This window comes from Anastrepha ludens, chromosome 2 (assembly GCF_028408465.1).
Source record: "Anastrepha ludens isolate Willacy chromosome 2, idAnaLude1.1, whole genome shotgun sequence".
Lineage (NCBI taxonomy): Eukaryota > Metazoa > Arthropoda > Insecta > Diptera > Tephritidae > Anastrepha > Anastrepha ludens.
In genome coordinates this window covers 178,184,819-178,256,907 of record NC_071498.1, presented here as the reverse complement: position 1 = coordinate 178,256,907, position 72,089 = coordinate 178,184,819, and the positions used below count along the sequence as shown (strand labels likewise).

At 39.9% G+C, this 72,089-nt stretch overlaps 2 protein-coding genes across 2 annotated transcripts; both read left to right on the top strand.

Moving 5' to 3' along the window:
• The first annotated feature begins 32,266 nt into the window (after positions 1-32,266).
• Positions 32,267-33,655, top strand: LOC128860642 (V-type proton ATPase subunit D 2-like). Its single transcript, XM_054098284.1, has one exon. The coding sequence runs from the start codon at positions 32,387-32,389 to the stop codon at positions 33,284-33,286; it is 900 nt and encodes a 299-aa protein (XP_053954259.1). The 5' UTR covers positions 32,267-32,386; the 3' UTR covers positions 33,287-33,655.
• Positions 33,656-52,752: 19,097 nt separating this feature from the next.
• On the top strand, positions 52,753-62,377 carry LOC128855940 (carbonic anhydrase 2-like). The gene is made up of 4 exons (XM_054091198.1): positions 52,753-52,949; positions 56,018-56,115; positions 61,297-61,653; positions 61,723-62,377. The coding sequence occupies exons 1-4, from the start codon at positions 52,883-52,885 to the stop codon at positions 62,155-62,157; spliced, it is 957 nt and encodes a 318-aa protein (XP_053947173.1). The 5' UTR covers positions 52,753-52,882; the 3' UTR covers positions 62,158-62,377.
• The last annotated feature ends 9,712 nt before the right edge of the window (positions 62,378-72,089 follow it).

Sequence of the window (72,089 nt, the reverse complement as noted above, 5' to 3'; positions counted from 1 at the left end):
GGCCATCTGCAGGTCGATTCGAGTGCTGTGTGTTGCATTTTTTGGGCATTCCTTGCAACAACTTTATAGCGAAACTTTATCCGCTCAAAAAGTGTTTTAGTTGACTCCAATGAAATTTGCTGCATGGTATATTGATGTTCATTGATGTCTTAGGATGAATAAGGTTCATAGATGGTATAGTTTGTGCCCAGAGAATCAATACTTTCGCACTAGTGAATTTATAGCCAATTTGTATTGAATTTACGAGTAATTAAGGGACACTAAGGTCGCTTTTTACCCATTCCTCTTGAGTGCTTTTTTAAGTTGCAATAGACTATTAAACCGCCTTTATAAACTTGCTTGCTAAGAATGCTCCAGAGGTTCTCCATTTCATTAAGGTCTGGGCTAAGTTCAGTTAGGTATATTTGGCTGATCTGAGTAGATTTCACATAGACCACAAGGGTCCGTCGTGTTACCAGTGTTGTTGGAGTCGTGTTAAACATAGTTCGTGATACATGTCTTGGCGAGTTCTAAAAACAGTTTAAACTTTTGTCAGTAATATCCTTCAGAGATGAAAGGTATGCCGATCCCAGGCAATTGTTACGATTTCTGCTTAGAGCAGGACAGTGGCAAAGGAGATGTTCTAACGTAACCCTTTAATCTTTGCATGAGTTACACTCCTCGTTCTCGTTCTAGACCAATCCCATTTTAGCTGCGTGATATGGAGGGAAACAATGTCCCGTCAGTAGGTGAAATGGTTGAAGTGCCAGTCTGGCACTCCTCAAATAGCACTGACACGCCGTTTTGATACCATTATGAGACTTCCAACTGGCAGATATCTACAGCCATCTACAACTGTTGATGTAATGTGAAAGATTGATGGGACTTAGGTAGGGGCACTGCCCCAGGCTGTCGAAGAGCGCCCAGAGATCTTAGTCATCTGGCTGACAACCCGAGCATTTACAGAGAAAGTGCTCAACAGCCTCCTTTCTTGAAAGTTCTCCACCGCCTCTGCAAGGGGGGTTAAATGGTAAACCTAACTCTTCCGCGTGTGTGCCAACCGTCCAGTGACCGGTAAACACAGCTACGAGCTTGAAAATTGAGAAACGAGGTATCCAAAGGACTTTCTGAATCCTTCGTACATAATACTTAGGCCAAAGGAGCTCCATCTTTTCTGCAGTTTCCCTTTAACAACTGTCACGGGGATGTGGGTCACAGGGTAGGAGGTCTCTGAGGACAATTCAGTCCCCTTCCTGGCAAGCTCATTAGCAATTTCATTTCCCTCTATGTTCCTATATCAGAGAAATGTTACTGCAAGTCCAAGAGATATGATTTCCTCCTTACAGGAGTTTACTAATTTCGTTCTGCTCCATGGCGTCGTGAGAGCCTTGATCGCGACTTGACTATCAAAGAAAATGTTAATATCTCTCTCGCTCCCACGTTCGACAGTTTAAAGGAGATAGATAAATTGGCTGATTTAGAGAAAACCCCTGCTCCTACTCCCAATTCCATCTTGGAACCGTCAGTGGAGACAGAGGTGCAAGCTTCGGTACACATTTTCCCCTCGATCCAATCCTGTTCCGTCAGTACTCCAGCCAATATTTTGCATTCCTTCCTTAGGAGTAATAGAATAAAGTTGATTGTTTTCATGTTGCAAGTTCGTAGCATTGTTTCGGCAATCCTGTGGGGATTCGAGGATTGTCATATAGACTGTGCTTCCAGAGAAAAGTTACTCGTCTAATTCCGCCTTCAGAAGTGCGAATGAGGGATATATCTTCGACTCATCCTAGATAACGTGTATCTACCTAAACAAGCTCATTCCCCTCTATTAACTCATGCCCTGGTACGCAGTAAATTGTGGCCCGTATAATCTCGCAGAGCTTGTCCATTTTGGATCCACAGACTTGCACGCCTTTCGTGCTATTCATTACAGCCACTATTGCTTTAATAGTAGCTTGGCTATCGTTGAAGATGTTTGTGCGAGTATCGAGGTGATTGAATTCCTGCGATAATTGAGATGCTTTCGTTACTGCATCGATCTGAGATTGAAATAAGTTACAGGGATTAGAAAGCCTAACTTTGAAAATCACAAAAACTGCGGGCAGAAGACAGCCGTTCCTACACCTTCCATCACTTTGAATCCATCTCTAAAGAAATTGTATGCGTGGTAATCGTATTCTAAATCCTTTTGCCAACAATTTGGTTCTATTACAAAACCGGGCCAGTTGCTAAAATTTCCTTGTGGAATAATGTAGTCTGACCTTCCATTTATGTTCTGCAGGTTACTGTGACCAAAAAGCCTTCATGAGAATTGTCGATTCATATTCAGTCTTAGTGCTGATCTTTGTCTGAGTTTCTTTATACTGATTTGATTGGATGCGAGTCGAAAAGCTTTCCTTTTGCCGCTGTTGGAGCTCTTTTCATAGCGCCGGTTACACATATTCCTGCATTCCTTTGCACGCTTTCTAATCTTTTGACGTAAGTCACTTTACCGCACGACGTCCAGCGAACTAGCGAGCCGTAGAGTATTATTGGTATAATGACCGCTATGCATATCCAATTTGTGAGTCCAGGAGATAAGTCCCAAGCCGTACAGAGCATTCTTCTGCATGCGTATAAAGCATTAGAATCCTTCCTTGCTCTTTCTTCCACATTTAATCTCCCTGACACTTTACTATCTACAATAACCCTTAGTCGACATTTTCAGTGTTCATTCAACTCCTCCAAGTATCGGTGGTGACCAGTTGGGAATCTTGTCCTTTTTTGTGTGTAGTACAAAGTCCGCCTTCACTGACGGTTCCATGCTGGAATTGGGAGTCGGAGCAGGGGTTTTCTCTAAATCAGCCAATTTATCTATCTCCTTTAAACTGCCGAACACTGCTAGTGTTTTTCAAGTAGAAGTCTTTGCGATCTTGCAGGCATGCAAAATGCTTAAGAAACGCGGGAGCGAGAGAGATATTAACTTTTTCTCCGATAGTCAAGCCACGATTAAGGCCCTGACGACGCCATGGGGCAGAACGAAATTAGTAAACTCCTGTAAAGGGGAGATCAAATCACTTGGGTGTGCAGGTAACATTTCTCTGATCTGGGTTCCAGGACATAGGAACATAGAAGGAAATGAAGTTGCTGATGAGCTTGCCAGGAAGGGGACTGGACTGGCCTCAGAGATCTCCTACCCGGTCATCGGCATCCCCTTGACAGTTGTTAAAGGGGAACTGCACAAATTATTTCTCAGGAAAGCGCAGAAAAGATGGAGCTCCATTTTTTAATGTGCTATTTCGAAAACCCTTTGGCCCCAATACGATATACGAAGGACTCAGAAAGTTCAATTTCCAAACTCGTAGCTGTGTTTACCGGTCACTGGACAATCGGCACACACGTGGAAAAGCTAGGATTACCATTTAACTCCCATTCCAAAAGCTGTGGGGACCTTTCAGAGAACGAGACCGTTGAGCATTTTCTCTGTCAATGTCCGGGCTTGGCAGCTAGAAGACTAAGGTCACTGGGATCTCCTTTCTTCGACAGCCTGGGGCAGTGCGCCAACCTAAATCCAATCAATCTTCTCTATTATATCAACAGCTCTGGTTGGCTGTAGATATCTGCCGGCGCTTTAGTGCTACTTGAGGAGTGCCAGGTGCACTTCAACCATTTCACTTACCCTACAAAGTCCGTCTTATCTGGATTTACTTCTCATCCAAAGTGTTCCGTCCACTTGTAGATCTCTCTAAGCGTCCTTCTGAGTATTTCACTCTTCGTTTGAGGACACCTACCTGAGATTATAACTGCCTAGTTGTCAGCATATGCCGCAATTTTTGGTCAGCTCTCCCCAAGTTTTATGAGAATCTGATTAATCACTTGATTCTCTAGAAGAGAGAAGAACACGCCTCCCTGTGGAGTCCCTCTGTTTGCCGTTTTTAAAATTGTAATAGACACCTATTCGGCTATCACTGTCACATCACAGTTTAATAGGCTGCCAGTCCAATGCGAACAACAGATTTGGACTAACTACGTGTAGACTAACCGTGGGCCACTACAGCACAGGAATATTTTTGGGCGCAAAAAACTTCTTTGTACACTTTGCGCTGTGGATTGGAACATTGTTCTGTTGATATGTCAATGACTCACCGTGAAATTCTTCGACAAAGTTGAATAAAACATTATCCAAGACCTCGATGTAGTTTTCTACGTTAATCTTATGCGAAATAAAACGAATTGGGATGTCGCCACGGTAGATAAAAGGATGCCAGATCATAAGAGAGCCATCCTGGACGTTTCGGGAGTGACATGCTTTTTGAATCCGATACTTTTGAACCCAATCAGGCCCATCGAGTTCCTTTTTATTTTTCATCGCTAAAAATATGGATTGCCATTCATCATCTCAGAACTTATTATTATTGACAAATTAGAGTGTGGATGCTTTGTTGCATGGTGTAAGCTTCGGTTCAGCCAGTATATTTTGATATTTTGAATTCAAATCTGCACTCAAAATTTGCTGTATTAGAGAAAGTTCACATCAAATTTGGTTAGGGCTGATTATTTTATTTTTATTGACAGTCAACACTCTTGCCGCTGTCGTCGCTCTTAGGCTTTGGCCCAGATATTTAAGTTTTCCTTATCAATCAGAATTTTTCAAAAAGTTGAGGATGTTCATTTTGTTTCCCATTTAATTTTAGCTCTGTCCTAACTCATATAAGCACTTTTACTTGGTATTGTAAAAATGTCTCCGCTTTCCATCTCAATAACTAGAATTGCCTTTATTATTTGAAGTAACTGAGGCAAATACTATTAGAATTGAGTAAATTTAAAACTCCATGCAACAAAACCACTGATTTACCACTGTTTTAAACGTAAAATACATATACATACTCATATACATATACATACACTCATACGTAGTATATCATACACAGATTTATAAATGCACACAATAGCAATCAGTCAATTCACACACACTGAAACACAACAATGAGAACAGCAATAAAGTTTCGCAACAACAATGGCAGCTCGAATATCCGAAGTGGTATCAAAAACAACTTAGCGAGTAACCAAAACCTTGACTGCAGAAATAATGCAATAAAAACAATAACAGCCTCAAACCACACATATATCAGCAGTAACAACAACATTGATTTATGTGCTCAACAATGAGGTAGCAAAATCATTTGACCTCCTCACGGCGCTCTGCTGGCACTTTGCCCTACTCTTTCTCTCTCGTGCTCACTCGTTCGCTCGCTTCCTTTTCCATATCACGTTTCGCGTTTCTGGCGATTTGCGGAACTTTTTCTCCTCAGGTATTTTGCAGAGCATTCACTCAATGCATCATCACTTTCCACTTTTACCGATTGTTTGCTGCTTTCAACATGCACTCACTCACACTACTACACACAGATGAATATTTTTTCATTGTGTATGCAGAAAACTAATTAAAAATTTGCAGTGTGAAAGTACACCAATAACACTTAAGCCCAAAATGGCACGCAAAGTGAATACTTAGTCCACAAATCTCACTTCAGACAGCAGTGTGTTGCTTTTTTGTTGCTCTAATTTAAATTTACCGAATAAAAAGCAATAATTTTCCGAAAGCGTTGAATGCTGCTGCAGAGTTTAACTTTATGGTGTTTATGCAGGATATAAATATTCATATTATCATAGATTGCCTTACCCAAACAAATTACGGGTTTTCCACCGGAGTTATTGAAATTATTATATTTTGGGAAAATATTAATATTTATTTGAGCTGAGCCTATTTCAAAATACCTCAAAAAATCGAGCTTTTTATAAATAAAAATATTTTTTCCAAAAATCTTCTAAAATAATGAAAGAGTTCAAGCTTACTATTTAATGCATAAAAATGTTTAAAGATTTTATTATTTAATGAAATCAAAACAGTGATAACTCTAAAAAGTAAATACAGGGTTTGATTGAAAAGTAATGAGCCTTATTTTTTTTAAGCAGTTTTATTAAACCTTTTGGCTTATACAACTAATATTCTTCAAAATAGGACCCATGAGCGTCAATACACCGCTGGTAGCGGTACTTCCACTGCAGGAAACCTTTTTTAAACTCATCCGCCGGAATCGCGTTCAATTCCACTGTCACAGTTTTTTGGATTGCCTCGATGGAGTCGAAACGCCTCGCCTCAGCTTTCTTTTAAGGCGCGGGAACAAGAAGCAGTCCGGGGGGACAGGTTCGGGCTGTAGGGAGGGTGGGGAAGCACCTGAACCCCCATCTTGGCCAATGCAGAGGTGCAGAGGAAGGCGGTGTGCGCCGGCACATTCTCGTGATGAAGGGTCTAATTGTTGACGAGGTCGGGCCGAAGCCACCGTTTTACCTGGGCACTGGACAGAGATTGGTCCCCGCAAGCCTCCTTGATTAGCCCAATGGTTTTGGTACTCGTTTTGTTTAGCTTTACGCAAAATTTGATCGAGTAACGTTGCTCCAACGATCGCTGCATTTTCCCCACTGCAAAATCCTAACACACTTTCAAAACAGCTTTCACGCGCGGAGCGATGTTGACTGCACCGCTGTTGCTAGCGAGCTGGGACCAGTTTCTAGTGGAAGGGGAAGGTCCAACGATCATTTTCCCCCACCAGCCGATTCGGTTGATCGCTTGGCAGACGCTCCGCGCGGGAAGGCTCATTACTTTTCAATCAAACCCTGTAAAGTCATTCTCGCACTAATCCATATCAGAACGTCTAAAATTAGATTGTTTTTGAATTGTAATGAACTTCTCAAACTAAAGAAAAAAATATATTCATCTCATCCACTTCGGATGCTTCCATCTTCTTCAAGGGACGGCATTTATCACTGGTCTCTACCTAATAAAAACGCATGACAACAGAGTGGATCCACTGGCAAATGGCTTTCGCCGCAACTGCTGTGACAACGATGGAGTCACTGCCGTATATCATTACCTCTGCCACTACCCTGTGCTGGCGACCGAAAGAAGACTTTCTTTACGTTACAACTTCTTTGGCTGTCTAAAGAGCCTTAGTTCAGCGAATATTTTCTTGGATTTGAAATCAGGGCTCGATCTTCTTAGTACTCAAAACCTCAAAAACCCAAGAAGCCTCTATCTTCAGATATATCACATGACGATCTTGCATTATCGGTTGACACACAGCATTGACTGTTTCTAGCACAACAATCGTTTTTGACCGGCCTTCACGAAATTCATCCCACAAGGATCGACGGCCCCGTTGGCACTCGCTGTACCGGCGCTTCACAGTGGCTAAGTGTAGTGCCTAAACGCCAAAAGTCGAAGTAAGTAGATCAGTGCACTCCTGTGTCGATAATATTTTTTCTCACAAACATAAAGTATCTTTCAAAAGACGCTTCTGGATGTTGTTGGAAAATCACATCATCTATATGCTCACTATGAGCACACCCACAGGTGAAATCCGCCAAAGAGTCCATTAATGAAGGCCTATTTGTTCGGAACGTCGAAATATCAATGGATGATCAGCAACTCTTTTTGCTACCAAATATTCTCTACGGAACCTCCAGTTTTAGGTCTGCCAGTCCTTTTTCTGTCCTCGACAGAAGCAGTTTGTTAAAACTCACCTTTCACCAGCCTTTGAATTGTCGACTCAACCGGACGATTATCTCCACCAAACAAATCACGAATCGTGCGATATGTTGTTCTTAAAGATCGACCATCTCGTAATAAGTTTCAATAATTTCAACGCTTTGTTCTATTGTTTAAAATTCTACATCCGCCTTACGATGACATAAAAAAGGTACCGTCTAGAAATTATGCACTACTGGCATCTGGACGTCACTTTTGAATAACCCATTACTTTGGCTTGTACGCACCTGAAATGTACTCTGGTCCAGTCAGTGTAGAATCCATAATATCACCACAATACCCTCAAGTGGTTTCTGAGAGAATTAGTGAACGAGAACACAGCAAGGAGATAAAGACTGGTGAGATGTTTTAAGCAAATACCTGAAGCACCGACTGGCTACAATCCATTTACCCATTTGCCCATGCACTCAATCTAGTGCACACAAAGTCGTGCATGCTTCGATAGTAGCAACAGAACTTAGCAGAACTGTTGTGTGTACATATAAACAAGTGTGTATGTGTGTGTGCGCATGTTTATACAAATCAGGCAACTAACTAATGTGTGTCAAAAGCTAAGAGGAGGCGAGCCAGAGACACGAAACGCAAATATTGCATTCCCAACGAACGCAATTCGCATTTAGAAACGAGCTGAGGAAAACAATGCAAACAAACAAAAAAAAATAGATTTTCAGCTACAAGCAACAATGCCCGAGTTGACATTTAGTACAGTTCCAGGGGCACGGCGGCATGAACCACTGAGGTGAGCAGTAGCCAAAGCAACTGGTGAATTCGTTGCTAGCAAGAACAAATTGTCTCGAGCACGAAATAGCGGTGCAGTGTAGCGAATGTGTGTTTAAGCTTGCTTGGTAGGGGTAATAGTAAGAGCTGCGCTGGATACCTGTCGTCGTCATAAGTCAGCTGCGTTGTAAGCGAAACGTATTCGGTCCAAATGTCATGTTAACTGTCTCTACTATGCATCGCAGTGAGTTGTGATTGCACTCAAATACAGACTACTTGATATCCTAGCGTAAGATGGACTATTTTCAAATTAACGTCAATCCAGCCCATTTCTGAAGAGTGCCAGACCATGCTGAGCAGGCAAAAAATGCCTACCAAAGTACAGATGCCATTTGTTGTGGAAATTTTCACTTGCTTTCGAGTGATGTAGAGTTTAGAGGCCTCGGTAGTCTAGCGTAAGTGCACTAGCCTGCCATCCCAGAGGTTGCGAGTTCAAATTCAACGTAAAGCACGGTTCTCGCACTTTTCCAAATTTACCTGGTTTCCCTGTTTCAAAAACAGAAGAAAATATCTCATTCCTCAACCCCAAAACCTTATCCTTTTCAACCTTACTCCCGCACAATAAAAATAAAAAAATAAATAATTGGCGCGTACACTTCTGTTAGGTGTTTGGCCAAGCTCCTCCTCCTATTTGTGGTGTGCGTCTTGATGTTGTTCCACAAATGGAGGGACCTACAGTTTCAAGCTGACTCCGAACGGCAGATATTTTTATGAGGAGCTTTTTCATGGCAGAAATATACTCGCAGTTTGAAGTCGTTGTTCCTAAGCACAGGTGGGCATTCCTTCTACTTAGGACTGGTACCGGCAGGCTAATCACCTACCCTGCCAGAAATCAAAATAGGTTAACGAAATCAACGGAAGACTGAGCCTTGTCGAGGCTCTATGATCCCGAGTGGAGTTAACAAGGAGAAAAAAAGAGTTTCGGGGCACCCACGGATATACTGAAAAGTACACAAATATTAGGTGCAGAAGTAAGTTCCCGCTGTTTGTCAATAGATGCCGCCAGCAGTGTATGCTAGTCGATTCTCACATAACCTAAACGTCATAAACCAAGCTTAGTCATATGGTAAACAAACTGCTTCATATACTTTTGGTTTTGTGAAAATGTCTGATTTTGTGCCGAATAATCGTCATTTACGGGAAGTGTTGATTTTCCTCTTTTATTCGAAAAAAACGGCAGCTGAAGCGCATTGAGAGCTACAAAAATTTTATGGAGATGTTGCTTTCAGTGAAACAACGTCCCGAGATTGGTTCCGTCGCTTCAAAGACGGCGATTTTAATGTTGACGACCGTCCGCGTGAAGGAAGGTCAAACACCTTCAAGACGCTGAATTGAAGGCATTTCTCAATGAGGATCCGTGTCAAACGCAAGAAGAGCTTGCTTCAGTATTAGGAGTTACCCGCCAGTCCATTTCCAAGCGATTGCATGTTTGGGAATGATTCAGAAACAGGGGACTTGGGCTCCTTATGAGCTGAAACCAAGGGATGTTGAGCGTCGTTTTTTCGCATGGAAACAACTGCTCCAGCAGCAAAAGAGGAAGGAGTTTTTCCATCGCATCGTAACGGGTAATGAAAAATTGATTCATTACAGCAATTCAAAGAAAAGAAAGTTTTGGAGACTGCCAGGTCATGTTTCTACGTCATCGCCTCGGCCGAATATTCACGCTGCGAAGGTTATGCTATGTATTTGTGCATACAAGTTTGTGCTATTTATTATGAACAGTTAAAACCAAGCAAAACCATCGCTGGGAATCGGTATCGACTTCGATTGGTGCAATTGAGTCGAGCACTGCGCGAGAAGCGGCCGCAACACGCGGAGACGCAAAAAGTGATTCTACAGCATGACAACGCTCGGCCTCACGTTGCCAAACCTGTTAAAACCTACCTGGAAACATCTGGGAAACCTTACCCCACCCGCCGTATTTCCAGATAATGCGCCGTCCAATTATCACCTGTTCCGATCGATGGCACATGGTCCATCTGACCAGCAGTTCCATACATATGAAGACATCAAAAATGGCTTGATCCGTGGATAGTCTCAAAAGATGAACAGTTTTACCGCGACGGTATACGATATCTACCAGAAATATAGGAGAAAGTAATAGCCAGCGATGGGCAATACCTTCAATGATTCATTTGTAACCATTTTTTCAGAATAAAGTTGTATTTCATTTATTTGATGTTCATGCATGAATTTGCTGAATATATTCCCCAAATGATTTTACCAAGGTGGTATTTACACTATATTCTACAGGTATCCAGACTAATTTAGGTGTTAGTGACTACTCTAGTCTTTGATCCAGCTCTCGAAATAATTCTGGAACTCTATTTTCGGTATATCCATCAAAGCCGTATCCGATTTTTCCTGGTGTTACAGCGTGCCCCCCTTGATCAAACAGAAAAAAATCGTTGGGAGCCATCTAAGAAGAATTCAGTGGCTGTTGGATGGTATTCGGTTTTTTTTTCCTGGCCGAAAATTCACTGATAATGATGGCACTGTGCGATGGTGTGTTATCATGGTCCACACGCATGGTCCTTCCTTTATGGTGAATTGCTTCACATAAACGTCTCATAACGCCCTAATAATAGCCCATATTATTTCTGACCTTCTAGCAAAAATTCCGTTTTGTATTTGTTTTTTTTTTACTGTAAGCGACGTGTTTTTGTTTATGGCCTTGATGCATTCGAAGCTTTCCACTCACTCGCCAGATGTGTGGTATGCGAGTCGTACTCATAAACCACGTCTCGTCTCCAGTAATGAAGCGTTTGATGAATGTTTGGTCGGACTAAGTCTTGGAATTCATGTCGTTGGCGATAACAACGCAGCCACTTTTTGTCATCAAATTAGTAAATTAAATTAATAAAAATTAATTAAATTCTTTGGAATTACCTTTGCAGTAACACGACGCAAGTCCAAATCATTAACTACAATGTCCTGAAGGGATCCAGAAGCTATGTTCAAATCCTTTTCCAGCTCTCCGAAATTTAATTTGCTGTTACAGATCAACCTTTCTGTTACTTTGTAGATATTTTCATCAGTTCTCGATGACAACGCCCTGCCACTACGTTCGTTATCTTCGGTGGACTCCCGATCTCTTCTGAAACGTTCATGCCCCTCGTTTACGAATTATGTCGCCTGGCGGCGTAACTTTTACAAATGTCAAGCAATGGAGATAAAGTTTTAGATAGAATGTTAATCTCAGATGTTGCAATAAAATAAGAAACAAAAGAAAAGAAGAAAAGAAAAAAAACAGGACTCAAATCAGTTGACTTAGAGCGTCAGCTAACGGTTGTTCCGGCAACTTTTTGATCAAGATGGTACCAACGATCATCTTGACTATTCACCATGTGACAGCCAGTTTTGAAACCTCTTTTGAAGCAGTAGAGTCAAAAACCAATTAACACTTCCTGCACATATGCTCCGTATTTTAAGGAACCTTCAGACTTCTAGAGTAGCCATTCTATGACCTGCCCATTTAGCCATGATTAAGTTGGAAGAGCAAAGAAAAACACACAGTCATACATTGCATCAGTGGCGCCAGCAAGAGGAAGCGGGCAACCGCGGCAATAGCGCAGACACACCAAATTTAGCGAAGTCCTCAACCATTTGTGCCATCCTTCTGCCAGAAAAATTTTTAACATAGATTGCGCTCAAAGCAGTAAGAAGGCGTTGTTCCTAAACAACGACAGGTGGGCATTCCCACTAATTAGGACTGGTAGCGGTAGACTAATCACCTACCCTGTCAGAAATCAAAATAGGTTAACGAAACCAACGGAAGACTAAGTCTTGTCGAGTCCCTATGCTCCCGAGAGGAGTGAACAAAAAAAAACAAAAAGTTGGAGAAGCCAAAGGCTTAAAGATGGCTTTGATACCTCCAACCTGTAGAGATAAGTTTAAGAAAATTTTATCCTGGTCATCACAAGAGGCCATTTTAACCACTGGGTGGATTTCTGATGATCTAGCCTAACCTAAAGACCAAATATATAGAAAATCATAAATTTTTTTTTAATTCTATTAAAAAAAGAGGCTCTGTCACACCTTACAACAACTCTCATATGTTCTTGTATTGACATTTGAATGCTCATATATGCAACGTGTCATAAAATTTAGGATAAAACTTCCTTTTACTACGTGGATACTTTCAACATGACATTTATGTGCGTGTAAAACTTACATCCGTACATATCAGCGAGCGCCTTTTCGCCAATTGATAATAAAAAGGAAGCCAATGTGTGGCAAGGAAACGCTGCTGATACGAAGTGGCAGTGTGTGCCGTCTGTATCTTTTCTCTTTGGTTGGCTGCAAGACAGCCACTCGGATGCCAAAATGGCAGGAAATGAGTAAAGGAAAGAAATGTTGATGGATATATGGAGGCGTAGATGAGATGTGGTGCTTGCAAGAAATTGGTTGGCAGCTGTGGGAAATGACAAGAATGTGCCGGATTGCATTTCATTTTCATGAAGACTTTTTAGCGGAATTTTCTACTATTATATTTTTTCATAACAAAATGTTACGGCAATGAAAATTATGACTTTGCTGCTACTACATACGTATGTGCCACAATAAGTGTGTATGTGTTTAGGTGCAGCGATTATACTAAATTGTATTACTAGAATGACTTATTTTCAGACATGCGTTACATGGACTCAATTGTATATATACATACTTAGGTTTGTATGTACTTATGTTTGAACAAGTGCAAGCACATAAGTATAGAAGTCATCAGCGGCTCTTCAAGTTGCATTGCTGCCGATGTCAAGGACAACAAACTACTTTCATCATTTCGCAATACATAACAGCGCACGTAGGTATGTATTTGTAGGCACATCTATGTGCATAACTACGTGTGTATGTATGACCTCAATCTGCAGTCGAAATTCAAAAATTTCCACTCAACCTTCCGACTCTTTCTACCGATTGTTTGCATGCGAGTGCAAATATTTTCTTTTTGGCAGACAGCGGTTAGCGGGTGACGTAGAGCGCGAATAGCAGAAATTGTCAGTTGTCGCGTATGTTAAGGTCAAAGATGAAATGTGCACATACACGCATACCCACAAATGCCAAATGTGCAGAAATGAATACCCATATGGATGGCAAAGGTCATGAACGTCAGGCTATAGTGGGTTGTAAAGGAAAATAAGAATAACGCAAAAAATGAATGAATGAAAATGGAAAGCAATGATAGGTGGAAGAAAGTAGAACTGAAATTAAATGCATACAGATGCAGATGCATTCCCATCATTTGGAGGTCTTATATTGAAGAGCACGCCTTCAAAACCTATCAGCAATTTTATATGAAGACGAATATTTATTTATTTTTTTTAATGAAAAATAAATACAAATTATTTTATTACTCAATTAAAACAATCAGCAGAAGAGGCTATCAGTCTGTAAAGCAGATTTAAAGGTAGGTTCCATCTTACTTGTAGCCCACTCAATCAAAAACTGCATGGTTGTGTTACCAGCTGCGCGGCGATGCGACAATCCATTGTCCTGTGGCAACAATTTGCACTCGTGCACTCCTTTGTACTGACATATGTCTGCATGTATGTATGTATGCACGTATGTATGTATGTAAGAGCCAATGTATATGTGTATGGATGATTGAACGCTATTTACGATAGTTGTTGTTTTAGCGACTCATACCCATACGAATGCATTAGGTAACATAGCAGCCGCAGATTGTCAATAAAACAAGCGTACAAAACAAAACAGAATAAGAAGAAATGTTTTACCTTTTGTCTGTTTTATATCTTTTATTCTGTAACCGCTTTAATTTTTGCCATTCATTTTTTCAAAGCGCGTATGTAAATCGGGGTGACAATGAAATATACCACTATCACTACTCCTTCACAATCGCCTCGTTACAGTGTTCAAAACGAATGAACTAAACTGCATAATAAATTTATTGAAAAGTAAAGAACCTTAATAAATTTAAAATGCGTTTCTCTTCTTGACGCGCTTCTAGACTATAATTATATTCTTGCTGGCTATGCACTTATAAATACAAAATAGAGGACGCATCAAAACCATAACCCTAAGACTAAGTCTTCTATCAGCTTTTGCACAATGCCTGACGGCTTCAGAGCTTCAACGGACTCAAATCTTTTTTTCGTATGAAGATTTCTACGAAGGAAACAGATAAAAGTCTCCCTTTGCAAGATTCAGTAAATATTCGAAGAATTCAGCGCATGACTCAACAATGGAATGCTTTACTTCACCACTAGAAATCTCTTGACGGACATTGTCGAATGACCCACCTCCATATTACTATTCCATACTCCTTTAGGAGCTTAAGGATTCAACAAAAGGATTCCAAACATTTCTATTTCTCAGTTCATTAAACGATTTTCCAGTTTCATTGCCGATAGTCCTTTGCCACGTCATCAATGGTCTGCCTCATCTTCTCCTTCCTTACAAGTTCCAAGTCAAAGCGTCATGCGGTATTTCCTCATAAGGTTTTCGCAGTATGCCCTATCCATTCATATTTTCTTTTATTTATTTCACTGTTGATGCTATTTTGGTGCGTACTTCTCCAGAGCTCCTCGTTTGTTATAACTCTTGGCCACCATATCTTAAGTATATTACACAGACACCTGTTCATAAAGGCTTGCAGCTTTGCGTTCGTTGCCGATGCCACAAGCCAAGTTTCCGATCCATACAACAGTACAGACTTAACGCACGCGTTAAAAATTTTAACCTTTGTGCAAGTTTTTATGTTGTTGGAGCGCCATATATTTCGAGGCCTAGCGAATGCGTTACGTGCCTTATTTATTCGGTTGTAAATGTCACTTTTCGCACCACCGTTTATGAAGACGATACTTCCCAAGTAACAAAAACTGTTAACGTCTGCAATGGTTTCATCACCAATTGTAAACAGCGCAGCATTGTTAGCTTTAATAGATTCCGTCTTTTTAATACTAATTTTGAGTTCTGCTTTCGCGGACTCCTGCTGAAGCAAATTTAATTTCATCTGCATGAGTTGATGCGAATGCGATAGTAAAACAGCGTCATCTGCATATTCCAGATCTTCGAGACTGGTGTTCATTCTCCAGGTAATTCCACGGTTTACAGAGTCAAATATTTGAAAAATCCAGTCCACTACAACGATAAATAACAAAGGGGGCAATACACACCCTTGTTGCACTCCAGTAGTGACACTGAAAGCTTCACTGAGCTTTCCATTGTGAATAACTCTACAATTCGCACCATTGTAGCTATTTCTAATTAGATTTGTGATTTGCACTCTCTTTTCACAGAGTCAAATGCCTTTTCATAATCCACGAATGTCATATATAGGGTGATATTATATTCAATACATTGCTCAATTATCACTCGCATAGTGTTGATGTTATCAATGCAGGAACAGTTTTGCCGGAATCCGGCTTGTTGCTTACGCAGCTTATTATTTATTGGCTCAACAATGCGGTCTAAAATGATTTTATTAAATATTTTGCCAACTGCCGGCAACAGTGATAAACCGTCCAGTTGTTACAATCCGACAAGTTCCCCTTTTGGGCAATTTTACCACTATCGCTTCCTTCCAATCGGATGGTATTATCTCCGAGTTCCAGATATCTCGAAAGAGAGGGTACAATATTTCAGCTATGACATTTGCGTCAGCTTTTAAGCACTCAGCTGGAATATTGTCAATACCGGTAGATTTTCCATTTTTTTGTGATCGTACAGCTTCAAAAATCTCTTCTTTACTAGGATGGTCTGTGCATATACTACTGTGGGCAAAAAGTAAGGGGAATTTCGTTGTAAAATGAAAAAACTTTATTTATTCTTGTAAATCAATTTCATCCCCTTCAAAATAATCCCCTCTCGATGAAATACAACACTTATGCCAACGATTTTTCCAATCCCCGAAACATGCCAAATAGTCCATTTCCGGTATAGCCATCAGCACCTTCTTCGATTCACCTTTTATCTCCTCAGTCGTCTCGAAACGCGTTCCCCGGAGTGATCTCTTGAGTTTTGGGAATAGCCAGAAGTCACACGGAGCCAAATCAGGCGAATACGGTGGTTGCGGAACAATATGCGTGGAATTTTTGGCGAAATGGTCATGAAGAACGATTGCAGTGTGAGACGGTGCATTATCGTGTGCAAAAACCAAGAGTTCTTGGCCCATAATTCTGGTCTTTTTAGACGAATTGCTTCACGTAAACGACGCACACATCAACGCGACGACTTTTTTTCAAGAAATTGAGAGTTTTCGGTACCAAACGAGATTTGACTTTTCGCAGGCCCAAATGGTCTTTCAAAATGGTTTTCACAGATCCTTCTGATATTCCGATCATATCAGTGAGGTCTTTAACAGTTAACCGACGATTTTTGAGCACTAACTCCTTCACTTTATTGACGTGTTGGTCATCTGTTGACGTCGATGGTCGTCCGGAGCACTCCAAGTCATCAACACGTTCTCGATCCTCTTTGAAGTCTTTGTACCACTTATAAACATTTTTCTGCGACATGGTCGAATCACCAAATGCCTTCTGGAACATGCTAAACGTTTCCGCAGCCGAAATTTCATTCCGCAAACAAAATTTGATGGCACTTCTCTGCTCAATCAAATCAGACATTGTAAAAATCGAAATATGCACTCCAAATTCACCTTACTTTTTGCCCACAGTAGTACTACGTAAGGCTCGCCTATGCTGCAACCTACTTGGTGAGATAAGGCTATTAATATCTATTTGAGCGTTGACATTGAATGCCCTTTCAAAGTGGTCGCGCCACACTTTCAGATGTTCTGCTTACATGGTGATGACTCGACCGTTGCGGTCTTTTATAGGAACGTTTTGTTGACAGTTGTTCTTTGTCAATTTCCTCGTAATCGTGTACACCTCTTTTAGGTCACGCTTTGATGCAGCAATTTCAGCTTCTGCCGCTAACTTCTCGTAGTAAGCTCTTTTATCAGTTCTAGCTTGATTTTTAATTTTCTTCGTTGGTACCGAAATTTCTCTGTGTAGCTCCGAAGCGCTTCTAGTGCTTTGTATTCCGAGCAGTTTTCCCTTCTTTTGTAATCTCTGCTCCACTAGCTGCCAAAAAGATTCAGTTAGCCATTCTGTGTTTGACTTCGTTGTGCTGCCTAGAACTTCATTTGCAGCATCCACTGCTGATGCTTTGACGCTTTCCCATTGTACTTCGACGTTTGTTTCGCTAATTCTGGCACCCACCTCCATAACCAACCAAAGAATATCGAAAAAACTAATCATATTCTTAGCAACACAGCCCTTGGTGAACCGTTGCTTCATTGAAAACCTTTCGCCAATCGTCCCTATCTAAGGCTACTTCCTTCCACGGCCGTCTTTGAGCCATTTCTTTCTGGGGCGTCCTTTTCTTCGGCCTCCAGCAGGGCGTAAAGCAACTGCCTTTCGAGTTGTTCTCCCCTGGGCATTCTCTACACGTGTCGTGTTTTGCTAAAAATTCTAGCTCATGATTATATCTTATTCGATAAGTACCGACCTGCAGTCTTATTGGTCTATAAATTTTTCGGTAAATTTTTGTTTCGAAGACCATTAGCTGATTAATGGCAGTGGTTTTTAGCGTCCATAGTTCGCAACCGTAGGTAAGCACAGGGCAGATCAAGGTTTTGTGTATCCTTAACTTTTGGTCGCGAGATAATAATTTTGACTTAAGGAGTTTCAAATTAGAGAAATAAGATTTATTTGCTGCTAAAACTCTGCATTTATTGTCAATGGCAAATCCTTATTAGCGTTTATTTTGATACCCAAATAGGTTAATTCTTGCACATTCTCGAATACATAGTCTCCGATCAGCAAAAAAGAAAAATAATCAACATTACATAAAATTTTGTTTCGCTCATTCGCACTTTTTCGGGTATCGATGAAGCTGGGCTCTTCCAATGCAGAAATTAGCGCTTGACTTTATGTTTCTGTCTGCTGTTCGCATGTCATAATAATTCCCAATAAGCTTAGGCTATTTTAGCCATTTAAGACATTGGAATAGCTATGGCCACGAGCAACAGCTACGAGCGGCCAATAGGGCATGAAGAGATGGATACGCAGCTATGTTACTGTGGTGGTAAATTAACAGGAAAAGGACAAAGGAATTGCTTAGCGTTTCAAGAGAGGATATCTCGAAAGTCGTGGCTTGTATAACCGGTCATTTGTCAGGCAGTTCTAGAGATTCGGAGTTTCCTCCCAGTAGAAGTTGTAGAGATGACGAAGGTTTACCTCTTTTGGGTTACCTCAGTTGAGCACTTCTTTGCAATTGCCCTGTCTTAGTTAAAATCAGAGGAGGTTTTCAAGGTAAATATTTTTGAATTCTCTTACGAAATTGTCTGGCGTGGGGATGAAATTAATCATAAGAGCCACAAAGTGGTTCAACAAAGAAAAATAAATGAGGTTTCTGTGTCCCACAGTCGTATTACAACGGACCTATAAGGTCGAAGTGGGTTCCTTGTACTGGCCGACAACTACCATAACCTAACCTAACTTGGGTAATTTTCAATGGCATCCAAGATGTCAGTACAAATGCTTTTACGAGGTCTTTATTCTTCAAATCTGAAGGCAACATTTTGGCATACGAGTTCACTAACATTAGCCCAACGAAACAGAAATCCTACTCTAATGCACACGAAGACAACGGCTGCAGAATTTTTTTTTATATAAGAGAAAATTATTACAAAGGAACGAGAAGTTCTACGCTAAGTAGCTGGCACGCGCTGACATTTGACGCTTTCCCACTTCTTCTGTTGCAGAGGCCAACTTCTTTGGCCCGGAGCCCGTTCTACCACTCCTTTCTGTAGTCATCAAAGCCACGGTTAGCAAACGGATTACTTCAACCAACAAGCGAGCTTGTCAGGCAGAGAGAGGCTGCAGATGGACTAAACTGATGTTACCTATCTTGTCCAACCGTCTGTCGCAGAACCTCCTGTCATTAAGCAGAAGTGCAGACAGCTGGTTGGACTCATGACGGGCCACTCTCTATGGGCGAATCACATTGAAAAGGTGGGCATCTCAGACAGTGCACTCAGCTCAGCATATGGATAGGAGGACGAGATGGCGGACCACTTTCTGTGCGTCTGCCCCGCCTTCGCTCGAATCAGGCTTGAGGTCTTTGGCACTGATGTGTTAAGAAGCGACCACCTTGGCTCCTTGGTTCCACAAGATCTACTAAGATTTCTTCGGAGGTTGAGAAGGTTTAAAGAAAATTAAAAAGGGCACCCGAGTGTAGTGCAACGGACTTAGTGTTGTCTGAGTGACTATACTTGCTAGTCTGTACCGATAAAAAAAAAATAAAAATGTCGTTATTTAATAGCAACACATCGCGTGTATACCGCCTGTGGTTTTTCGAGACTAAAAAAACTCCCCTTGAGTGATGATTCAGAACTAAAGGGTGGTTAAATTTCAAGGGCCGATGTTGAATGTGAACCACACCTAAACGCCAACGACACCGTTGGACTTCTTTCTTTGGGGTTAATTTAAAGAAAAGGTGTACGTCGATAAGCCAGCAACAATTCAAGAGCTAAAGGATGAGATAATTCGGCACATTAACGGCATAGAACCTCATTTATGCCTCAGCGTCATCGAAAATTTGGACCATCGGATGGAGGTGTGCAGCCGAAGCCTCGACGGCCATTTGGCCAATATTTTGTTTCACACGTAATTGAGCCGTACCAATATTATCATAATAAAGAGAAATGACAATAATTTCTTAAAAAAATTGTATTTTATGTGAAATCAACACCGGCTCTTGGAACTTAACCACCCATTATATTTCCACTGAAAAAACTATGCCAGTACATTTCATTGAAGAAATAATAATCAAATACTGTCGCAAAGGTTATGAAAAAAAAATTATTTAAACGTCTAAATAAATTCATAAATAAATAACAACTAAAAAGCACCTAATCATACCAAACTTTACGACTGCAGCACTCCCTTATCGTTGGTAGTTCGTTGAACAGATACTTTAATTATCAAAAAAATAAAATGAGTAAATAAAACAAATCAAACAAGGAATGTTGTGTATATGCAATCATATTTCTACTCATATACTTATAACACCTACATACATACTATACACACAAGCACATTTGGTCTTACTTTTTTATATGCGAGAGTCTTTCTTTCACTACCAGACACGCGGTAAATAAATTAAAAGTTGGCACTCCGGTGAATATAAAAGTCAAAAGTGAGACATATGGACGTACAAACATTTATCTATATTTTTAATTATTATTACATACTTCATTTTGCACACAAATTTTTGCCCGCTGGTAGTTTTAGGTACACAAGTATTGAAAATAAACGAACCTGTAGGAAATTCAACTCACTTTAAAGGCGCTTTAAATGTGCCGTACTCGTCTAACAACTATGATACTTGCAAGTGATAGTTCGTTTGAGATTCTACTTGCTTTAATTGACTTTTTTGTGAGTCCACTTTTTTCAGTTTCAGCCTGCTATTTCTTTCAAAAGACACGCCGAGGAATGGTTTAAAAAAAAGCATGTACAAATTTAGTTTATCTCACTACTCGTATTCAAAATACAGCTCCTAAGGGATTCTCACTAAACAACTTCGATACTACAATCTATGCAGATGGCAGTAAAATGGATTGTGGTGTTGGAGCTGGCATATATTCTCATAGACGTCTCACTAGTATCATACCAGCAGTGTCTTCCAGGCGGAAGTACTGGCAATTGGGGAAGCTTATAGGCTACTAATCACGCATTTCTCTTTTAAAGGTAATATCGCTATTCTTTCGTATAGCCAAGCTGCATTCCAGGCGCTGGATTCGGCTACAACAACCTCTAAAGTGGTGGACCATAGTAGGAATAGCATCACCATCTTGAGTGAAAACCAAGAAGTTACTTTAAACCGGGTCCCGGGACATCCGAACATTGAAGGTAATGAAAAAGCAGATGAACTGGCAATAGGGGGATCTGCCATGAATTACGCTATTGCAGAATCGGTATTCACACCATTGGGTGCAGTCAAGAGTACAATTTGCCAAAAATACCTCCGAGTCGCGGATTATAGATGGGAAGATCAGACGAAATGTTAAATTAGCAGAACGTTATGGCCTACCTACAACCTCAAGCAATCATCGACATTAACAAGCACGAAACGACGGGACGCCTGGAGACGAACGGCAGACATAACTGGCTTTTGATCTATCGGAGAACAAGCCGCCAAAATGGGTATCCCTCACAACACATAGGTATTGTCACAGTTGTAAGCAACCGAAGATGAAGGAAACAATCTTCCATTTCCTCTGTGAAAACCCCGCCCTATGACAGAATGTTAACCCTGGGCAAGCTGCTGTTCGAGAGTCTCGAGCAACTGTCTGGCTTAGACGTCAACAGTCGAATAAGGTTCCTAAACTGCACAGACTGGAAATAGTATTGCTCTAAATAACTGTTAAACAAGTTGGTAACGAGGACGGGGCAACTAAATCGTACGCTAGTTGGATTCTGGATGAATCTTCACTCTACCAACCAACGGCCCCTAACAATTATATGCGAAAAAGACATCATATAAATGTCCACCATGAGTACTTCTGCCTATAGACAAAATGCGCCAAACAGTCCATTCACGAGTGCCTAATTGTTGAGAAGGTCGATGTTCAAGGTTGTTCAACAACGCTTGGCGCTAGAGCAGCAACATTCTCAGCAGAATCTCCAATTTTTGGTTTACCAGTCCTTTTGACGTGATCACGTCTTATAATTCGATTTAGCCGGCTGCACGCACGAAAATATGTGTCGTTACCTTGCTCATTTGTCGTTACCTTGCTCATTTGTCGTTACCTTACTCATTTGTCGTTACCTTGCTCATTGTCGTTACCTTGAATGAACTGCAAGCGAAAGCGCGGAACGAACGACAAAGCAAACAAAGCAAACGAACGGCAATGTTCGACATCTTGCTCTCTCCTACTTAAGTGAGCGTATATATGTATGTATATGCGCATATGTACATATATAAATTCACGTATTTGTATTTGCATATGCCTTCTTATTGATTATTATTAAATTGATTTACTTGAAGAATTTCAAATAAAACCCAGTTTGTTAATAATACCTGTTGTTTTAATGTTATTATTATTAATTTTTTTATTATATATGAAGGAAAAAATGTATGGTAATATTTACCACATACCTTATAAGATATGTTGTATACTAATATATGTATCTATATAAACATGCATATACATATACAATTTCGCGCAATTTTCAAAAAGAACAAATCTATATGTAAAGATGCATACAAATCATATGGACATATCAAATATACGAATCTATTCCGGATGCAAGCAAATGTAAGCTAATGTGCTTGAACTGCAAGCGAGAGCGCGGAACGAACGACAAAGAGCACAATCGGCCCCCGCGTTCGGCAACGTTCGACATCTGGCTCTGTCCTACTTCAGTGAGCATATATATGTATGTATATGCGCATTTGTATTGTATTTAAATTCACATATTTGTATTTGCATATGCCTTCTTCCTGTGTGCATGGTAATGAACCATTTCTCTGTTGAGAATAGGACGATGATAGAAAAAGTAGGAAATGAAAGAGAGTGTTTCGAGCGTAAAATGTCTTGAAAAAGGCAAATCGATGATGGTGCCTCTTAGTGTTGTTGACTTATTAACGTCTGATGCACAATCGAGATTGAACATATCTTTCATGAATTTGATAATTCGTCATTTTTCACGTTTGTGTAAATGTAACTTGACCTATTCCATTGCAATTCCATTTACCTCTTCCTCTATATCCATACAAAATATCTATCAAACAAATAAAATTAAAATTTTGTTTTGAAAAATGCAACCAATTCATCAGTATTTCCTTATGACGTTGTCACGTTAAACTATCGTCAGTAAACCGACTTTACAGACAACCTCTTTTTTTCACCAACCTTTGAATTATCAATATATTTGAACTATTATATTATAATTTACCCAAAAAAATCACGAATTTTGCGATATTTTGTTCTAAAAGATCGACGATTTTCATAATAAGTTGCATTAACTTCAACGCGTTGTTATATCGTATAAAAATATACATCTGCCCTCTTGACAAATGTCAAAGATGACATAAAAAAGGTACCGTTTAGGAATTATTCTCAACTGACATCTAAGCGCCACTTTTGAAACCCTCTTTACAATTTGGTTATTACTTTAGTGTGAGCTTGCCGTGTGCTGATAATTATAATATTTAAATATCTCTCAAACTAACTTTTATCTCAGTAGTTTTTATTTATGTATTATATTTTGAAGTTAGTAGGTAAGTAGTCGGTTCGTAGTGGCAGTCGTTCTTTAAACCATTTCACATTGACCATTGCCGATCCATTGTGATACCACAAAAGAAGTAAGAATACTAGAATTTTTACTTTTACTTTTTTTATATTTACTCATCATCACCATCATTCATAGCACTACAGCTCATTGTGAGCTTTGGTTTCCTCCACAATTATTCTCCATGCATCTCGGTCTATAGCCAGACTACGATAGTTGGTCACTCCTACGCTTCTTAGATCGTCCTCAACCATCGCTTCCGCTTAAACTGTGTTAGATAACTTAATGAGGGACTTATTGACAAATTTGGAGAATACATTTTTTGCTCATTTAATTCTAATAACTTTTTTAAGAAAATATATTTCATTTTCCTACAAAAACCATATACTTATAAATCCCAATCGCAAAACTTTCTGCAGATTAATAAAATATTCAACAAATTCTCATCAAAGTTTCATACTATTTAGTAAAATTTTTTAAAAAATTTAGGGTATATAGTTTTATAGCCCATTCAGTTTTTTTGCAATAAAGTTTAAGTTTTAAGTGGCTTTAAAATCACATTGAGTTTTGAGAATTTTTTTTTTTTTTTTTTGGTTTCCTGATGGTGTTAGTGTTTTATTCTAAATATAATATAATATATGAAAAAAAATTAGCAAATATAGAGCAAATACCCAAGACGGCCGGCAAAAACTAAACAAAATATAGTGGAAATCCAACCCAACCCAACCAACTTTTCTATTCTCTAAGGAAAGCGCGATATGTTACCTAACTAACTAACTCAAATATTCACTCTTTATTCCAAAAATCAATCGAACTTTTAATAAATAAAAATAAACTAAAGTTGAGTTGAGAAGGTTTCATTTTCAATAAGTACGTTCAACTACAACTTATCATTTTTTAACAACAAAAACAACTCCATCACAGGATTATTTTTCAACGCGAAAAACTCCTTTGTATACTTAACGCTGTGGATTGGAGCATTGCCCTGTTGATACGTCAAAGAGTCAGCATGAAATTATTCCATAAAATTTCATAAAACGCTAGCCAAGACCTCTACGTAATTTTCTGCGTTCATCTTAAGCAAAATAAAACAAATTGGGGTATTGCCACGGTAGCTTAAAGCCCCCCAGGTAATAAGGGAAACCCTGAAAGTTTCGGGTATGACGCGGATATCTCACCAATATTTTTGTACCCAAACAGACCCATCGAGATACATTTTTTTTTTCATCTTTAAAAATAATGGATTGGCAATTCATAATCCCAGAACTTATGTTTATCGGCGATTTCGAGTCTAGCTGCTTCTCGCCGTGGTGTAAGCTTCGGTTTATATAATACGATACAGATTACTATATTAGGATAATTTTCTTGCTGCCTCGCTAAAATTGCACTTAAAGTTAACCATCAAGTAGCTTGAAATTATCCTTTTGTATTCAACAATATCTAATTAGTTAACGTGCACTATTTTCATCCGAGTGAATATTTTAGAGGAGAAACAAAAACAGACATATATATTTTTACAGGATATGTTCTCAAGCCTCTGACTACATCGAAGTACAAGACAAATTGATCATAAATTTTCCATTTTCTAAATGAAAAAGGAGTGACTAAGGCTTGCGGCGAATCGGCAAATTCATTCACCACTTCGGATTTTCAAATTCGAGTTAACTCTTTTTCGAGTGAAAGTCTTGGTTTAGTAATTTGATACAACTTACAGAACGAAATTGCCAAAAACGTATCGACTAGGGCAGTTAGTTTGCCAGGTATCTCTTTCAAACTTTCTAAACATCTTAAATTCACACCCTTTACTATGTTATATGCGTCACGGGAGCCGAGTGGATTTCCAAAATGTTAGGTTAGGTTAGATATATCTAGCAGATCTGAATGGATCTCACATAGACCACAAAGGTCCGTAGTGTTACCAGTGTTGTTGGAGTCGTGTTAAACCTAGTTCGTGAAACATTTCTTGGCGAGTTTCAATAAACAGTTCAAACTTTTGTCAGCAATATCCTTCATATATGAAAAGTATACCGATCCCAGGCAGTTGTAACGAGTTCTGCTTAGAGCAGGGCAGTGGCAAAGGAGATGATCGAACGTACGCCTTTTTTCTTCACATAAAGTTAAACGTTCCAAAATAAATTTTTATTTTTTATTTTTATTGTCATCAACTTTAGCAGTCAACTTTGATTTTGATCAGCAATTAACCGACACTTCATCATTCCCTCTCCTTTTGTAGAAGTGAAGCGGAGAAAACGAGTTTTTAGCCATTAAGTCCTGATTAAGCATTTAATCGGATATTAAGAACAGAACTCCTACTCTATTCGATTATAGCCTTCGTGACCTTGAAACCAATTAAAAATTAACCCAAATGAATGAGCTTTAAATTAACTATTTTCATAGTTGGCTATGAAAATTCTGTCAGGGATGGAGGTACGAATATCTACGAATGGGTGTGTGTTTTTCGTGGCTCGTTGCCATATTTCATTAAATTGCCCACAATCTGTTCTACTCGCTTTCGTTGCTTCTTCTGTGCCTAAGAATAATTGCTTTGTTGTCTGCGCTGTCTGTCTTGGCTATTTGTTTCACCCGACCTGCTTTGCCTTGTCAAGCGTCCTTTTCAACTCATATATTTTATGATATTATATTTTCTAAACATTTTTCTCCATTAAAATGTCGTAAATAATAGAGGGCGCGGGCGGTAGACAACAGTGGCAGCGACGACAATGCCAGCGACGGAAGAGTATTGAGGGTGTCTCTCAGTTTGTTGGCAGGAAATGTGATAGTGATGTGTGGTTGCAGGCGCATATAAGCCGGTTTGCACCCTGCAATCAACTTTGTGCCGGTGAACAGAAACAAACATTCTGAAATTAGAGGTGAAATTAAATTTAAAGTCCAACAATTGTTTTGGAAAAGTTAAGAATATTTCATATATTAAAAGAGATAAGAATATTTCATATATTATTGTATATAAAAAAAATTGCAACAGCTGGTCTTTCAGTCTTTGTGTGATCGCTGGTTTAATTTTTTAGAAGTTCCTTGTTTTTTTTAATTTATAAATGTCATTATGCAGGGGAAACCTAAACTAGTGATACAAATTTGTTCTTCACTTCGAATAGTTTGTACCACTAAGCCACAAAACAGCTTAAAATATGCCGAAAAGACTTAAATAACCTAATGTGGAATATTTAAGGGGAAACGCCACTGTGGGGGGATACAAACATAGTCGATTTTTGGGTTTTTTTTTTGTAAGTAGGGAGGATGGTTCCATGTGTAGAAGTCCACGTTTAAAAAAGCCTCGGATGAGACCTCCCTATACTGACGACGACTCCTGCAAACGAACTAAGGACTATGATTTGAGGGCATGCACCTGGAATGTCCGGTCCCTTAATGAGGAAGGCTGGTTGATGTCCTCGTGAGAGTAAAGGCTGACATCACTGCCAACCAAGAGATGCGATGGACGGGGCAAGGTAAGAAAACCATAGTACCTTGCGACGTCTACTACAGCTGCCATGTAAAGGAGCGCAAATTCGGTGTCGGATTTGTTGTGGGAGAGAGACTTCGTCGCCAAGTACTGTCGTTCACTACGGTGGACGAGCGTCTCGCAACAATCCGCATCAAAGCCCGTTTTTTTAACATATCGCTAATTTGCGTCCACGCCCCGATGGAAGAGAAGGACGATGCGACCAAAGAATCTTTCTATGAGCGCCTGGAACGTTCCTATGAGCGCTGCCCCCGCCACGACATAAAAATCGTGCTTGGCGACTTCAACGCCAGGGTGGGCAAGGAGGGAATTTTTGGTCCCACAGTTGGAAAACTCAGCCTGCACAACGAAACATCCGGTAACGGACAGAGGCTGATCGACTTCGCCGGGGCCCGAAAAATGGTAGTATGCAGCACCAGATTCCAGCATAAGAAGATTCACCAAGCCACCTGGCTGTCTCCTGATCGAAAAACACAAAACTAGATCGATCATGTTGTGATCGATGGAAGACACGCTTCTAGTGTATTAGATGGTACGATCCGGGGACCCAACATCGACTCGGATCACTACCTTGTTGCAGCCAAACTGCACACACGCCTCTGTGCAGCAAAAAGCGTACATCTACCTACGCAAAGAATGTTCGACATCGAAAAGCTGCAATCACAACAGACAGCCAGAAGATTCGCCACTCGACTCTCACTTCTGCTCTCAGAGAGTACTGCCCAATAAACCGGCATCCACGAGCAATGGAGCAACATTTCTCGTTCTCTACGTACCGCCGCCGAAGAAGAAATCGGATTCCGGCGAGCCCGAAAAAGAGTTGGTACGACGAGGAATGTCATGCTGCCGCAGAAAGAAAAGATGCTGCCTATAGAGCCACGCTGCGATCGGGCGCAATGCGAGCCATGTGGGATCGCTACAGAGAGCTGAAAAACGAAGAGAGACGTATTATCCGAAAGAAGAAACGAGAGGCCGAAATACGTGAGTGCGAAGAGCTTGAGATGCTGGCCAACACGAACAATGCCCGAAAATTCTACCAGAAAGTTCGGCGGCTTACAGAAGGTTTTAAGACCGGGGCGTTTTCCTGTAAGAACAAAGACGGCGAACTGGTGACTGACACTCAGAGCAATCTTAAATTATGGAGGGAACACTTCTCGAACCTGTTAAACAGTGATAGCCGCGCATGTCACAAAGAATGTGAAAATCCCGATACCCCAATCGTTGAACACGGAACTATCACTCCCCTACCCGACCATGACGAGGTGAGAATAGCGATAACGCGGCTAAAGAACAACAAAGCCGCGGGCGCCGACGGACTTCCGGGTGAGCTATTCAAACATGACGGCGAGGAGCTGGTAAGGTGCATGCATCAGCTTCTATGCAAAATATATTCTGATGAAAGCATGCCTGCCGATTGGAATTTAAGTGTGCTCTGCCCAATCCATAAGAAGGACGATCCTGCAATTTGTGCCAATTACCGCGGGATTAGTCTTCTAAATATCGCCTATAAGGTTCTAGCGAGCGTATTGTGTGAAAGGCTGAAGCCCACCGTCAACCAACTGATTGGACCTTATCAGTGTGGCTTCAGACCTGGAAAGTCTACCATCGACCAAATATTCTCAATACGCCAAATCTTGGAAAAGACCCATGAAAGGAGAATCGACACACACCATCTTTTCGTCGACTTCAAAGCTGCATTCGACAGTACGGAAAGGAGTTACCTGTATGCCGCGATGTCTGAATTTGGTACCCCCGCAAAACTAATACGGCTATGTAAGATGACGTTGCTCAACACCAGCATCGCCGTCAGAATTGGGAAGGACCTCTCCGAGCCGTTTGATACCAAACGAGGTTTCAGACAGGGTGACTCCCTGTCGTGTGACTTCTTTAACCTGATGCTGGAGAGCATCGTACGAGCCGCAGAACTTAATTGCTCCGGCACAATATTTTATAAGAGCGTAAGATTGTTGGCGTATGCCGATGATATTGATATTATTGGCCTTAACACCCGCGCTGTTAGTTCTTGCCACCAAGTGCTACTTTGGGCTAAGTAGGCAACTGAGCAGTAAAGTCCTCTCTCGCAGAACAAAACTAACACTCTACATGATGAGAGTATGCCCGTCCCAACGAATGGCGCAGAAGCTTGGATGATGACAACATCCGATGAAGCGACGCTTGGAGTGTTTGAGAGAAAGATTCTTCGTAGGATTTTTGGACCTTTGCACGTTGGCAACGGCAAATATCGCACGCGATGGAACGATGAGCTGTATGAGCTTTACGACGACATAGACATAGCGCAGCGAATAAAGATCCAGCGGCATCGTTGGCTGGGTCACGTCATCCGAATGAATACAAACGTTCCGGCTTTGAAAGTATTCTATGCGATACCAGCTGGTGGTAGCAGAGGAAGAGGAAGGCCTCCTCTGCGTTGGAAAGATCAGGTGGAGAAGGACTTGGTTTCACTTGGTGTGTCCAACTGGCGCCAGTTAGCACGAGAAAGAAACGACTGGCGCGCTTTGTTAAACTCGGCCAAAATCGCGTAACCGGTTATCGCGCCAATTAAGAAGAAGAAGAAACATGGTCTCCTGAGAGGTAGATCAACTGTTACGAATCTTGCAGTTTTTTCTGAATATTGTGCATCTGCTTTTCAAAATAAAGTCACGCGCTTACAGAGGCCCACGCCATTACCTGTGGCGGGTACTGCCTTCTGGTAGCCAATCGATGACTCAAATTCTCTTATGAATGGTCGGTCAAATAAACTATATCGTTTTGGGAGTTAACGATTTGCTCAAATTGCATTTCAAAAATTTTCTCGTTAGAATACACCATATTCGGAAATTGACCGCTTTCGATCAAGCGAAGCAACTTCTTCGCTCTCTCAATTCTGACTTGTTGCTGCTTTGGTGTGAGATCAGGCGCCTTTTGGATCTTGTAAGGTTTGACTTTGAGATCATTTTTCAGTTAGCGGCGGATGCTACGGTCAGATATCAGATATTTTCAGTTCTTTCGCCATTTGATTGGCACTTCTTCCGGAATTTCGCTCAAGTCCCTTCTTCATTTTGTGAACCATTTCACTTAAAGTTACAGTCTGTTGATGACCACCTCCATGGCGTTTCGCGATGCTACCAGAATCATTGTAACGAGTAATGGGGCCGATAAACAAAAACTTTATTTACTTTAAGATGCTCGAGCTCACAAACAATCGCTTACAATTTGCTTCCAGTTGCTTTAATAACGCAAATTTTCCTTTGCATGCTAATGATATAAAAATATACTCGGTGATTGCAAGTACAGCAGATTCAAACTATGCAATTCAAAAGAAATTATCGACTTTGCTGTAGTATTTGACTCCAGATTATCTTCTCAAATATATTTAAATTACACCATTGTGAAGTCATATACTGTGACTTTATGACCCAGGCAACGAAGTCACTGGATCTTTATTCGTTGTACTATGTCTGTGTCCTCGTAATAAAGTTCGTACAGCTCACTGTACTGGCTATACTCCCCGCTGCCAACGTGCAAAGGTCCAAAAATCTTACGCAGAATCTTTCTCTCGAACACTCCAAGCGTCGCTTCATCGGATGTTGTCATCGTCCACACTTCTGCGCCATACGTTAGGACGGGCATAATGGGAGCCTTGTAGAGCGGTAATTTTGCCTACTCATTTGCCTAATTAGTCCAAAGTAACACCTGTTGGCAAGAGATACTCTACGTTGGATTTTAAGGCTGACTTTGTTATCGGTGTTAATGCTGGTTCCTACACAAACGAAGTCTCTTACAACCTCGAGGTCATAACTGTGAAAAAATTATGCCTGAGCGATTAAGTTCTGCGGCTCGCAGGATCCGCTCCAACATCAAATTAAAGAAGTCACACGAAAGCGAGTCACCGCTGAAGTGGCTAAATTCCTACTTAAATATTAGGAGCTGTGTGGATTCAATTGAGGGGGTTTCATCTATTCCCTTTATTGCATCCTCTGGCGTGTCCCAGGGAGTTGGCTGAGGACATCTACTTTTTGTTCTTTTTACTTTTCGCGGACGGCCCAAAAGTTTGCTCTTCGCATAGTAGTCATGAAGACTATTCTAGGGTGCAATTAGATATCAATAGATTGTACTTACGGTATTGTCGATCTCACCTACATCTCTATATCGTAAGTGCTATCGTGCTACGTTCTTCAAACTACGAAACGTAGTATGAACGTAGTACAGTATCTCTGTTACTTCCCTTCAGTCAAATTCTTTGATACCTTTTTTTATTCAGCAACCACTTCAGTTTAATCACATCTAAATCATATTCTGCGTTGGGCTTTGTTCGTCGAAATAGTTCGAACTCACAGATCCCTATACTCCGAAGTGACTCTATTCAACTTTCGTTCGTCCAAAGCTCTCTCCAGGGGCCTCTGTTCCGCGCGCGCCTTCTCCAATTCTGTACACCAAGCGAGCATAGGGTTTCCTCTACCTGGTCTTTCCACCGGAGCAATGGTCTTCCTCTGCGTCGGCTCCCTTGGACTTCGCCCTCGAACACCTTCTTTGCTGGAGCTTCTTCATCCATACGCACGACATGCCGCAGCCAACGCAGGCGTTGAATGGCGATGCGTTGAACCACGTCAATGTCGGCGTAGAGCTCATACAGCTGATGGTTCATTCTTGAACGGTAGTATTCGCCAACGCGCACAGGACCGAAGATCTTACGAAGAACTTTTCTCCCGAACACCCCAAGAGCGGCTGCTTCGCTTTGTGACACTACCCATGCCTCTGCACCATAAAGCATTGATAGAATTGTGGGTAATCAAAATGTTTTCATTTCTTCCCTAAATTTCTCCACTCAAAGGGATACTCCGTACAACTCCAACCTCCTTTTGGTTAATTGTAAGTCCCTCGAAAGCAGAAGGACTATTCTTCCCTTGTCTTATGTGCATGGCTTGGTAAGAGTGCAATCAAAGGTTGAAGGAGCCACTCCTTAATATCTTCGACAAGTTTTATTAAATAAATCACTCTTTTATACTATGCCTAAAATTAATAAAAATAAGTTCTCATATAAACTAGACGTAGGTACCTTTAAAAGATCACATGTACGACCATTCTATTCCATTCTTTAAATAAGTAAATAAATAAATGAGTGAACAAATTTTCAAAAACCCTGCGGCATATTGTGAATTTATTCGTATGGAGGAACCAGAAAAAAATTGATTGTCAATTGAAGTCTCTCAAATATTTAAACATTTTACTTGTGAATAAATTTTTTTACGGCGATTATATTTAGTAAGCTCTTAGGAAACATTTCTGAAGACATAATCAAAAATGGCACAGGATCGCATCCATATTTTTCCTTCGGGTGCCAATCTTGTGCTCATGAGACAGCGCATTTTGTCCGCCTCACGTGGCCTTAATCTGCTCAAACGCAAACGCGATGCCCTCGAACTCAAATTGCGTGATCTAGTTGCCGAACTCGATGCAGCAAAGGCAGTGGTGGATAAAGTAATGTCCGATGCAATCTTCTCCATGGCAAAAGTGAATTTTCTCGACGTAGATTTGCGTCCACTCGAGCTATTGCCGCCACGCAAGGCAGATATTTATATGCGCATAAAAAATATTAAAGTTGCTGGTTTGATGCTACCCCAATTTCAGCTTTATGTGGAAAGACCAGAAAGTTTCCCGCTCACTGGCTTGGCTCGTGGTGGCGAACAGATCAAAATGGTACGTGCACGTTTCCAATCCGCCGTACGTGTACTCATTGCGATAGCATCGCTGGAATACTCGGTAAATACATTGCAAGACGGTGTACAACAGAATAATATGCGCGTCAATGGCTTGGAATATATTGTCATTCCACGTTTTCAAAATACAGTCAACTATATAAGAGATGAATTGGATGAATATGAACGCGAAGATTTCTATCGTTTAAAACGTTCGCAAGCGAAACAACGCAAAGCAAAAGAGACGTTCACGGAATTGGTCAAGACTAAAAATATGACCCCAGAGCAGTTGGCTGCACTTAAGGAGCAAGCCCAGCAAGCAAAATCGAAGATAAAAGATTCCGGCCCAACGCAAAATTTCGATATTAATAAATTTTCACCGACTTCGAGGTCTAGAAGATCGAGAAGGGCAAGAGCAGTGCGTTCCGATGAAGAAGACAACGGTAATGTGCGGCCAGTACCAGAGGAGATTGAAGAAGAGGAGAATGCAGGAAATGCCGATTAGCAGCCCTAAGATCAACTATGATCAGAATAAGCCGTATTGGGCTGGATGAGTGCGAAGTGTTGAGGGAGTCGTGTTTTGCTCTATCATTTCTTGCTTATATGTATGTGTAAAGCTTGTGCTACACTTCTTCTTTAAATAGTCGTATTAGTCAGACATGGTAATATAATATTTCGGTTTTATTCGGAAGTAATGGTTGAATAGAAAGAAAATGCTAAATTCTGGGGAAAGCCGGCTGAGTTATGGGGAACGATAATGCGACGATTCCACAATGAACTTTAATAGTATATTTATACAAACATATACATCCTTATATAAAAATATATAAACATACTATATGTATATAATAAAAAAACATATTTTCTTCACGTCTCTTTGGTGCTTTGCACCAGCCGTGGATGCATTTGAATAAAAAAAAAGGTTTTGAAAAATATTCACATGTCTTTTTCTTATAGTTGACTTGATTTTAAAACAATAAATGGATTTTTCCAAGTCTAAAAAAGAGGTTGTCTGTAAAGTCGGTTTACTGACGATAGTTTAACGGCATAAGAAAATACTGATGGAATGGTGGCATTTTTCAAAAGAAACTTTTAATTGTATTTGTTTGATAGATATTTTGTATGGATATAGAGAAGGAGGTAAATGGAATCGCAATGGAATTGATCAAGTTACATTTACACAAACGTGAAAAATGACGAAACATTTATCAAATTCATGAAAGATATGTTCAATTTCGATTGTGCATCAGACGTTAATAAGTCAACAACACTAAGAGGCAACATCATCGAGTGTGCTCTTGTGCTCTTTGTCGTTCGTTCCGCGCTTTCGCTTGCAGTTCAAACAAGGTAACGACGAATGAGCAAGACAACGACGATTGAGCAAGATAACGACGAATGAGCAAGACAACAACGAATGAGCAAGACAACGACGATTGAGCAAGATAACGACACATTTTTTCGTGCCTGCACCCGGTTAAATCGAATTATAAGACGTTATCACGTCAAAATAGCCATTCGTTTCTGCAATCAGCTCCTCGTTTGAATAAAATATTTTCCCGTCAACCATATCAAACTGGGCAACAAGTAGTAGTCCGAGGAAACCAAGTGTGTAGATCAAGGGGGATTTAAAACGAGTTTGAACCCTATTTCCATTAATTTTGCGACCACAACCGGAGAGTAGAGTGGGCCGAAAAAAATTTTTTTTTTAGGATCGAATTCATATAGTGTGAAAAAGTTGCACTGTTAGACTAATAAAGTGTGCCCCAAATTTCAGCCCAATCGAACGATATCTTCTGTCGCCAGTTTCAATTCTGAACAATTTTAACTTTTTTGAAAATACTATTTGTTATCATGCCGGTGTATTACTTTGTCTATTTTTCCTTCCGCTTTATTCGAAAGATATTGTTTCGTATAAAAGCATTTAATTATAATATTTTATTAAAAGTTTATATGACGACAATGGCATTAACCAAATTTTCCCTAAGACAAACGATTAATTGCCCATTGTTTGGAAGTCCTGAAGATTTGCCAGATCATCAACTACCAAGTTATGAAGATGTAATGAGATGTTGTTTTTTCAAAGACGGGAACTGGGAGTAGAGTCAGGAGAAAACAAAGAGCCGGCCTTTTCGATCATAGCCGGACAAGTTGCCAAGAAAATCATTTATATTTATAACAAGGCTTCTATTCCCACAGTTTCACATTCACGCGTAATATAAATACATGATAAATGAGAAAAAACGACACGTATATTCAAGTCAAAAGGGGAAACAAATTCTACCATCAGGTGATCAGAGAAGAACATATTTCGATTTTATCTGAGCCTAGATCGCAATATTTCGCTCGCGTTACACCGAAATCAGGCAGCGCTGTGGATATTACAAACAGTATTTATGAAGCGGTTATGAGGAAGCATGGTTTCGAGGAATTAACAATAGTAGGTTGTGATAGAACCGCAGTTATTACCGGACCAAAAGGAGAGATCTTAAAATGACTGGAGGATAAACTGGGACGTCCGCTTCAGTGGTCGATATACCTCCTCCATTTCAATGAACTACCGTTTCAAAGTATTTTCCAGTTCAAAAATGGTGTCACTTCTGGGCCGAAACCATTTAGTGGTCGAATTGGCTCAAAACTAAGTGGTTGCGAAAACCTTGAAGTGACCAAAAGGTCAAGCCAAGGAGCACCAGGAGATTTGGTGGCTCCTAAAATACTCAGGCTAAAGAGCCCATTGTATTTAAAGCTCTGGAAAGGGCGTAGATAGGCAAGGAGGGAAGGAGAAAAGTATCAGAGAAAGAGATAGGAAAGAATAGAGACAGAGTTAGAGATAGTTAGTCCTGTGCGAATTTTCCAGATTTTTTGGCAAATCTGTAAATATCCTCCGGTTTTAGAGAACGAATATTACTCATTCTCATGACATCGGAACCCAAAACTCGTAGCCGTGCTCTAGCAAAGGCGGAACACTCACAGAGAAAGTGGTCAGTGCTATCCGCCTCCTCGAAGCATGACAGGCATACCGGGTCCTCGATGATTCCAATGGTGGTCATATGCTGACCCCATGGGTTGTGTCCCGTAATGATGCCGACCATCAACCGAATGTCTTTCCTTCTAAGTTTTAGTAGAAAGTTTGACAGTTTTCTGTTCGGACTTGTCACTAAACACTTTGCAGTTTTGCAGCGTTCTAGACCAGACCATCGCTCTTTATGTAGATGGCCTACATAATCGCTGATCCAATTCATGATCCCTGCGGAACTGATTCCGATTATTGGCTCTGACCCTTGTGGGGCACCGCTGATCCACGGTTGGCCAACTCGTCGGCAATTTCGTTTCTTTGAACAGCGGAGTGTCCCGGAACCCATATAAGTGCAAGCCTGTTTTGTCTTGCGATAGAATTAAGCCTCTTCTTACATTCTTGAACAATCTTTGAGGTTTGCTTCGCGTTCTCCAGGGTCTTCAGTGCAGCCTGACTGTCACTGAAAATCTCCAATCTGTTTCCCGCTCCATCTCCTCTCGATTATCCATTCGGCTACTTTCAGGATGGCAAAAACTTCTGTTTGGAAAACAATTGCCCTTTCCCCCATAGCATAGTGATACTTATTACTATCGTTTTAGTACCATCCTGCTCCAGACCCTATTTTATTCTTGGACCCATCGGTAAAGAAAATATCCGTCAAACCTTCCTGAATGCATTCTGGATTGCTCCATTGCTCACGCATCATCTCACATCAAATTTCCTTCCAAATGAAACTGTCAGGATCAGGTCGTCTTTAGGTACCAAAAACAGTGGATACTGCTCAGATAGCAACTTAAAGATTTCTCTGTGTCCCGAAGTTCCGTCTTCGTGACAGAAACCATATTTATGGAGTCTACACATTGCTTTTATTGCTTCCTGTTGTATCTTAAGATCCAGGGGGAGCAAATCAAGCATAGCATTTAGGGCATCACCAGAGGTTGTACTCATGGCACCCGTGATGCATAAACATACACTTCTTTGCAGCCTGTATAGTTCCCGGATTGTGGACTTAACCATGATCCGTCGCCACCAGACCACAGAAGCGTAAGTGATGATTGCTCTGATAAGTGCTGTGTATATCCCTAGGACCACAGCAGGCTTCAGACCCCACCTATTGCTTACTTACCCGACATCTTAACTATGGATCTCAACAAAGATCAAAAGTATTTGCTGGAAATATCAAAGGCAATCCAAAGAGGTACTTGTCCATCGGATCTTATATTTTGTGATCCTGGTCGAATTAACCACGCTAATAGAATTTTACGTTTGTATATTTCAACAGTTCGACCTTAGCTAAGCTCAAAGATTTTGTAAAATATTTACTGACCGTCTATGTCCCAATGTGGTTTAAAATACGAAATAATAGCTATTTTGAAAACGAATGGTGAAACTCGTTACTGAAGCATCGCTTCAAGTATGCAGAAGTGACGCTCGGGATGGATTTATTCGGTGTACTTTAGCATCCCGCCAAGCTATGCCTCAGTTTGACAACAAAGCACAATACTCCCTCTGATTTGATAAATATAAAATGAACTATTGATTTAAGTTTAAAAACCGCAGTGTTTTCTTGAAATACCTTTTATTTTTTTACAATATTACAAAACATGAAAAAAGAACAAAACCAGTTAAAAAAAAATAAATAAAATCAAAAATAATAAGAATTAAAAAATAAATAACAATAAAAAAATAATAATAATATTAAAAAAAAGAAAACAAAAACAAAAAAATAATAATAATATTAAAAAAAAGAAAACAAAAACAAAAAAATAAGAACCCAAAGTGCAACAACGTGCTACGTGGTGCGTTCTGGGCTCCAAAAATATTTATCTACTCGCATTTTCGCAATAAAAAGTAGACAAAAAGCTGCACAATCAATAACGTTCTACAATATTATTATTTTATAGTGTATAGGCGATTATTTCTGGATAAATTTTAGTTTATAATAGTCCTTATTTTTGGTTTGAAATGTGCTCCGGAATGTATGCATAGAGAAAAAAATATATTCTGAAAAAATAAAATTTTGTCACACACTTTATTAGTCTAACAGTGCAACTTCTCCGGGCTATTAGAATGCGATCCTAAAAAAAAATTTTTTTTCGGCCTACTCTACTGCCGATTGATGCTTCGGTGCGTTGTCGTGATGGAGCAGGAAAATCACTCGACTTCCTCGATTCAAACGAATGCAAAACACAAAGTCATACACCGATCTGGCTGAAACTCGGTGAGATGGTACTAACTAAAAATAACCTCGATATGTGCCAATAGTGTCATCTGTTCTTGTTGTTGTAGCAGTAACTTTGGCCTGTCAGTGTAATGTAATCACCGGTCGTCTTCGTCTAGCTCATCTAACGGTAGGCCCAGGAAGCTAGCTGTTTCGACAGGCTGGGTCCAGAGGGAGAGGGGTGTTAGATGAGTGGGTTTGTTGGCGCATGTGAAAATGTGGTTAGTGTCGTGTGAGGTGCCTTCACATGCCGGACCTCTGCTTAGCATGTCGGAGTCGATTCTGAATAAGTAGGAGTTTAACCTGCTACAATATCCAGAGCGTAGTTGTGCCAAGGTTACCCGGGACTCTGGGGGAAGTTAAAGCTCTTCGTCTGCGATGGGTGGTGGTTGAACTCCCATGATGGCATTGATGGAGGTCGGGAGCTTAAGAAGATGGTAAGGGTCTCCCAATGCATGTCGTTGATTGCCTGTCATTGTGGCATGTGCTTGCAAACTCATCCTTTGGGCGTGCCTACCTATGGCAATGTCCCGTTATGACTGAAATCAGTGTGCCAAGACTGTGTTTATTTTAGCTTAGTAAAGATTCTGTGCACTAAGAGTCGGCCACAGTTGATGGGCGATTTTGCAGGTGGCTTCATTGCGCCATCTTTCGTTTGCTTTCCTTACGATTTCTTCAAGGATAAGTAGCTTACATTTTGTAAGGGTATGCCTATGTATGTCATTATCTATGTAATTGGGGAAGTGCCTCCAGACATGTCTTGGAGGTGGCTCAGGCTCAAGCAGGTGTCCGCATGGACGATAACACCCTAGCAGGAACTGCTTGCTGAGCAGTTTGTTATGCTCCTTCACAGGTAGCATCAGTTCTTATGGCAGTGTTTTGACAGGTCTGTAGCTTCTTCGAAGCTTATTGCCTCGAATGTCGATAGCAACATTTCTTTGTCTTTGCCCCAAGCGCTTCCACGAAAAGCTCACCTGCATCTGCATGCAGCTAGTCCAACCAGCGGAAGTGGCTGCAATGCGCAAGCAAAAACACTTTCAAGTATTTACACTGGTTTCATGTCAATGTATAGGTACTAAGTGCTCATTTACGATTATTTGCTCAATACTGGTATGCCATAGAAAGCCACTTGAAGCTATGATATGCAAAGAGAAAATAGTCCCACGTACATACTGAGATATTGAATTACTGAATAGATGCTGCGAACATACATACATATATATCCATATTTTTTGACAAAACGGCTTATTCCGCTATTGTTGTTTTAGATTATGGAGTTGTAAATTTCAAACTTTTATAATATTTTCATTCAACTCTTCTTCGAATGGAAATTTGGGCTATCACTGTAGAAGGTTAATAAATTGAATATTGCGTTAGGTTAGGTTGAAGCAGTTGTCCTGTGGGACACACTCAGGTTCATAGCCCATTCTGATGCCGCGTGGGGAGCTCTCCCATTTGTGTGCTTTTCAAAAATTTTAGAATGTCTCCTATTTCTGCGGAACTGAGATCTTCCAACTCGTTAAAAAATTGTCTGCCTAGAATAGCGAATCTCCGTCTGGATAGAGCAGGACAATAACACAGAAGTTGTAAGATTGTCTCTTCCTCTTCCTCATCAAGACAACTTCGACAGAAGTCATGTGCTTGCAAACTCATCCTTTGGGCGTGCCTACCTATGGTAATGTCCCATTATGACTGAAATCAGTGTGCTAAGACTGTGTTTATTTTAGCTTAGTAAAGATTCTGTGCACTAAGAGTCGGCCACAGTTGATGGGCGATTTTGCAGGTGGCTTCATTGCGCCATCTTTCGTTTGCTTTCCTTACGATTTCTTCAAGGATAAGTAGCTTACGTGTTTGTAAGGGTATGCCTATGTCATTATCTATGTACTCATCGGTCAACTTGGTGCTGAGTCTCGCTAGTTCATCGGCTCTACAGTTACCCTCAATGTCGCGATGGCTAAGAACCCATATTATCCTTTGGCGAAATGACTCAGCCATCTCGTTAAGAGATGTGCGGCATTTCATGGCTACCTTGAAGGTTGTCGACTGTTTTGTGAGGGAGATTATCGCCGCTTGCCTATCAGTGAAAATGTAGATATCATTTCCGGATATCGCATCACACTGTATCAGTGTCGCGACTTTTATTATTGTCATCAGTTCAGCCTGAAAGACACTAAAGTAGTCGGGGAGCCGAAAACATAAGGAGATCCCCAGATGCTCGGAATGTACACCTCAGCCTACCTTGCCCTCGAGCTTTGAGCCATCTGTGTATACATGGATAGACTCGCCATGTCTTACATCGTCCCGTTCCCACTCTTCCCTTGAGGGTAGGTAGGGTAATGGCAAGTGTGGGCGGGAATGCATGGTCCACCAATCCGGGAATCTCCGAAGGGCCAGCCAGGATTTTGCTGTGACCGTAGCTCTTATTTGACCACTTACTTAGAGTATTCAGCCTTATTGCCGTGCTACGCGCAATATATTTTGCCTGGAGATCTACCGGTAGGAAGTTTAATGTCGCATATAATGCATCGATGGTGTGGTTGACATCGGGCCAGTTATGAGAACAGATGCTAGTCTCTGAACCTTCTCAAGTTTTTTAATGTTCACCCCCTTCTCAAGGGCATTCCACCATATTACAATACCATAGTAGAGAATAGGCCTAACCACTGCTGTGTACAGCCAGTGTATCATTCTGGTTTCCAACCCCCATCTGTTTCCAATATTGCGTTACAACCAAAGAATTCAGTACTTAACAGGCGCAAAATGTTAAGTCGTTGATTATCTTTATAAATAAAAAATAAGGAAATCTGAGGCGTTGGTTTTCAAAACTGGCCAAAAAACTGTGTTGCCGAAACATAAAAACAATGAAAATTGTTTCCAAAAATATTCTTTTTTCTGAAATATAACAATTTTTTTTATAAATTTTTTTTTGAAAAAAATTTAAAATTATTTTTTAATAATTTTTTTTTTAATATAATTGAATAATATTTTTTATGGAAGTATGAAGACGAAGCTTAGTTTTTCTTGTCGGCCGCTTCGAATACTAAACTTTACTTAAAGTCGCGAAAACGCCCTTGGCATTCAGAACATAAGTAAGTGCTTTATTTTCTGTAGATAAAATCAATTCCAGTATTTAATTTTCACTTTTATCTACCACTTGCCCATACGAATCGCTTTTTCATCTCAAAAGCAACAAGTGCTTTTTGTTTGCACTTAGGGTAGTAAGCCTTTAAATCCACAGAGAGAAGTTAAAAGTTCCATATGGTCCCTCACGGAACCATAACAAATTGTACACATCAATAATTTGTCCACTTCTAGCAATTTTTTCTGGCCCTCTCTCGATAAACTTGCTAGTTGGTTCCCTTAAATTACTCTACAGAAAAATTTCTGGGCGTACTTCATCTGCTTTCCACCACCCGATTGACGTCACGTCAGGAGCGCTAATTATAATACAGTTGCTACTAGCCAAGAACTATACGGAATATACTTGCTGCTCATCTGCCAAATTCAGTACTGGTTCCGAACCATCGAAGGCGGAATTGGTAAAACTTACGAATTGGTAAAACTTACCAAGGAAAGGAAAAGCGAACTGATCGCTATTATAAATTCACTAGAAGCGCAACAGCTCGCAACGAGTAGATTTCCATGCAGGTTTTATGTCTTCTCCCAGACGTGTATCACCATAATTGGCATATATATACCCATACATATATTGCAAGGACACTTATATATAACTTATGCATACTTAAGTGAGGTATTGGTGAGCGCAGCTGGTCAAATGCATGCAACACGCCATGATGCACTTTCTAGAGGCAAAGCCACAAATTGCATGTGCACGCGTATACACTCATACAGGTATATGTAAGTAAGCACGTGAGTATTATTGTTTGAATACATTTTATGTAGAAAATAAATAGGACACTTATGTATATAGGAGTGTATACGCATGTGCGTGTTCCCTGTAGCTAAAAGCCACATTGGTGTGTAAGTAGTCTAGTTCAGATGCTGGTATTAAACAGGGGAAACCATAGGTTCGTCGTTGACGATGTAAAATGCTTAATTTCTGTTCGAGGTTTTCTCGCATTTTATTTTTAGAAGGTAGAGCTACGTCATACACACAATTAAGGGATATGCAGATAAATGGTGTTTTTTTTTAGAGGTTAGGTTTTCAAGTTGGCACTACTTTTTTCGTAGATGGTCTTTTTGACAGTTGTCACTTGATTTATGCTCAGTTTGGTTTGCCATTTCATAATGAATAGACTAACACCTGAACAACGTTTGCATTACGAAAATAATGGTTCGGTTCGCGCGACGCATCGCGCGCTGCGTCCAATATTCGGTCGACATAATCGTCCAACAGAGTCACTAATTCGATTAACGATGGATCGGTTTCGCACCACGTTTGCTCTAGTGGATAATACACATCCTCAGAGACGTCGTACAGTGCGCACCGAAGACGCTACTGCTGCTGCGGAGCAGAGTATCGAAGAAGACCCGAATGAGTCCATCCGCCATCGCGCGCAGCAATTGGAGATGTGCCCATCCACTTTATGGAAGATTTTGCGGAAGGATCTTGGTTTGCGGGCTTACAAAATCCAACTCGTGCAAGAATTGAAGCCGAACGACCATCAAGCGCGTCGCACGGTCGGTGAATGGGCCCAAAACGAGATGACCACCGATCCCGATTTTCACAAGAAAATTTTGTTCAGCGATGAAGCTCACTTTTGGTTGAATGGGTATGTCAATAAGCAAAATTGTCGCATTTGGAGTGAACATAATCCACAAGCCATTGCTGAGACGCCGTTACATCCTCAAAAAGTCACTGTTTGGTGTGCTCTATGGGCAGAGGGAATCATTGGTCCATATTTCTTTAAAAATGAAGCCGGCCATAATGTTACAGTCAATGGAGATCGCTATAGAGCCATCATTAATGACTTTTTCGTGCCTGAATTGGACGATGTTGATGTGGACGACCTTTCGTTCCAACAAGACGGCGCTACATGCCATACAGCAAACGCAACAATCGATTTATTGAAGAAAACTTTTGGTGAGCGCATTATCTCGCGCCGTGGACCTGTGGCGTGGCCTCCAAGATCGTGCGATATAACACCGCTGGACTATTTCTTGTGGGGCTATGTGAAGTCGCTTGTCTACGCAGATAAGCCCGAGACGATTGACGTCTTGGAAGAGAATATTCGGCGCGTTATTGCTGACACACGGCCCCAATTGCTGCAAAAAGTGGTCGAAAATTGGGCCTCTCGGCTGGAATTTATTCGAGCCAGCCGCGGCGGCCACTTGCCCGAAATCATTTTTAAAACATAATGGCAAACCCTTATCTTTATAATAAAGCTAAATTCTTGGCCATAACATTAAATTATATACGTTTTATTTCATCTTGAAAACCTAACCTCTAAAAAAAACACCCTTTATAATTTTATTTATTTACCTAAAGTCAACGTCTCAAATTGTATTTGTTTATTGGTTTTGTAAAGAATTTGATTTAATTTTTTAGGATTTACTTGTAGTGTAAACTTGAACCAATTTTTGAATTTTTAACTAATTACTACCTTTAATATGAAGTACGATATTGATTTTCTTATATTTTAACGGTACACCAATGGACATCTCGCGTAGGTCTAGGGATAAACGCCGGAAAAACGGACATGGTACTTTTTACCAGGAAGTACAAGGTCCCGACTTGGAACCTCCCGAAGCTAGGCAACAACGAACTACAGCTCAAACATCATGCAAGGTACCTCGGAGTAATACTAGACAGTAAATTTCTGTGGAAGCACAATGTTGAGGAAAGGGTGAAAAAGGCCAGTAATGCGTTGTACGCATGTAGAAGAATGCTAGGCGTTACTTAGGGTCTATCACCCTCTCTGATGCATTGTTGTTACACGGCAGTACAAGTTAGACCGATATTGCTGTATGGGGCCTTAGTATGGTGGACTGCGACAAGAAAACTGACATACTTAATGCCACCGAAAAGGATTCAACGACTCGCTGCTCTGTGCATAACAGGAGCGATGAAAACCACTCCAACGGCGGCGCTGGAAATAATACTCAGCATGTCATCTATTGACCTTATGGCGGAAAACCTGGCAGCGAAATCCGCGACGAGGCTAGTGGCTGCTGGGGTATTCACCTGCAGAACCTTCGGACACAGCTCAATAGGAAAGTGGAGCTCAGGTGGCACCGACTACATGACTCCGTTTTTTAATTGGGAGAGAAGGTTTCGCACTACAATTGAAGAGGAGGGATGGCACAAAGGCATGAAGCCTGGCCATAGAACTTTTCACATCAATACAGACGGCTCTAAATCTTTAGACGGAGTGGGAGCGGGTATTTACTGCTCAAATAGGAATAAGGCAGCCTATCAAGCTGCCAGACCACAGCAGTATTTTCCAAGCGGAAGTTTTTGCTGTGGGGAAAGCCGCGGATCTAGCCAACACAAGAATAAGAAAGAACTCAGCAATAATTGTATATACGTGGATAGTCAAGCAGCAATAAAGGCAATAAGCTCATATTGTATTAAGTCCAAGAATGTTCAACGGAGCAGGGAGGCCATAGAAAGGCTAGCCTGCAGTAGACTGCATATCTATTGGGTATCTGGTCACAAGGGCATTAGAAATAGTAGATGAGACTACTACGAGTGGAAGCGAGGTGGACTAATCTGACCATTTGCAAAACAGCAAAAGTTATGTGTAGAACTAACGACAAAAAACTGACTCAATTCCTATTTACGCTCTCGCGAAAGGACACCAGAACTATCATAGGTATGCTGACAGGTCATAATATATTGGTTGCACATGCGTACAAGATAGGGATTGCTAACACGGACAAATGCAGGAAATGCATGTGGAGGACACCTCAAAAGCGTATCTCCCAGCTCTGCGTAGATTCGCGAAAAGCGCTGACATCCTACCTGATGTCTACTTTCGGTATTCATAGAGGTCGGTCTCCATCTGGTATCGCTAGGGGCCAAAAGGTCTATGCGTGGCTTATTGCCAACCAGGCTAACCTAACCTAACTGGTCTATTTAGACTAGATTTCTCTTTTTCTAGTATGAACTTCAAAACGACATAGACATAGTGCAGCGAATAAAGATCCAGCGGCTACGTTGGATGGGTCATGTCGTTCAAATGGACTCAAACGCTTCGGTTCTCAAAGTATTCGATGCGGCACCAGCTGCTGATAGCAAAGGAAGAGAAAGGCCTCCTCTGGCCAATTAACAAAAAGAGGTATGAACTCGTACTTTACCAGGTATGAATAGTCAGACAATTGACATTTCGTAGCACATCGCCATGTTAAGAATGCCACTTTCTCCACCGAAAAAAGGTAGAATATGCAATGATTGAGCTGCAAAGTGTGCTGGTATTATTCTCGTTCACAACCAGTATTTTTCCCTGCAGGGTTCATACTCGCGTAGATTCCTGGATGGGACTACCACAATGGCAATTTGCCACAGCTGATGTGGTCATGCATCATCGCATATGTTACTATTTATATTTATAAAGGAAAGTGTTGCAATTCCAATGAATTCTTATGGCGTTGTGTATAAAAGTGAAGATTAATGATAAGACTTTCGGTGTCTTAACTGCTGGAAAGGCAGGAAGTTATTGTTTCAGAAAAAACAAAAACGATTTTAGGAACTACTGAAGAACTGAGTAATAACTGGCTAAATTGGCTTAAGTGGACAGACACCTGTAAAGTTTCGAAAAAAAAAGTATATTATTTTAATGTATAAATGTATGCCAATTTTGAAAAAAATATTTTGACTTCTTCATTTTAAATAATTTTAATGAAAATTAAGGAAAATATGGCCGTTTACAGGTATCTGTCCCCTTAAGAAATATGTGATTTGTATGTGATATCGTGACTTTTTTAACAAACTTTACATAGGGTTTTTCAGTAAGAGCGCTTCAACTTTTGAACTTTTTTGAATAAAACACAAACGGTTTGACTTTTTTAACTAATTTTTTTTTATTATCGAGTTTGAACATATACATTTAAGTATGAAATTCGATTTCTTTTGCATGACCACCGCGGGCACGTTTTACGAAGTCCAATCGTTGAACCCAATTTTCGACCACTCTTTTGCATAAATCGGCCGAAATTCCAGCAATTTCGCGTTCAATATTGGCTCTGAGCTCACAAATCGTCGCCGACTTATTTCTGTAGACCAATGACTTCACATAACCCCAAAACGGGACGGCTTGTTAAATGGACCGTAAAATGGCCGTAATGCTCTTAAAGTAGCAGCAACAGAACGATTATTTTCATAAAAAATTTCCACGATTTGCAATCGTTGCTCAAGTGTGTAGCGTTCCATGATGAAATGTATACTAATGAAGTTTACAAATGACAAGAGAAAAAAGTTGAAGCGCACCTATTGAATAACCCTATATTAGCGTGAAGTCTCCACTTCTCTTATAAAAACATAGATTGTGCCTATCAGGGAGTGTGTAGTGTTGCCAACCCTTTGCTCTTCGCAAATTCTTTTTCTTGATTGTGCCATTTCTGCCTATTTGATACATTTTTTTTTTATGTTGTTAATTTTTGTTTCCTATTGACGAATTCTAGGTAGGTAGGTAGGTATGATGGCAAGAGTACTCCAGGTACACTTCAAGTAGCACTTACGTGCCGTTTTAATACCATAATGTGGACCACTATCTGCGAAAAAAATTAGGGAAGAGCAAACCATCTACAGTCATCCAGCGCTTTTAATGAAGTGGAGGAGAGAAAAGGTATCTCGGCTGGAGAGTTTCCTCAAGCCATCCCCAAAGGGCACGGTAAGGAATCTCAAGCACCTAGCCGCCAGAGCCGAACATTTGCAAAAAAGTTTTCTACAGTCTTTTTCTCTGCAGGATCCCCACAGCCTCTGCAATAGGGGTTGTAAGGAATTCCAAGTTTCTCCGCATGAGTACCGATCACCCAGTAACCAGTGAACACCGCAATGAGTTTGAAAATTGAATGGTGAAGGATTCCCATCACCTTAAGCGTTCTGTTTCTATCGTATTGAGGCCATAATGTTTTTGAAATAGCACACCATGAGACAGACCACCGTCTGTTTTGCGCTTTTTTTAGAAAGAATTTGTGCAATTTCCCTTTAAAATGGTCAAGGGGGCATCGATGTCTCGAAAGGGTACAACTGAAACCAGTTCTGTCGATCCATTCCTGGCAAGCTCATCGGCAATTTCATTTCCATCTATACTTTTGTGCCCAGGAACCCAGATAAGGGAAATGTTTCATGCGCGTTCGAGACGTTTGAGTTCCTGCTTACAGGAGTTTACCAGAAGAGAGCTGCAATACGGCGACGATAGGGCCTTGATCGCAGCTTGACTATCGGAAAAATATTAATGTCTTCCTCCCAACAGCGATACCTAAACATTTTGCGTGCTTGCAGAATTGCGAAGAACTCTGCTTGAAAAATGCTGCTCCTATCCGGCAGCTTAAAGCAGACTGAGACTGACGAATTCTAACTCAAGTGAATAATAATATGAACTAAACGAATAACCATTTCGGGAAACAACGAACACGTTTGGATTGTTAGCAGTTTTACTGCACGGTAGCATAAGAAAGTTCACATGAACGAGTAGGGAAGTCTAAATTCGGTTCGGACCGGACTTTATATACCAGCGCACATTTTAGTGCAATTTTATTTAGGCTCTTTGAAAATTTTTGGAATCAAACAAACTCATAAACACTGAGCGTTTTACATAGCTTGTTACATCAGAGGGACGGACGGGTATTTGGCTTTAACACTTAAAAAGTGGGCGTGGTCCTACGCCGTTCTCAATAAAATTTATGTCGGATTTGAGTGATGCGCGGAATACGCGTATCAAGTTTGTCTGAGCTTTATGAAATCATTATTGATATAAATGCATTTAACTAAAAATGGGCGCGGCACCGCGCTTTCTTTAAATTTTACTTACGTCGTATTTATTTTCCGGGGTTCAATATTTCTACCGAATTTAAAAAATTGAGTATTATTTGAAAACTATCGTTATATAACAGGTGGGCGTGGTTATTGACCGATGTCCTACATGATCAATATTAAAATAGGTTGGAAAAATAATAGTAAATGTAGCAAGTTCCTTTGAAATATATTAAATTTTGCTAGAGTTTTCGTGTGCGTGGACGGGCAGACGGAGCTAAGTCGACCTTTTTCATCATTTTGAATGTTTTGGTATATAAATATAAGGTGGCGCAAAATTAATCATTCAATTTTGTTTTTAAATATCTTTATCACAAATTAAAAACAAAAAACAAGTTTAGTGATGGAATATTAATTTTCACCTGTACGCACTCCATTCCCTGTCTGTTTGTATACTGCAGCTGTCAAGTTCACAAGTATCAAATATGATTGACGTACGACAACATTCCCAAAAACTAAAAATCTTCCCATTGGGTGATTTGAGCGCCCTTGTATATGTCAACATCTACCTCGATTCCTTTACGCTATTAGCTAGACCAAAATTGTAATACCTTTGAGCGCAAGTTCGCGGGTATAAAAATGTGTGATATACAAGTGCATACATAAATACTATCTATATGCTAATACAGTTAATACACATTCATAGGCATACGAGCATGTCTAAGTTCACATTTGATGTATGTATGTATGTACAAACAAACTTTTCATTTCCCCGTATCTTTATCAATGTTTTTATATCTTTATTGAATGGAATTTTTTAACTTAAATGTTGCCGTAGTAAAACTTGTGATGAACTGTCTGCATTTATTTATCGTATACGATTTAATTTCTTTACTACGAGTACGCGTTATGATTTTATTATTATTACCACACAACGGCGCAGAACTATAGACGCACCAGATTTAAAGCGGGTTGTTACGAAAATTCTTTGACAGACGTTGGGAGGGTTATGAATAACTTTTTGTGAGGTAAATTTCCATTGAGACTAAGTACTACTGAAAAATATACCAGTATTTAGCCGAATGGGTTGGTGAGGGACCACAATTTGGAAATCGGCAGGTTCGAAACTCCGGGCATGAAACGACAAATGATAGAAAACCTTTTTTCGAAAACGGTCGCCCCTCGACTAGCAAAAACGAACCTCCGAATGTATTTTTGCCAAGAAAAATTTCTTCGAAAATATTATTTACCGTTTGGAGTCGACACAAACTATAGGTCCCTAAATTTGGGGAACATAATAAAGACGCATGCCACTAAAAGAAGGAGGTGGTCGGTCAAACGCGCAATAAAATGTGTAAGCGGCAATTATAAATATTTTTTGGTGAATTGTTTGAATTCACTATGAAATTCAAGTGCCTTTAAATGCCTTTTGGCATTGCCACTTAACACATTGAGTGCCGTCATGCGCATGAAATTTGCATTCTCCAAATGCCATTGTTGTAGGTACATAGTTTTATAAGTAATAATTGCTTTAAAATTAAATAAAGAAAAAGAAACCCCAATCAGAATTAAGTTTAACTTTTCCATGGCGCCATATTATCATAGAGAAAATAATTGGGAAGGTGTGCTCCATAACAGAACTTCGCTCTGAGCGAATCAGAATCAGGTGATGGGCTGACGTCACTTGAGATGTCTTTACAAAAAACCAGAGATTGTCTTGATGATACATGAAAAAAAGTCAACACAGTCTTAGCACATGTTCCTTTGTTGTTATTTGAATATCGACGAAATTTGGATGAATAATTTGGTGCGACTTATTAATAAGATAAAGAAAAATTAATATTATACATATATGTATAGGTGTGCAACTAAGTTCTCTCTGTTTTTCTTTGATGAAAATACAACTTTATTCTGAAAAAATGGTTACAAGTGAATCATTGAAAGTATTGCCCACCGCTGGTTACTACTTCTTCCCATCTTTTTGGTAGATCTCGTATACCGTCGCGGTATAACTGTTCATCTTTTGAGGCTATCCACGGATCAAGCCATTTTTTGATGTCTGAGATGGAGAGATGGATGAGATCTGGAGAATATGGCGGGTGGGGTAGGATTTCCCATTTGTCAGTGTTTTCAAGTAGGTTTTAACGGGTTTGGCAACGTGAAGCCGAGCGTTGTCATGCTGTAGAATCACTTTTTCATGCCTCTGCGCGTATTGCGGCCGCTTCTCGCACAGTGCTCGGCTCACTCGCATCAATTGAAGTCGATACCGATCCCCAGTGATGGTTTCGCTCGGTTTTAACAGTTCATAATAAATCACACCAACTTGGTCTCACCAAATACGTAGCATAACCTTCGCAGCGTGAATATTTGGCCGAGGCCATGACTTAGAAGCATGACCGGGAGTCGCCATGACTTTGCTGTAATGAATTTATTTGTCATCACCCGTCACGATGCGAAGAAGAAAACCTTCCTTTTTTTGCCGGGGAGCAATTGTTCACAGGCGAAAAAATGACGTTCAATATCTCTTGGTATTAACTCATAAGGAGCCCAAGTCACCTGTTTCTGAATCATTCCCAAAGCATGCAAATCGCTTGGAAATGGTTTGGCGGATAACTCCTAATACTGAAGCAAGCTCTTCTTGCATTTGACACGGATCCTCATTGATCAATGCCTCAAATTCAACGTCTTCGAAGGTTTTTGGCCTTCCTTCACGCGGACGGTCGTCAACAATAAAATCACCGTCGTTGAAGCGACGGAACCCATCTCGGCACGTTGTTTCACTTAAAGCAGCATCTCCATAAACTTTCGGTAGCTCTCGATGTGCTTCAGCCGCCTTTTTTCCGTATGAAAGAGGAAAATCAACACTTCCCGCAAATGACGATAATTCGGCACAAAATCAGACATTTTCACAAAACCAAAAGTATATGATACCAGAACAAAATCACTAATGTGTCGAAGCAGTTTGTTTACAATATGTCTAAGCTTGGTTTATGACGTTTAGGTTATGTTAGAATCCACTAGCACAACAGTGTACAGGTGGCATCTATTGACGAACAGCGGGAACTTAGTTGCACACCTAATACATATCTGGTGATACATTTGGCGTTCAACGGGTTAAATGCTTTTCGGCAAAATTTTTCCATTTAAAGTTGATTGAGCTAACCCTCGACAAATAATACATGGGCTGAAAAGTCCCGGGCCTAACAAAGAAAACACGTTTAACTTTATTCATCAACGTAATTTTCATCAAGCACAACGCAACCACTTCAGTGCCGCTCTAACATTTTAATAGCAGTTTTGTGGAACGATTTATCTTTTGCCTCAAAGTAGCTCTTAGTTCCAGCGATAACCTCTTCATTCTAGAGAGATTTCTAGCCGGCAAGCATTTTTTTCAGGTCTGTGGGATCCAAAAATCACTAGTCGATGGAAGTCAAATCAGGCGAATACGGTGGATATGGGACCACTTTCAATTCATGGAGTTTAGTCATTGGTTTGATTGGCTTCTTGTTTTTGGTGAACAGTGAGCAAACGTTGCACGCTCTTTGAAGAGGGCTTTCTCATAGTGAAATGGTAATGCAATATAAAGCCAACAGGTTTTGTTTTTTTTTTATATCTTTACGATGTCAGTTAACTCACGCAACTTCACTTTTCGGGCGCTTTTGATGTTTTTTGGTGTTACCGTCATGGTGCCATTTGGATGGTCATTGCGTTATGCGTCATCGGTGTCTCTATAACCACGCGGCCATGTTTAAAGTCAGCAAAACATCGTTTTATTGTTGTTTCTGATGGAGCGGAATCGCCATAACACTTTCCAAACTATTACTGCGTTTGAAAGGAATACTCTATGATCAGAAAGTACCGGGAATGTTTAAATAAAACAAAACAGAGTTAAATTTCAGGCAAATTTATTTTATCTCCTTCAAAATATGACCCGTCTGAAGCAATGCACATGTGCCAACGCTTAACCCAGTCCTTCATGCACCCCTGGTAGGCCGAAGAAGGAATGGCCTTCAGCTCCTCTATCGATTGAAATCTCCTTCCACAAAGGGATAACTTTAACTTGGGAAACAAAAAGAAGTCGCACAGCACCATATCAGGTGAAATCGATGCATGCACGATTTTATTTCCTTGGTGTTTGGTAAAATAATCCAGCACAATTTGGACTCGGTGCGATGGCGCGTTATCATCATCCAAAATCCAAGAATTCTTTGCCTACATTTCCGGACGTTTCCGATGTACATCATCTCTGAGACGTTTCAAAACGGATAAATAATATTCTTTATTGACTGTTTGGCCCGATGGAAGGTACTTATGATGCACTACGCCTTAGCAATCGAAGAGAACAGTCAGCCCGATATTTTTTGATCTTAGGGTATTGTTCAGTGTAAAATTAAAACACGAAATTCTATTTGATCCAGGTTTTTTCAGGCTTTTGAAAATAACAAAAGTGGCGTCAATCTTAGCAAATAACTCACGACCTAATGAATAGAAGATCATGAAATTTCATGAGCTGTTTTTTTAAGGTTAGTACTAACTGAGAGAAAGGTGAATGCAATAAAACTAGTGTCAGCTTTATGTTAGCCCGGAACGTTTTAGCCCACGAGTTACTATGTCAAAAATACCCCACAAGTGAGGTGAATTTAGAAAAACTTTAGTGCGTCTACACCTCTGAACCGCAGTGTCTTATCCCAACTACTGTTGCTTAGCGAGTGCATGCACTCCCCTAACTGTAAAATTCCAAATAACGTAGATATTCTTGCTAATTTCATGACAACTAACGCAGACGGTTTTTTACCCCATCTTCCAAGGTAAGCCAACATCTGTTGACATCCACTGCATAAATTTGTTAAGCAACCGTCGAAGTTTTGCCATTCGTATTTCAACTTTGGAAGTGATTTGTGTCAGGATACCTGTACAGTGATTTACTTATGGTTTAATATTTTTAAAATATTTTTTCTTCATGCACTTAATTTTTTTTTATTAATTAGTGATGATGTGTAAATTTAGTATTTTATTTGCAACTTTTTGTACATTTTGCTTGCATAAAAATGTAAATGGTATGTGAAAAAATAGTGTGAAAAAATATGTTAAGCTAAAATATGCAAGAAATTTAAATAACCGGAAAATTTGAAATGAAAAACATAACTTTTTGTGACTTTTTGGAATGAAGAAGTACAGTGCAAGCATTGAGGCTTATATAGTGGAGTACGTATTGCTCAATACATTCCCGAGGATACGAGATTTGTGAGGTGCTTCTTATCTTAATTCGTTGAAGCAACGAGTAGCAGTCCAACGATTTATGAAGCACGGAAATGAAATTTCTTGTAAAAGATTTCTTGTGGTATGCAATTTGACTGATTGTTAGAAAAACCCTTTCGCCCACATTTCAAGCTGTAGAACAACAGTGAACTCACGCTCTTAAAATTTTCTGAATCTATCGTTTTCAGAGCGGCGGCTGTAGCTTAATGGGTTGGTGCGTGACTAGCATTCGGAAGTGCATGGGTGTGAAACCCCGGGCACGAAAGTCCGACTGCTAGAAATGTTTTCTAATAGAGGCCGTTTTCGTTAGACTATAGTGTTGATCAGATTTGAAAAATACTAGTGCTTAGCATTACAGTGACGACTCGAGCTAGAATCACCCAATAAAATGGTTGCTTTCGGTTTGTAAAAGTGTGAATTAATTATAATCTTTTTTTTCACGGACGAACTTCCAAAACTGTATGTAAAATATATTAGTTAAAATTTAATTTAAATGTTTTTGTAGTAATTTGATATGCATTGTTGGAACAATTTTGAACTTCCAATCCGATATTGTTTCGTTTCATATCCTACTAAGTTCGTGCGGCGTATCTATGTACATACACTCATCAAAATATTTGAAAAAGTAGAAAATATATTTCAAAAAATGATTTCTTAACTAAGTTCCCGCTGTTTGGCAATAGATGCCGCCAGCAGTGAGTGCTAGTCGATTCTAGCATAACCTAAACATCATAAACCAAGCTTAGACATATGGTAAACAAACTTATCGACACATTGGTGATTTTGTTCTGGTATCATATACTTTTGGTTTTGTGAAAATGTCTGATTTTGTGCCGAATAATCGTTATTTGCGGGAAGTGTTGATATTCTTCTTTCATTCGAAATAAAACCGCGGCTGAAGCGCATCGAGAGCTACAAAAATAGAGATGCTGCTTTAAGTGAAACAACGTACCGAGATTGGTTCCGTTGCTTCAAAGACGGTGATTTTAATGTTGACGACCGTCCGCGTGAAGGAAGGCCACAAAATCTTCGAAGACGCTGAATTGGACGATGGAGGCATTGCTCATTGAGGATCCGTGTCAAACGCAAGAAGAGCTTGCTTCAGTATTAGGAGTTACCCGCCATCCATTTCGAAACGATTATATGCTTTGGATTTGATTCAGCAACAAGGGACTTTTGTTCCTTATGAACTAAAACCAAGGGAGGTTGAACGTCATTTTTTCGTCTGTGAACAACTGCTCCAGCGGCAAAAAAGCAAAGCTTTTCTTCATAGCATCGTGACGGGTGATGAAAAATGGATTCATTACAGCAATCCAAAGAAAAGGAAGTCATGGGTACTGCCCAGTCATGCATGTACGTCATCGCCTCGGCCGAATATTCACGCTGTGAAGGTTATGCTATGTATTTGGTGGAACCAAGTTGGTGTTATTTATTATGAACTGTTAAATCCAAGCGAAACCATCACTGGGGATCGGTATGCGATTGATGCGATTGAGCCCAGCACTGCGCGAGAAGCGGTCGCAATACGCGAAGAGGCAAGAAAAAGTGATTCTACAGCTTGACAACGCTCGGCTTCACGTTGCCAAACCCGTTAAAACCTACTTGGAAACGCTGACAAATGGGAAATCCTACACCACCTGCCATATTCTCCAGATATTGCGCCATCCGATATTGCGATTATCACCATTTCCATTCATATGAAGACATCAAAAAATGGATTGATCCGTGGATAGCCTCAAAAGATGAACAGTTTTACCGCGACGGTATACGAGATCTACCAAAAAGATAGGAAAAAGTAGTAACCAGCGATGGGAATTACTTTCAATGACTCACTTGTAACCATTTTTTCAGAATAAAGTTGTATTTTCATCGAAGAAAAAAAAAAAAACAGCGAGAACTTAGTTGCGCACCTAATAAATAACTTCGAACAGTTAATATAATATTTCGTGCTGAGTTCTTTGGAAGAATTACTCAAATTCGCTACTCGTGCGGTTTTGCGTTCGAGCACCTGCCGGTTTGCGGCGCGTTGGAACGCCCACTGGAGCTATGAAAAATTACCCCCAAAATTCCGAGGATATTTCTCTCATTAAAAAAACTTCTCGTAGAAAGCATTTTCGTCCGGCGTATGACAAGAGAAGCTCAGCCAAACATGTAGCTCATCGTTTGCTTATCAACTAAAATTTTTTTTTTTTACTTTTAAGTAAAAGTCAATAGATCTCATTACCTGGATTCACTAAGCGGACCAATTTTGAATTTGTGTTTCACTTAGTATTTAATCCCATTTGAAACATGTGACTGAGTATTGTTTGACTGCGATATCACTCCACTTAGGCTGGTCTCAGTTACCAAATGATTTCCCTTAATAGCTCGAAACACCCGTCGGTACCATAACACATTTATGGTGTATACTTGTTTCGCTTTGGTTCCACGAATTTCAGACCATAACTTTGGATAACTATGGATGTTTGGTATTTAGTATTGATTTAGAAATTTGACCTTCCCATCAATGATCGCTGGCACTTGTTCAATAAATTCTGCAGAGCGGGCAGGGTCGCAACAAATTCTGCATCGCTGATGCTTTCAGTTCACTGCAAACCTTAGAAACGAATGAGCCGGGTGCACTTAAGAAAATTACGGATTTCTAAATCGGTGTGCACATGTGGCGAGGGTTACTGCATATCTCTTCATTTCTTGAGTTAAGTTATAGGCCTATATAAGTCTCGTTCCAATTTGCAAATTCAAATTTATAAATTCCAATATTTCACTAGCGACGGCCTTAAAAAATATATATTTTTGCATTTATTTTTAATTCCATAATTAAAAATTAATAGCTTTAACTCTATGTCACTTTTAAATTTATTTTCAGGTAACGGTTTTGATTATGAACATCAATCCAAGTGGTATGACGACTATCAGCAATGCGGCTTCAGCCGTCAGTCACCGATTGAATTGAATTCAAATGAGGTGAGAGTTTAAGAATAACCCACGAAATGGTGGGCATTATTGGTAATTGAACGTCTAGGTATAAGTTAAATATTTTCCGATAGGTCCGATATGCCAGCGAAGCCCACACTTGGCGAATGCGCGGCTTTTCATTATTTGTGCAAGGTATTAGTACGTTGGTACCAAAGATAGAGGGATTAGTATGTATTCATAATTTACAACGATCACTACAGCAGCTAAAAAAGTTGAACACCGTCTGTGTAGATGTCCAGTTTCAGTGAGGAAGCGAAAGACCACACTGGTAGAGTTTTGAGTACAATTCTCTGCAGAATTTATCTAACCACAAACTTCAAAACATTCTCAATTTTAGAAACTGCTTTGATTTTTTTTTAAATAATTATCTTAATCACTTAATTGGCAATTGGATGTTGACTTTTCCACCGCCATTTTAGTCTCACCCGGCCTGAGCTCATTCACGAATTAGCCTAATTTTTTGACTCTTGAACGATTATGTGTCAAGTCGTCCAAGTATTTTTGACATTGTCACACATTGTTCTGAAAATTGGTTTATTTGTAGACTTCAGTACGAGGGGTGCCTTTTATATGTCGGGATTTGGCAACCCTGGTGTTGCAATCTGGCAACTGACAGCTGTATCGCAAAGTTTGACATTTTTTGGCTTTTACGTACTCAGAACGTTTTGAAATACCAGCGCTATTTGTGTTGTTTCCAGTAACTTAAAAGATTCATCTCGGTCCAAAAATGGAATTAAATCGTGAACATTTTCGTGCGATTATTTTTTACAACTTTCGACGTGGATTAGCTCAGCAACATTGCATGGATGAACTTAATTCATTTTTTGGCTATGAAGCTCCATCAAGGACCAGTGTTTATCGATGGTATGATGAATTCAATCGTGGTCGTAGTTCACTCCAAGGCGAATTTCGTGAAGGTCGTCCAAAATCAGTTGTTGTTCCGAAAACCATTGATGCTGCGCGCGAACTGAACTAATTTGCAAGACCGTCATGTGACCTATCGTGAGATTGAGGCAATCTTAGGCATTAGTGGGACCAGCATACATTCAATATTGCATAAACATTTGACTGTCAAAAAAATTTGTTCGCGTTGGATCCCACACAATTTGTCAATCGCTCAAAAAAAGGCTCGTGTCGATTGGTCGAAGGAAATGCTCAAAAAATACGATCGTGGGGCTTCGAAACACGTCTATGACATCGTGACAGGTGATGAATCATGAATTCACACGTACGAGCCCGAAAGTAAACAGCAGTCGACTGTATGGGTGTTTCAAGATGAGCCAAATCCAACAAAAGTTGTTCGCGCACGAAGCACTTCCAAGCAAATGGTCGCCTTTTTTTCGGAAAAACTGGACATGTCGCAACCGTACCACTAGAACAACGCAGAACAGTAAATTCTGAGTGGTACACAACCATTTGTTTGCCAGTTGACTTCCAAGAAATTAGGAAAACCAATCGCCAAAGACGGATCACTCTTCACCACTGACAATGCGAGCTCTCACACATCGGCTCAAACAACTGCGTTTTTGAGCACCCAAAACATCGAATTAATGGGTCATCCGCCGTATAGTCCTGACTTGGCACCGAATGACTTCTTTTTATTCTTTAAAAAACAAACTGAGAGGTCAACGTTTTTCGACACCTGAAGAGCGGTTGCGGCATTCAGAATGCATGTTTAGGAGGTACCTCATTCAGGGTGGCAAAAGTGCTTCGAAAATTGGTTCAAACCCATGCAAAAGTGTATAAATCTTCATGGAGAATATTTTGAAAAACAATAAAGTGATTTTCGATTATTAAAATTTGTTTTTGTTCTCCAATCCCGACATATAAAAGGCATCCCTCGCAAAAAATTAATAATTTTGAGATGTTTTCAATGTTGGAGATTTTGGTATAGAGTCTATGCTTAGGGGGCCCAGTTTCCCACACATTTTCAAGTTATATTCAAATACGTACAGCGAACCTGTGAGAATAGCCTTAGCTATAGAAAAAATCTGATGGAAGTGATTTCAAAAATTAAAAAACATTTTTTTTAGCTAAGGCTGGAAAATGGCAAAGAAAGTACTCAGTTGTTTCTTCCTCATCTCTACAACTTCTACAATATTCATGGGAGAATACTCCTAGTTTCAAAGAATGCCTGCCAAATAGCCAGTGGACACAAGCCACAACCTTCGCGATATCTTCTCTTGAGAGGCTAAGCAATTTCTTTGCCCTTTTCTTGTTTATTTGCGGCCATAGTAGCCTAGCTGTTAGACACGTATCTTCATTTCTCCATGACCTATTAGCCTCTTGGATAATATGGTTTTTGATTATTAGTTTACTCGTGGCCAAAGGTATTCCCATGTTACTTTTATCACTGAGCAGTTGATGAGCAGTACCTTTTCTGGCTAGCTCATCAGCTTTGCAGTTTCCCTCAATATCTCTGTGTCCCGGAACCCAAATAAGGCTGACCTTGAATACGACGCTAATATCATTTAGGGCTGCTCGGCATTCCTGTGCAACCTTCGATCTTAGTAAAGCCGCATTCATTGATTTGATGGCCGCCTGACTATCCGAGAAGATTTAGATATGTAACCGCTTCTTTTTGCCTGATAGACGCTGCAGTAGTCTGGTAGTCGAACGAATAGTTCCAGTCCTAATTCTTTCGAAAATACTCCATAGCCAACTTTATGGTCCAGCTTGGAACCATCTGTATAAACATTTCCATTGCCTTGGTGTCTGTCACTCCCTTCTTGATGGTATACTTGTCTTGAAGAGCTTGTCGAAGGTAAGTCTAGGGATAGAGTAGTCTATTTCTTGTTTGTGACTGTTCGCCGTTATTTCCATAGCACCATATTTTTGAGTCAAAGCGCCGAGGCGGTGGCCACGTTTTTAAATGTTAAAAAAGCCCAAGATATTTCATTTAAAAAAATTCTATAGCAAATTTTCAGTATTGGCTAAATCTCAAAATTATTAATTTTTCTTTAATTTGTTCAGTTTACTATGTTATTGAGTCAATCACAAAATTATTATTTTTAACTCTTTGCATTTTCTTTAAATAAACCAAATTTCTGAATATCTACAATATTTAAAATAAGTGGATCCCTCGACATGGAATCGTTTTCTTCTGAAAATTTGAACTGAGCTGTATAGCGAAGCCATGCGTCATTGATCAGAGCAGGAGACAGTCAGAAGAAGAAAGAGTGTTGCGCTGCATGAAAGTGAGCACTGCGTGTCATGAATTGGCGTTGTCGTATCTGTCCTCGCATGAGACGCATTTGGGCGTTTTTCCTTAATAGTGAAATGTTTGCCTTTGGAGCAACTCCTTACCCTTAGTTTAGGTTAGATTAGGTTGGTATGGTTGCCCACGGAATGAGCACACTTGGACGAGGAAAAAACGATTTCGTCCTTTATGGTACCATTAAGAAGGAGGTGAGGTGAAAGAGGAAGACCGATGGGATGCCTTACCCTAAGTTAACAGGTATTTGACGTCTCTCAACTAAAATTCGCACGAAACCCAATTTTTCCGTTTTTAGTTCATACCTTTGACTTTCCAAAACTGAGCCACAACCAATGAATTCACGTCATACACGGTTTTTCTCTCACTAATGCCAGGAATTTCTCATCTCCTAATTTACTTTTCCGTACGGGAAACGTCTTGTCTTCCACATCAAAATCCTCACTTTTGTGGCCTTACGAGCATTTGAGATACGTTGTTTCATTAGTGGAAGCTCCGGCTAAAGTTTCCACTATCATTCGGCCCACCTTAGTAGCAGATTCTCAGCATTCTTAGAAACTCATAAGTCGATAGAAGTGTTTTATGATTGTGGCTTTATTTATCGTAGAGTAATTATTTTATAGACAGATAACAGCAAATTGGCTTGGATTATTTTTATTTACCTCGGAGACGATATCACTAAACTACTGAATTTCATAGTAAACACCAGCAACAACAATAATTTAATTACGCAAATTGAGTGAATTGTGATAATGACGTAGCAGAAATAATAGGAGTGAAACTCTAAAAGTAAAGTCATAGCCACGACAAGGCAAAAATTCAAAGAAAAGAAAAGAAAAGAAAAGAAAAGAAAAGAAAAGAAAAGAAAAGAAAAGAAAAGAAAAGAAAAGAAAAGAAAAGAAAAGAAAAGAAAAGAAAAGAAAAGAAAAGAAAAGAAAAGAAAAGAAAAGAAAAGAAAAGAAAAGAAAAGAAAAGAAAAGAAAAGAAAAGAAAAGAAAAGAAAAGAAAAGAAAAGAAAAGAAAAGAAAAGAAAAGAAAAGAAAAGAAAAGAAAAGAAAAGAAAAGAAAAGAAAGGAAAGGAAAGGAAAGAAATTAAATTACTAGGACTGCATAAAATATTCTTATCCAGCACTGAAATCGGATAGCTCGTTATCATAATGAAAAAAGGGCCTGTTAAACAAATTTCTGAATAATAGTTTATGCCATATGACTCATCTTAAAAGCTTGCAAGAAGGAAGTTAGGTGAAAACAAATTTTAATTTCAATTTCTTTAACTTAAAGTGTGCCAGGTTTACTTATACGATGTTTCATAGAGATGAACAAGTTTAGTTACGGTAGCAATAAGTTAAACCTCAGTTTCTTTCATTAAAGACCTGCTTCTTAAATATATTTTTTTTGTTTCGGCTGAGCTGCTTGATCACAACGATGAAGACACCTGAGATCACTTCCAATAAAAAAAGTGCATGTAGCGTAGTACACATAACAGAAGTGACAAGGCAGACAAAGAAAGAGGGAGAGACCCGAGAGAGAATGAGAGAGAGAGAAACAAAATACATATCTAAATAAATTCACAACATTTGCAGAGAATACAAATAGACAAAATTCACAAAAAACGGAGAAGGGTCGACCGGTATAGGTAAATGCCAGGCACAAACCGTTGCAACAACACGCACTACTCGGAGCGTTTATCACCCGCACAAACGCAGCGATTCCAGGACCGCAGAGAAATGAAAGTTGTTGAGCCTCTCCCCTCAAAAGTAACCTAAAATAAGTTGTGGGTCTAATCCTAGTTTAGTTCTCAAAATTAACTTCCGGAAGAATATCTTCCGTGTGTACACAGCTACTTTTATATATAAATATGCGTATGAGCTGCGTAAAATTGTTTAACATTTCTCCTTTTATCTTCTTTTCCTTTTTATTATATATTTCTTCATCACACGATATGCTTCGCAAAGGCCATCATCTCATTTGACATGCCGATCATAAATTTTGTGCACTACGATGTGCCGTACATGGAAGCCGTGAGAAGTGAGAACAACGGTCACACAGCCAACATTCAATTTCCCACAATCATACCAGATTCAGCATTCATCTCAGGTGGACCGCTACTCGAGAATACGACCTACATAATGGAGAGTTTACATTTCCATTGGGGCTCCAACGACATTCACGGCTCCGAACATGTGCTGAACAGTGAACGATACTCTATGGAAATGCATTTGCTGCATCGAAATACCAAATATGCGACGGTGGAGGAGGCACGCGAGCATGATGATGGCTTGGCTGTGCTGGCGGTGTTGTACAAAGTGAATGTAAGGCCTCCTCGCTACACTTTTCTGCAGTTAAATATTCGTTTATCTTTTTCCCCTTTGCCTTTACAGACCACTGCAGCCAACGATTTCGAAGGCTTAAATGAGGTTATAAATGTTTTGGAATCGATATCCGAATTCAATTGCACCACAGAAATTGAGACTTTTATGCTTTCGGTGTTGTTGGGCGATATGGATGTAACGGAATTCTACACTTATGCGGGCTCACTGACGACGCCACCCTGTTCACAGGCCGTGACTTGGGTAGTCTTCTCGCATGCAATCACCATAACGCATAGCCAAATGAAGCGTTTCCACAAAATGTCCGATGACCATGGAAGCACAATGGAAAACAATTATCGCGCACTGCAGGCGAGGGGAAACCGGAAAGTGTACTTGCGGAATAAACGCAAAGTGCTGGAATCCTCTGTGCAGTCGCCGCTCTATTGGGAGTTGTTGGAAAAGCTGAAACAACAGGAAAGTGCAGCAGAAAGCGCAAGAAAATGAACGTCAGTACTGACGTAAAGCAGGCGTAAAGATGCTAGTGAAGTTATGAACTTGAAAGAGTTGCATGGAAAATTTAAGACTGACTGAAGCTGATTTGACAGACATACAAACATTTGTACATAATTTCATAAATAAATACTTGCAGTTGAACAATTTTTGTAAATGTATTAGATTTATTATTATTTATTTATTTATAAAATAACCTGTTATCACTCCAATGTAGCGGTAATAAATCTCATAAAAAATAAGAATAAGAGTTTCTCCCAGTAAAAGACAGCGGTAAGACGCCCCATTCCTCTTAATGTAGTACAGTTTCTGGCGTATGTCGTCGATATTAGTTTTGCTCCAAAAAGTTTTCTGGTAGGTTTACACCGAGCAAAATGACGTTCTGAGAATAAGAGAAACACAAAGAATTACGGAAATATCAGCCGCTAAGAGAGGAATGCATTTTATGTATTACTGAGTATAAGTTAAATTACGGGGATTATCAAAAAAAAATTATTTCTCACGAGACCGGTCTTCATTGGTTGTTTGATATTTTATTACAAATTATTAGTTTGTAATTTTCATAAGTTTTTATATTTCATTTTTTTAAAACGATTTGTTTACAGCAACACGCGGGTCATAAACAGCGCTTTCTGTACCGTGTCGTCACGTTAGATGACAAATGTGTAAATATGAAGCAAAAAAAAGTGTGGGTGGCCCCAGGAGATCCGCCAAAGCGGAGAGTCAAGCCAAATCTTCATCGAAAGAAGATCATGATATTAGTTTGGTGGGACTGGGAGGTCATTGTGGTTCTTAGAAAATGCTCGAAAAGAATGCCACGGCCAACAAGGAGCCCCACATTGCCCAGCTACATCGCGTAAATGAGGTTATTCGACTCATCACGACTTGATCGACATGGTCAAACCATACTCCTTCACGAGGAGGCCAGGCCCCATGTTGCACAAGTAATCAAAACCGCACTCCAAGAGCTGGAATGGGCGTTACAAAGAGGTCAATAACAAAGACTGGCTCAACAACTTTTTTGACACCTGGCCAGACGATTTTTGGCGGAACAACAAATTGGTCGAGAGGTGGGCAGAGATTGTAAAATTTTAGAATTTCTGGATACTAAAGATAAAAATTGGAAAGAAAATTTAATGAAGAGGAAAACACACATCGCCTATTTAACAGATTTGTTTACAAAATTTGATATGGTTAATTTGCAATTACAAGGCGACAGTTTAAATTTGATTAAAACAAAGTCCATCTTATCAGCGTTTCTTGCCAGAGTTAAACTAATGAAACAAAATATTGGACGGGGCGAATTTTCTCAGTTCCCCAATTTGTCACAGACAAGCTGCCAGGAAGACGACGTTTCAACTTACGTTCAACACTTAAATGCCCTCTATTCAGATTTTGAATCTAGGTTTGAGGATATTTTGACTATGGTAGTACCACCGTGGATAATTAATCCATATGGTGACATAGAAGAAACGAATGTCATAATACAAGAGGAACTGACTGAGCTAAGTACAAACGAAGAACTTAAGGTTCAGTTTAAAAACGGATATCAGCAATTCTGGCTGCAAAACAACATATCCGTTACTTATCCCGTATTATGGAATATAGCGAGGAAATTTTTAATTTCTTTTCCATCGACTTACCTAGCGGAAAGGGGGTTCAGCGCTGTTACTAATCTCCTAACGAAAAAAAGAAACACACTGGACATCATTAGCCGTGGAGATTAAAGATTAACCCTTACAAAATTTACGCCAAATGTTGATAATTTATTATTAAAGCATCAGGTTCATCCTTCTCACTAAAAATATTGACTTATTGCTTATGCTATTTTATTTATAGTTTATTTTCTGTTACGTATATTTTACATAACAGATACAAAATTTTATTTTGAATAGTTTCGTTCTTGCCTCTAATAATTTGAAATGTTTTACTTTACATATAAATGCCAATTCCGGGTTGTTACAGTTAACCGTTATGCTAACATTGTTGTAATAAACTAGTCCAATTGTAGGCACAGGCCATCACCAGTAAAAACGCAACTGCCACTTTTATTGCATTTTTCGATATTCAATTATCTTCTAACAAATTTTCATTATTTGAATTTTCATTTATTTTCAATGCCAACTAAAAATTGGTTTAACACCCTCGGTGCTTGTATTGAAACTTATGTGTACAGTCAGTAGGTCACTTTGCTCAGTAACAATGACTGCTTCCCTATGGCACTGAACAATGATGCAGTTTGACCTCTGCCATAGGCAACAACAATTTGTGACACTACTGCGGTGTTGGCAAAATATGCGAAAAAATAAAATTCAATTCAATTTTTCGCAACAAAGTTTTCGCATAGCTGCTGGAGGTAGACAAGTTGCGCAGACATTTGGATTTTAAAATTTTTCTTACTTAGTTTCATGGATAGTCTCCCTACTCGATTGCAACTTTTTGTTGATTTTTTGTGTTTGTTTTTTCGTTAAAAAATATATTCACGCTAAACTCTAGAGAATATACTATATGTCAAGTGAAAGCTTGAAAATTAAAATAAAATATATGCAAACATATTTGAGGCCGAAACCATAGCACAAGTAGGAGAATATGTGTCCCATATTGACTCTCCATCTTTTCAGATTTCTGCTCAGCACAAGCAATGCGCCTACAAGCTATACATAAAGGATTTTCCAACAAGAGGTGTTATTTTGATATTCAAAGAAAAATGCTATTTTTTAAACAAATTATCGGATGTTTATTTCATTATAAAGCGGAAGGTATGCTGCTAATAGTAGAAAATAACATCAGGCAAATGACCACCACGACCACGCGTCCATCTTTGAGGTCTTGAATCGACCCTGGGCTGTTAGCGTAGACCTTCTCTTTCACGTGGCCCCAAAGACAAAAGTCACAAGATGTAAAATCACAAGATCTCGGTGGTCAATTATGATCAGCTCTTCGAGAGAAACGGTCCGGAAACTTTTCCCGTAAAAGATCAATGGTTTCGTGGCACGTAGAGCCGTCTTGTTGAAAATAAACGTTGCCTAGATCAATACCATCCAATTCCGGCCATAAACATCGTTAATCATTCTCGAATTTTTTTTTTTTACTTACGAGGTGTAAAAGCAATCGAAAGCCTTAGTCAGTGTGGGACTTCAACGCCACTAAAAGCAATCAAGTCCGACGGTTCATCCTACAGGGATACCGTTTTGGTAATTACGTCTGGAGGCCGTCGTGAGCAATAAGCTCAAACGTCAGTTATACTCATCTCCTGTTCGCCTTGCTGCTTTTTATCAATGCGACAGTTATGGTTGCTGCCGCGTTCGTCTCACATCGTTCCTTCGCCTCCAATCAATGTTGCGAAGTTCCACGATAATTCGAGTTGCAAAAGCTTGCACTGCCCTCCATATTTCATTCGACTCAAGCATTTGTGGAACTAGGTTAATGAGCTGTTTCTGACGCTACAGTTGTTTTTGCTAGGTCCTGCGTTCCTTAACGAACCTGCTACAATAGAAGGCCACATGTTCGACCATCTCCTCTTCGTCCCAGCATTCTGGACAATAAGGGCTACCAGCTACACCTGACACGCTGTAGCTCTTTGGGCGCTCCTCTGTATCATACTGCAGTACTCTCTGGAGAAGCTGCTGAGTGCATTCAAAATATTTGCCCAATTGGCCGTTTTAAATGCGTTTTTTATGTCTAGCGTTATAACTGCACATTTTTTCGTCGCTCTAGGGTCATTGAATTTATTAATAACCTTTTTGGCCAAATTAACTACCATCCCTATTGCATCAACAGTAGATCTGGCTCTACGAAAACTGAATTGATTGTCTGAGAGACCTCCTGGCCCCTCTAGATACTCCCGTAATCTTTCGCTTCATATTCTTTCCAATACCTTCCCAACGGTATCGAGCATACACAGTTGTCTGTTTGACAATGACTGATCCGGCTGCTTTCCCGGTTTTAGCAATAATACTAGACGCTGCTTTTTTCTCCTCTTTGGGAATGTACCTTCGGTCAGGCACAAATTATACAGGTTTACAAACACGGCCGGATTTGAGTACACCGCCGCTTTAAATGCCGCATTCGGTATGCCATCGGGCCTAGCTGCTTTGTTGTCATTAATTCGCGCCAATGTGCTTAATACATACTTCTGGCACTGTAACCGCATGAATCTCATCATTTTCTCTCACTTGCGAGTAAATTCTGCTGCTTTCCTCCTGTGGAGGAGGTGGTTTAGCCTTTTTCTGCCTAATGGGGGACAAAAAGTGCTCTGAATTTTTGAGTACCCAATTCACGGAATCGGCAGATTATGGTGTACTCAGAGAGGCCAATTTAGTATAAGTGATATCTTAGGCAGCAGTTGTCCGTCAAGTAATAAAAAAAGTACAGTATAATAACCTGTAAAAAATCTTAAGTCTACTCAGCTGAGCGAAAGTAGCGTATAAAAAGCTCCTCTGTCCGACGTTAGGAATTGTTTCGATTGTCTCTGGCCAATCACAATAACCGATGAGGCGTCCCATGGAGTGTTTGAGAGATGCATTCTGCGAAAGAACTTTCCCACCTTTGCACGTAGGTGACGGCGAGTATCACAGGCGATGGAACAATGAGCTGTATGAGCTTTACGACGACATAGACAAAGCGCAGTGAATAAAAATCCAATGGCTACGTTTATTGGACCGTTTCTGCTTTGGAAAGATCAGATGGAGTAGGACTTGGCTTCACTTGGTGTGCCTAACTGATCTGATAGACACGAGAAAGAAACGACTGGCGCGCTTTGTTAACCTCGGACAAAATCGCGTAGGTGGATGTCGCACCAATCAAGAAGAAGAAAATGCGTAATGATTTGAGAAGGGCTGTGTTAAGCTGTACATACGAATTTTACACCCATGTAATATAAACTGTACGATGTACACAAAATTTCTCTAACAAAATCTCGCATACCACTTTTAAAGCAATCGTCCTGAAAGAGGCTGAATTTTCCAACAGAATAATGCCACCAAAGAAAGAATTAAAGAAATTCGGTCTGAAGATTAATTCTGAAGAATCTAAATCTAATTTCATAGATCTAAGCAATAGTTTTAACGTGGCGAATTCCAGCATGCAAAACGCCAACATCTTCACATACTTGGGAGGTGTAATTTGTACAGACGGAGGTGCAGCCAACAACATAAAAGCAGAATCACAAAAAACCGCAACGCATTTGATCAGCTGATGGAAGATTTGGCATTCTGCATCGATTTCGATACACAGAAAGTTGCATATTTTCAATTGAAATGTAAAATCGGTTCTTTTGTATGGCTGTGTGACCCCTTAAACAAGTGTTGTAGACGTTTTGTGGATTTGGTGGCCCAGAGCAATCAAAAACAAAAAGCTTTGAGCGAATTGTAAGCAGTTACCCATCCAGACCGAAATAAAGCAGAGGAAGTGGAAATGAATGAGCCACGGACATAAAGCACTGAATAGAACCCGCAAGGCAGTAGAAAAAATAAACATCTTAGGCGAACTTGGAAATTAACACACGAAAAAGAACTCAAGGCTACAGGAAAATCTTTTAAGGAAATCGAGGTCATCAGGAAGAATCGTAACCTTTGGAAGCGTTTTGTAGTGGCCCTATGGAGTGCCAAGGGCACAAAAGGCCTTGAGGTTGAAGTGCAAATTTAATAGAAAATCTAATTTCACAACGAGAATGACTGGAAGAAACGCATTGAGAACTACCAAGAAACGGTTTGAGACTCACGAAATCACTTTGATGCTCAGCTTGCCGTCCAATTTGTAACCCTATAGAAATATTCTGGGGTGTTTTGTCAAGTAAACTTTACGCAAATGAGGTCCATTTCATTCTGTTTATGAACTCAAGTAATTCAGCAATTGTGGTGCAAATTTAGCTCAAATTTATTGGTAATTTAATCAGCTTTATGCGATTACATTCAGCAACTTTTTTCATTGGTCGAGAGCCGAGGAGGTCTCAAAAGCTACTAAATTTAAAATAAAAAATCTTTGCTATATTGTTTTTTAACAAAAAATCAAATGCACTCATAGAAATATCTCGTTATTTTTCAAAAATCTCTTCACATTTTATCCTAATATTCAGAAATGAATTACTTTGAGTTGTTATGTAAATGAAAATGTGCTATGAAAATAGTGATGGTGTTTCATATTTCTTTTTATGAGGAAATAAAGAAAAAACAAGAACAAACAAGAACAAACACATGCGCTTTTACAAATGTCTACCACTGTATAAATTTGTATGTTTCTAAATATCACAATGGAAAGGAAGAGTGCGCACATGCGAAACACAAAGCCACTTAAACGTATGGAAATGCAGTTAAGAATTTTCTGCCAGCTGCAACTGAAGCCACTGCGGTTGAAACTGTGGATTTCGCTTGTAAGTCGATAGTCAACTCTGCGCCATAAAACCCGGATGCAGCAAAATGGCGTCGTTCGTGTTACGAAAGCAGAATGTAGACATTAGGCAGCATAACTAGGTAGCCCAACAGAAAATGTTGTATGCAGGCACAAAAAAATATTGGGTATGGAAGTCAGAATCCGCCCTCGTAAAAGAGCTGTCGCTGCTGATTTTTGCGTTCGCTCTAGGGATGTACTGGTGATTTGAAGGTCGATCGGAGTAGTTGGCATTCGTTTGAAGCGTGAATATCCTTTTTTATCTGTCGTCAAAAATTTCTACGCTCGACACAAAAAAACAGCATTTGCGAGAAGTCATGCTTCATTATAACCTTTTAAAGAAAAGTGCAGCTGAAAGGTGTCGTATGTTGATCAATATTTACGGTGATCACGCTCCATCAAATACAACTTGTATAGAGTGAATTCGATGCTTTCAAAGTGGCAATTTCGACGTGAGTTATAAAAATCTCCAATGGGCATCGAAAAAATTCGAAGATACTCAACAATAACAACTATTGGATGAAGAAACATGTCGAACCCTTGATTATATCTCTAAAGAGTTGGATGTTGACAGATCAACCGTCGGTAAACGTTTGCACGCGATGGCAATGGTGCAGAAAGCAGGTAACTGGATGCCACATCAATTGAAGGAGAGGGATATCGAGAGACGCTTGGTCCCATGTGAGATGCTTCTTGAACGGCAGAAAAGGAACGGTTTTCTGCAACGCATCGTATCTGGGCGTCGAAAATGTTGGAGCGTCGTAAATGTTGGAGCCTGCCAGGTGAACCAGATCCACCGAGAGCAAAAAAAATATTCATGCTTCAAAGATTATGTTGTGCATCTGGTGAGATCAGAAGGATGTAATCTATTATGAACTTCTTAAACCCTCTGAAACCATCACTGGTAATAGTTACTGACTAAAGATAATGCGTTTGAATCGAACTCTCAAAGAAAAGAGGCAGAAATGGGACGATAAACATGACAAACTGATTTTGTTGGATGACAACACCAGGTCACACGTTGACAAATCGGTTCAGAAATTTTTAGGGGGACTGAATTGGGAAATCTTTCCCCACCCTCCGTATTCCCCAGACATTGCACCTTCGGATTAACATCTGCTCCGATCAATGCAGTCAGCCCTTATTGGAGAACGGTTCACTTCTTACGAGAGCATCGCAAACTGGCTCAATGAATGGATCAATGAATTTTTCGTCAGAGGAATCGGTAGGCCGTCTGAAAGATGGTGTAAAGTTGTAGCTTCCAATGGCATATGCTTCACTTAATATCTTGTAATTGTTTAAATAATTCGTAATTTTGGCTAAGAAACTTATTCCCATACGCAATATTATTACGAATTTGGTATATTTTTACCCAAATAACGTATCTCAAAGGTCTCTTCAACAGCTTCGATTTAAAAAGTTTAAAAAGTAAGTAAAATGCTCAAAATGCTGCTCGTATTTTCTACAGATCGGAGTCTTGGACAATTAGTGAAAAAGTCAAAAACAAATTCCAAGTATTCGAGAGAAAAATTTTTAAGCTAAACTTTGGTGCAGTCAAAGACTGGAGCGAGTTGCATGCGGAAAATGTTGCGGCTCATCAAAGCTCAGAGGCTTAGATGGCCATACTATGAGAATGTACCACACGAGAGCTCAAAGTAAAATAATTGACGCTAACACATATACAACGAAAGCTAGGAGCGGACCCAGATAAGATGGATTGATGAACTAAATAGAAGACGGCATAGGGAAACTCAAGATCAACAATTGGAAGAAATCAACCAAGGATCAGGGCAATTGGAGATATTTTAAGCAGCTGGCCTAAGCTCGCACTGAGCTGTAGCGCCAAATAATTGTTAAATAAAAGTCTCAAATTAATGGCAACACACCAAATTCTTCAGTCCAAATGGGGACTCATCTCTCCAGGTGAAGTACTTTGCCTTTCAGCTATCCCACAGCGTCATTCCACCTGAGTTCGTCTTCGGTTGGTTCTGGGGTATACGAGGGACTGATTTTGTGGAATTACTCTAAATGGTAGGTTTTGATGGCGCAGGCAGCGACTTCTTTTCGGCATTATCATCTCAAATATTACTAGGCTGAGGAATAAGTTCGTAGCGTTATTATATCTTCTTTAATTTTACAACAATTTGTTTGCCGTTTGGCAAAGGGTAAGTATTCGTTCCACAGAACTCTCTCTTGAAAAATCAACATTTTCGACATCTACTTTTCTTTGCTTTCATCGAGGTCAAAAAACTGCCGAATCAGCAGAAAGTTAAAAAATGTCAACTTTCACGGCCTTCTGAATTCGATGAACAACATCTCAAATCCTTTTTAGAAGGAGAACGGTTGTCAAACCTGTCGTGAATTGGCGGAAAAAATGAACTGCGATCATAATACGATTCTTAATCATCTTTATTAAATGGGACTTACCAAAAAATTGGGAGTCTGGATGCCTCATGAACTCAACGAGAAAAAACAAAGATAGTTACCTTCAGCATCTCGCTTACCATCGACTAACAAGCGGTCATAAACAGCGCTTTTTGTACCGAATCGTCATGGGCGATGAAAAATTGTGTCTATAAATCAATATGAAGCAAGGAAATACACCAAAGCCGAGAGGCAAGCCGGATGATATGTGTTTGGTAGGACAGGAAGGGCATGGTTCACTCGGAAATGCTCAAAAATGATACCACGGTCAACAAAGAGCTCTACATTCTCTAGTTATATCGCGTAAATCAGGCTATTCGACTGAAAAGACCTGATCGACACGGTCAAACCATACTCCTTCACGACATCGCCAGTCCTCATGTTGCACCAGTCGTCAAAGCCGCACTCCAAGGGCTCGAATGGGAGGTCCTTCAGCATCCGCCGTATTATCCGGACCTTGCACCGACCGATTACCATCTTTTCCGCTCGCTGTCAAACCAAATGAAGGCTTCCGGCCGACCCCTTCGATAACAAAAAGGCCCTAAAAACTGGCTCAACAACTTCTCTGTCAGCACACCATTACAACGTGTCACTTCGGTGCGAAGTAGTCGTTGTGTTTTCGACTGCGTGAATTTTGCAAAATTAATGAAGTAATAGGTGAAAAAATATCGCAATAATATAAACAAATCGTTAAAATAACAGGCGGGTGCGAAATAGTGTAAAAAATTCTAAGATACCTTAAAAACCCTCAATAAGATACTTGATAAACCCATAAATTATGGCAATTGCCATACAATGGGGTGAAAGTGTTACAAATACAATTTGTGTTAAAGAGAATTGAAAAAAGGGTTAAGAAAAGGGATCGAAATCCCTTAAAAGAATAATAAAAACTACAATAGCAAGGACTGCATTTGTAGGAGTGTGAAACTGCAAACGAATACCAGTACATAACAAGCATTTAAAATCACGACATTTATTTTTAGTGGAAAATCAACGTTAATAAAGCAAACAAAAGCAAACTGTAAAGAAAAAATTTACAATAAACAAAACTCCGCTATCGCGAGTGTAAGTAAACAAATCTCGTGTGGCTGACAACCAGCTGTCACCGTTGACTG

Excerpts from the sequence above, each read along its gene's own strand:
- LOC128860642 (XM_054098284.1), top strand. The coding sequence starts at position 32,387 with ATGGCACAGGATCGCATCCATATTTTTCCTTCGGGTGCCAATCTTGTG.
- LOC128855940 (XM_054091198.1), top strand. The coding sequence starts at position 52,883 with ATGATGTGTAAATTTAGTATTTTATTTGCAACTTTTTGTACATTTTGC. Across the intron at positions 52,950-56,017 it reads CTTGCATAAAAATGTAAATG|GTAACGGTTTTGATTATGAA; the intron begins GTATGTGAAAAA and ends ATTTATTTTCAG. Across the intron at positions 56,116-61,296 it reads TTGAATTGAATTCAAATGAG|GCCATCATCTCATTTGACAT; the intron begins GTGAGAGTTTAA and ends TGCTTCGCAAAG.